This window comes from Musca vetustissima, unplaced genomic scaffold (genome assembly GCF_032173495.1).
Source record: "Musca vetustissima isolate MV318-11 ecotype Yass unplaced genomic scaffold, APGP_CSIRO_Mvet_v1 utg134702, whole genome shotgun sequence".
NCBI lineage: Eukaryota > Metazoa > Arthropoda > Insecta > Diptera > Muscidae > Musca > Musca vetustissima.
Window position 1 is genome coordinate 1 of NW_026887665.1, and position 72,089 is coordinate 72,089.

The 72,089-nt window shown below is 34.7% G+C and overlaps 5 protein-coding genes across 6 annotated transcripts in view; 2 read left to right on the top strand and 3 right to left on the bottom strand.

The window, feature by feature from the left end:
* Nucleotides 1-4,551: 4,551 nt before the first annotated feature.
* LOC133335339 (protein pangolin, isoforms A/H/I/S-like) lies at nucleotides 4,552-15,504 on the bottom strand. 2 transcript variants are annotated; one of them, XM_061543623.1, is made up of 2 exons: nucleotides 15,412-15,504; nucleotides 4,552-5,692 (listed from the first exon to the last, which is right to left on the bottom strand). In XM_061543623.1, the coding sequence occupies exons 1-2, from the start codon at nucleotides 15,482-15,484 to the stop codon at nucleotides 4,650-4,652; spliced, it is 1,116 nt and encodes a 371-aa protein (XP_061399607.1). In that variant the 5' UTR covers nucleotides 15,485-15,504; the 3' UTR covers nucleotides 4,552-4,649. The 2 variants fall into 2 exon arrangements, with proteins under 2 accessions (XP_061399607.1, XP_061399608.1); XM_061543624.1 differs by lacking the exon at nucleotides 15,412-15,504 and adding an exon at nucleotides 14,792-14,820.
* Nucleotides 15,505-16,133: 629 nt separating this feature from the next.
* Nucleotides 16,134-16,675, top strand: LOC133335337 (uncharacterized). Its single transcript, XM_061543621.1, has 2 exons — nucleotides 16,134-16,319; nucleotides 16,460-16,675. The coding sequence occupies exons 1-2, from the start codon at nucleotides 16,188-16,190 to the stop codon at nucleotides 16,670-16,672; spliced, it is 345 nt and encodes a 114-aa protein (XP_061399605.1). The 5' UTR covers nucleotides 16,134-16,187; the 3' UTR covers nucleotides 16,673-16,675.
* A 143-nt stretch (nucleotides 16,676-16,818) lies between these two features.
* LOC133335338 (trafficking protein particle complex subunit 5) lies at nucleotides 16,819-17,667 on the bottom strand. The gene is made up of 4 exons (XM_061543622.1): nucleotides 17,573-17,667; nucleotides 17,367-17,444; nucleotides 16,999-17,308; nucleotides 16,819-16,932 (listed from the first exon to the last, which is right to left on the bottom strand). Exons 1-4 carry the CDS (start codon nucleotides 17,665-17,667, stop codon nucleotides 16,834-16,836), a joined length of 582 nt encoding a protein of 193 aa, XP_061399606.1. The 3' UTR covers nucleotides 16,819-16,833.
* A 4,794-nt stretch (nucleotides 17,668-22,461) lies between these two features.
* On the bottom strand, nucleotides 22,462-27,429 carry LOC133335336 (long-chain fatty acid transport protein 4-like). The gene is made up of 6 exons (XM_061543620.1): nucleotides 27,233-27,429; nucleotides 26,677-27,167; nucleotides 26,452-26,602; nucleotides 23,344-23,738; nucleotides 22,835-23,274; nucleotides 22,462-22,770 (listed from the first exon to the last, which is right to left on the bottom strand). Exons 1-6 carry the CDS (start codon nucleotides 27,427-27,429, stop codon nucleotides 22,462-22,464), a joined length of 1,983 nt encoding a protein of 660 aa, XP_061399604.1.
* A 44,152-nt stretch (nucleotides 27,430-71,581) lies between these two features.
* Nucleotides 71,582-72,089, top strand: part of LOC133335341 (uncharacterized) — a 713-nt gene continuing 205 nt past the window's right edge. The window contains exons 1-2 of the mRNA XM_061543625.1: nucleotides 71,582-71,836; nucleotides 71,887-72,054. Coding sequence (XP_061399609.1) covers nucleotides 71,582-71,836; nucleotides 71,887-72,054 — 423 coding nt within the window. The remainder of the gene's footprint in view (nucleotides 71,837-71,886; nucleotides 72,055-72,089) is intronic.

The window sequence follows — 72,089 nt, forward strand, 5'->3', positions numbered from 1 at the left end:
ATCTTTTAAAATCGTAGTAGAAGAAAGTATGTTTCATCGACTAATTTCGAGAGAATTTTGGCCTGCTAATGCATTTGTAAAGGAATTTCTGGAAAGATCTGAAAATTTAGCTCATTTGCCTCAGAGGGCTGAAATATTGCCAAAAAACTAAATATGTTTCTCAATGTTTGCTATCAGAATGTAAGAGGGTTAAACACAAAATTAACTCGATTATTCTCTGATAGCCTTGGGTTTAATTATGATGTTATAGTATTTTCTGAAACTTGGTTAAAACCATCCGTGTTAAATAGTGAAATTTTGTGTTCTAGATATCAAATATTTAGAAAAGATAGAGTTCTTAAAAAAGGTGGTGGCGTCCTTATTGCAGTTGATGCCAAATATTCCACTAATTTAATTGAATTAAACTGTTTTGATATCGAATTTATTTGCATATCCATTGAATTAGAAAATTTTAAATTATTTGTGACTTGCTCATACATTCCTCCCTCATCGCAACTTGATATTTATAATCAGCATTTGTTAGCAATAAATTCAATCACTAACAAAATGAATGACTCTGACAAAATATTAGTTCTCGGCGATTTTAATCTGCCGTCCGTAAAGTGGCTTTCATTGCCAGATTCTGAGGCTCTAACACCTTTGACATCTGATGCAAATGTAAACTTATATACCTTTGAAATTGTAAATCGTTTTAGCGACATAAATCTTTATCAAATAAATAGCGTATCAAATTGTTATGATCGAATTCTAGATCTAGCATTTGTGAATTATACACAATATTTTGAAATTATTAGAATACCTCCAGTATGTACTCCCGAAGATAACTACCATCCTACATTATGCATATCCATGATGCATAATAATTTAGCTACCAACAATTCTTTAATATCATTTAAATCTGTTCCTAATTATAATAAAACTGACTTCCGAAAGCTAAACGCACTTATCTCAAACGTAAATTGGAGCACATTATTTATTTGTAAGGGTCATATTGATCTAGAATTATCAGTATATAAATTTTATTATATCCTAAATAAATTTATTCTAGAATGTGTTCCCATTGTTAGAGTTAGAAACTCGAAACGATATCCATGGGTCACATCTGGGCTTTCAAGTATTAAAAATTATAAAAATAAACTTTTTAAAAAATATAAAAAATCAGGCTCCTCTATAGATTATGCTAAATATGCTGTCGCAAGGTCTAAATATACGTCAGAGTCCCGAAAACTTTACAATCTTTATTTAAACAAGATTAAACTTAATTTCAAATCCAATCCTAAATCTTTTTATGACTTTGTTAATATAAAAAGAAAAGCTACGTCAAAGCCCACCATCTTGAAATTCAATAATCAGACATTTGAGAAAAACTCTGAAATTTCAGAGTGCTTTGCAAATTTTTTCACTACAACATATTCATATTCACCCTGTCCAAATAAAGATACATATAGTTATAAATTATCGACGATAGATCAAATATCTATGCCTTTTTTACAAAGTCAATATGTTTCTAAAAATCTACGTAATTTAAGATCAATTAAAAGTCCAGGTCCGGATGGCATTCCTAGCATAATTCTAAAGTACTGTTCAGATACATTAGCTATCCCTTTAACGCTATTGTTTAATTATTCCCTGAAATATAGTCATTTTCCGACCTTCTGGAAGAAATCCTATATAGTTCCTTTACACAAATCTGGTAGCTTAACTAATGTCTCGAATTATAGAGGAATTGCTAAATTAAGTGCAATTCCAAAATTATTCGAAAAACTGATTACTGATGTAATTTCTCATAAAGTTCAGCCAATCTTAAGCCCATATCAACATGGTTTTCGTAGTGGCCTCTCAACCATTACCAATCTTATTCAATTTTCCTCAACCGTCATAAAAGGTTTTATTCAGCGTAATCAAACCGACTGACTTCAGTAAAGCTTTTGACAGGGTTAACCATGAACTTTTAATATATAAATTAAATCAAATTGGTTTCAGTATAAATTTAGTTAAATGGATATCATCTTATTTGAGAAATAGATCACAGGTAGTTTTGTTTGATGATTGTCTCTCCAAATCCATTAATGTTCCTTCCGGCGTTCCCCAAGGAAGTCATTTAGGTCCACTCCTCTTTCTTCTATTTATAAATGATTTACCAAATGCAATAATCCACTCCAAATTGCTAATGTATGCTGACGATGTCAAGTTGTTTATCACCCATAACTCCATGAAGCAAGCTGATTTACTTCAAAATGATTTAAATAACCTTTTTCAATGGTGCGAATTAAACTGTATGGATTTAAACCTAAACAAATGTAAGCATATGTGTTTTTCCAGATCTTCTACTTTAACAAGGCAATACAATATTAATGGTACTGTTTTATCAACTGTTGATTCATTTGTTGATCTTGGTATTTTAATGGATCCAAAATTATATTTTAATAATCATGTTATTTCTATGGTAAACAAAGCCCACGGTGTCTTAGGATTTATAAAACGATGGGCTAAAGAATTCTCTGATCCCTACATTACAAAACAACTTTTTACATCTCTTGTGCGACCCATATTAGAATATGGTTCTGTTGTATGGGATCCCCAATATACAATTTATTCCGATAAAATTGAATCAGTGCAGAAACAATTTCTAATTTTTGCGCTGAGAGGTTTACATTGGAATAGTGACTTTGTGTTGCCTTCTTACACTAGCAGGTTAAAATTAATTCGATTGCCAACATTAAAAAGTAGACGTATTATGTTGAACACTATGATAGTAATTAAAATACTAAGCGGTAATATACCCTCAGACTTCCTAATTTCATCCATTAGAATAAATGTTCCTTTTCGATCAAGTAGATATTATCAACCATTATACGTAGATTTTCATCGCACAAATTATTCTATGGGAGATCCACTTAGTAAAATGTGTATTGATTTCAATTCTGTGTATTCTAACGTAGACTTTTGCATGAATATAGACCTAATAAAATCTAATATAATCATATTTTTAAATGAATAATACAACTTAACAACAAACTGGCTGTTGAAGTAGATTTCTGTAGCTGGTTTTCTATCCCTTCTCATATTCCATCATAATGCGGATTATGATGCGTACGCGATCCCTACGAAAGGGGAGGTCGCCCCCTCGGTCGGCAGGGGTGGGAAAGTGAGGCGTGGGAACGTACGATAAAAAAAAAAAAAAAAAATTTAGATAACTACCAATATATGTCCGATTGAGGCAAAAGACAGATTTACACGAAATTTGGCAGAGTTGATTTTAGAATTATGTGTATTAAAGTTGCAAACCGGTTAATATTTAGATATATCTCCCACAAATATTATAGTTTGATTGATGTAAATGGTGGGGTGGGCCGAGGGGCCTAGGTCTGTACCATACACACGTAATAAAATTGTGGACAGCGCACTATGCTTCAGTATATGAAATGGTATATACCATGGTTGCTCAATTAGGTCCAGGTTTACATTTAGCTTAACACATGCATAAGTTTGCTGGATTTCATACAAATAGTACACCAACGAATTCGATGTGTATGCAATTTTTCATATATTTCTGAATGGTATGTGGTTCAAATATATATAGTCAGCCCGACGTTTAAACTTTCATTACTGGTTTATTTTACAGATATTCATGTTAAACGCACTAAAGGTCTCAGAGTGTGTTCATTGTTAATTCTTTAACATAAACTAAACTACCATTAAAAATCTAAAAAAATCCACCCATCCTACACCGAAAACCCATTTAGCCACTTAAGCCACTTAACCAACATTGATTCAGAATTCTGAATGCTGTACTCAGTTACTTAATTAACCGGATAAATACAGCAAGTAGACCTCTAAAGCTCTCTAAATATTAAGTTAGTTACCAAAATCGAAAATAAATTATCATCCATGTTTATTAATATTATTAATAATAATAAATAATAAAAATTAAATAATTTTGTTGTTGTGTATAGAATGTTGTGTTTATTTAAATTTGAAATAAAACAATGTGTGCGTTCATACTTAACAACATGATTCATAATTAAAAAAAAAAAAAACAAAAGAAAATCATAAAAACAAAATGATACATCATTATAAAATGGAATATCTTTTTTTTACCTGGTTAAACTCAAGTGAATCCGGAAAAATCCCATATATATGTTTTTTTAATGTGATGCAAGTTGTTGATCCTTTTGTAGAATTATATGTGTATAATGCATGTTTTCTTGTTGTTGTTGTTGTATAAAATCAGAAGCACTTGTTGTAGAACATAACATAACAGCATAAGAACGTTGTTGTTGTTGTTTTTGCTTTAATATTGCCAATATTGCTGAACCATCAATCAATTGATATACGAGTACTAGAACATCTAGGGGGGAAATCACATGGACTGGATACACTATGATTTCAAATTCGATTGTATGCTGATGATGATGTCTTGTGGTTACCAATAGTCTTGTCGTCTCCACTGCCACCTCCATTGTCATCCACATCCTGCTGCTGCTCCTCCTCCTCATCATCATCCACATCCATATCATCACCTTTTTCTTTGCCGCCATGTTTTTTACAATGTTGTACTTCATTTGTGCCAATGACAACAGACATGTGGCATAACTGCTGCACCCGTTCCACCTTACGTGAAGTTTGTGGTAAGCTATGCTCGAACACTACTTTTTCATTTCGCCATAGACTGACGACGACGATTCAGACTCAATGGTTTTCGTTGTACTGGCGGCATTCTTGGCCGTTCGCTCGCGCTTTCGTTTGTTGTTCTTCAGGACATAGCCCGGATACATTTCCATGTGCAATTGACGCTCCCTCCGTGACTTCTCGTAGTAGACACTCTGTTCTTCGCGGGATAGTTCATGCCAACGTCGGCCCAAAATTTGATTGATTGCAGCCGACTCCTTGAGCGTACACTCGGCCACGACCTTGGCACGCATCTCCTTCATGTATAGCATGAAGGCATTCAGGGGTTTCTTGATATGCGGTTTCTTTTCTTCGTTGCCTCGTTGACTGTTCTTAGCTGCCGGCTTGTTATATGGGTTTTTCGAATACCGATGATTGACTGTTGGCGTTTTGGTTTCCTGATCGTATTCCTCTTTGAGGCTGGGCGCCAGCGGCAGATGATGGGGGCCAATCATATTGGAAGGTGCTCGGTGGTGTACTGAATTCAAAATATTGGGTATGGTAAAACTAGATGGTGGTGAATATACAGAGGGCGGGTGCCAGGAGGCGATTTGAGACAAGTCCGGTGGTCCCAACATGGGATGAGGATACTGGGTGGGGTGAAGGGAGTACATAGCTTGTTTCGTTAAGCCCATGGCTTTCGAATCCAATTGATAAGGCGGTATGCCACAGTGCGCGGGAGGGGGAAGACTATCGTATAAGGTAATTCGATTTGCTATTGTTGCCGGCAAACCGCCGATTGTCGCATTCGGATATGAATAGGGCGCTACCAAATAGCCCATATTGAACACCGACGGATCATGATCCATACGATTCGGACCGCACGGTGTGGAGATTTCTACGCTTTTTTCCTCACTTTCGGTTAAGTCGATTAAACTGGATTTCTCTTCGAATAGATTTTCCGACGATATGTTTTCATCTTCACGGCCACCTTCATCTTTGAATATTTTCACCTCATCGGTACTGCCTAGATCATCGCTGGGCGAACTTGTGCGACGCATATTGGCCATGATGTGATTAACTTTATAGTTCGATTTTTTTATGTGGAGTATATAAAATTTGATTTGGATTTGATTTTTTTGAAATGTTAGAAATAATTTGGTTTTTGTTTTGGAGTTTAACATAAATAGAGTATAAATTAACATTTAAACAATTACTAATACATAGACACACCATAAAATAACGTTTATTTTCAGTTGGAGGATAGTTTTTTTTTGTAGGGGGAATATTTAAACATATTTTTTTACATTTAATTGAGTAGTAGTAATAGATTGCCAATTATTGTTTTGGATAAGGGGAAAACGAACATGCCAAACAGTATTTTATAATAAAAATTTTTAACAGCAAATTTATTAATATTTTATTTTAAGGGATTATTTTTTTGGTTATTTATTTTTAAAATAGAAGTATAATTTTTTGTGTATTGTTTTGAAGTAATATTATATCAGTTTTAGGATAAGTAATGTATATCAGTTTTAGGATAAGAAATTCATCCAAAAAAGTCCCCCTATGTATATTATATATCATCGACGACGATCCAAACCAAGCTATGAGAAGAAGGACTCGGGATTCTCTAGAAGAACTTCTAAATAGGCAGACAACAATTGAATTGTCTATTTTATACATAGGACATGGTTCCAAGATCTTACATCCCTAGCAGAAGATAATGTATGTGTGACAATCAACCTCCAGAGATCTGGAAATACATGCAGACGTTTCCTAGATGGAGGAAAGGCTTTTTGATAATTATAGGGCCATATATACTCCACCCTGATTGTTCCTAATCTATCTATTTATAACGACAGTTATTTCACTATTCGCACCCTACTGTAATTTGTTATCATTAGGTAGAGTAACTTCGGGTAATGTGGACAACCAATTTCTTTTTTTGATATTGTGGGCGTAACAACAGTAAAATATAAAAACAATTTGTGTAAACAACATAGTAGATTTGTTGGTTAAATATATTCCAGGTCAAACATTATATATATTTGTCTATAAAAATTTTATTGCATTATATTTCAAAAAACTCTGAACTGCGAATAAAAATGACTTGGCGGGTAATGTGGACCAGTATGTGTGGGTAATGAGGATCTGTAAGTTAAAGGTAGGTTGTGGATTGGTTGTGATAAATTTCAATTTATTGCACTTTTGGGTAACAATGAATCCAAAAATATATGGGTTTTTGTTTTGGAATAGCCCCAATTTAAGGGTACCGCCCCATTTACGGTATTTTGAAGGTCCTTGCTTCATTAACCATCCGAAGCACCTGAAATTTCGCATATCGTCCTCATCCTCATGAAAAGCTAACAATTTTTATGGTGGTCCGCATTACCCGACATTGAATATTTTTATTTTTAAATATTTATCGGCATCAAAAATGAATAAAAATTAAGAATCACCGATTGTAATTACAGCTAAACGCATATTGTTGAAAACAAGAAAACCACATAACTTTTTTATATTCGAGAAAAACAAAGTGTTCGACTATTATGCAAAAACGTTTATCAAGGCAGCATTGAAATATTTCAAGCATTTTCTTAGATATGGGGGGTGGTCCACATTAGACGCATGGTCCACATTACCCGAAGTTACTCTATCTAATATGTTACATAGCAAGAATACTAAAAAACAAAATGAAGAAACACCGAATAAACAATTAGCCGGTATATATTTGAAATTTACTGTTGAACAATTAATTAATCTTATCATCCGAATGCGATTTAAAATTGTAAACCCATGGAAGTGGACTTGACGATGACCACCATCCGACCGGGATTAAAATCGTTAACCCTGTTGTGGTTGACGTGGCACCCTCTGTCAAAACCTCCACGAGTTTAATCTGAACTACTACAACGACTCCAATACGACTAATGGCAGCTCATTTAAATTCTGATTTAATAGCAAAAGCATTCTAAATTATATCATGGGTTAATTCTTTTTTTTGGCGGATTAAAAAGATTCAATGGACATCGCGGTAATCAAAGCGTTGCACTTTAGTCAAGGGACAGACTGGAAAAGCGCTTTCCAACGTTGGCCAGATTTTGAACGTCATAATTTTGGAGTCAAACGGCAATAGAGGGAGAAGGTGATATGGATGAGGATTCCTCAGGCAAAATAGATACGTCACCGATAAATCCAATTACCAAAATCGGCTCAGTCATAGAAACAATAGATAAAAATATGTCTCGGTTTCTGATAAAGACCAATGAAGAATCTACGATAAAGAATTATATTCAATAATGAATATTCCTATGAGGACAATTGAATATTACTGTAAGAGACAAAACCATACAATACGATTCAATTCAGAATCTGAATACTCCTTTCAAATACCTGTAGGCCTATTCTGTAACTTTTAACAACATTCGATATTTTTTAATTTTATTTTGTTATTGTAAAAACAACAAAACAAACAAATGAAATTGTTGTAAAATAAACAATTTAGAATGTTGTTAAAAAGTTACAGAAAAGGCCTACTGGTATTTTAATAAAGGGATTAAATGGATACTTTATCGGAACAGCTCCTAAACCTCAATGGACTCTACGTCTCCATCATATATTCTTCACACCTACATAAAAATACTTTATCTATCTCCACTAATTACCTATCTATCGTCTCTTTTTAATATCTCTACCCCATTCAAGATTATCAAACCTGTTGTAGCCTTAAAATAGAATATTAAACAATAACATTACCTCATTTCTAAAGATAAACATTTTATATACCCAGAAAATTATTTTAATCCGTTTTTAATTGATAATTTCCCATTTGTCTATGTTATCTGAAAACTTACCTCACACCCTTGTATAAGAAACCAACAAAATAAAAAACTATATATCATGTTACGATTAAATATTCATAATTATGTTTGTATATATATTAAATTCGTTGTAATTTAAGAACTAAAAATAAATTCTACAATGCCGTACATAAACAGTCATGTATGGCGGTTTTTAGGCTAGGCCTATAATTCTAAGATTGGTGTTCACACAAAGAGTTAAAAAGTATTGCACTTAAACTAGAACCCGAAAAAAAAAATTAATTGGGTTTTGAAAAAATACATGTAACATGATCAGAGAACTGAGAGTAGAGATCATAAAAGTGGTAAATATATTTTACAAATATTAAGTTTTGTTTTTATAACCATAGGTTAAAGATTGAAGACTGATACAAAAGTATTACAACTTGGTTGTATTACTTCCAAGGATATTAAATCCATTTCTTTGTTAAAACTCACAGTTTTCTGATAAATGTTTCGGTTTTGTTCTTGTTTTCGGAGATCATTTGTTTTGGTTAAGATTAGTGGAAGAATAAATTGGTTACAGCGGGTATCTAAAACGTCTAGTAATAAGCAAGACGACGACTCAATATCTAATAAATACTTTTCTTTTTTGTTCTGATTTAAAATATATGTGTATATAAAATATATAATTTATATATCGTTGCATTGAAGACTGAATGTTGTTATTGTTGGTTTTAAAATCCTAATCTATTATTGCTATTATTGAAATGAATTATCATCATTAGTCCAATTAGCACATCACTTCCGATATGTTGGATATTTCACTCAAAAATTGTAACTCTAATGTTCTTTTTTCATTATATTTGGCACTTAAACCGACACAGATCCAGTCAAGGTCCAGCCAAAAACAGAACCCTGTGCAACAATATCGCCACTATCATCATTCAACAGACCATCGTTTATGATTTTCGGAAATACATCTGCAGCCAGTACAATATGCACCTCATCGGAGACATAAAAGTCAGGATCGGCTAACACCAAACTATCAAATGGAGATGATATCTTCAGATCCTGTGGATATGGCCGCAATGGTAATACATCCGTCATTAGCGCCTGTACATCTAATATCCAGTTGATGTTTTGTACAGTTCCCAGCTGTATCGAACAGATATTCTTCTCATCGATCTTCGTTGTAGAGAGTTTACATTGTTTTACAATCGTCTCGGATATTGTCGTATACGGCTGTGATGGATTGATGAGAGCACGCACTATGCGTCGTATACCATTGTAAATCAATGCCAAACGTACCGTTGGTATTATAACTTGCCTGCGAAATATATTAACCGTTGTTGTGGTTGTTGTTGATGATGTTGCCTTTGGCTTTTCAGAGGGTTTCTCAAGGGGTTTAAATTCACCAACATGATGCAGCGAGCTGTGATGACGTTTGTGACATTTTATACATGTCTTAACAGAATTACACAGGGCAATGGTATGCGACACCGCCAAACAATTGACACAGTATTGTAGCTTACGAACAAATTCCAAACGTTCGTGGGTGCTCAACTCTCGGTACTTATCACATGTTGCCAAACGATGATCTTTCTTACAAATCATACATGGCCATCGGCGCATTTGTTTCTTTGAGACACCAGTCATGTTGCGATCACGACTTCTGCGTTCATACATTTCGGGAGAACTGCTGCTGCGATCACGTTGCGAGTCACGATCATTACTTCTGCGCGATGACCTCGAGGGGGAGTAGTGTATCAAGGCATTGTGCCGATTCGAAACTGGAAATGCAAGTTAATGGGTGTACGAAAAAAATACTTAATTTATGTGTTAATAGGGTATGATGCATTTGTTTGTTTGCTTTGTCCATTTTGCAAGGACAAAGAGGGTAGTAGCATTGTATTTGTTTATATATAATTTCTATTTATTACTTATGTACGTATTCTTATGTTTTTATAGAGATAAGAAGAGTAAAATCTAAGTAATTATGGTAAAGGTGGTTTTGCTTTTTTTACTAATTACAGGGTTTATTTTTCAAATTAAAAGTTTATATTTCCTGGGGGCGTATTCCTTTTCGAAGGGTGTTTTTCGTTTTCTTTTACAATAATCAATTTACTTTATAAATATAATTTGTATCTTATTGTCTTTTTTTACTTTTTCGAGTTTAGGTCAATAATAAAACAATAATTGGTTTCCGAATGCAATTGGACATCTTATTACGAATATGTTAAAATGTTATTAGATTCTGCAGAGCCGATCATGAACAATAATTTACCTCATCGAATAAGTAGTTTTAGACCCTAGTTGTCTTTGGCCGAAATCTATTTCTGACATTTGGAGTCGATTTAAAAGCATCTGTCAATCCGTCTGTTATCTTACAGACTGACATAGGCGATAACTCACAAAGGTTGTAACCGATTTGATTTATCTTCTGTACATCGTAATATTCCTTCCATATTTTTTAAATATCCGATTGAATCCGAAAATGGAATTTATTGACCCACAGCGAATCTCATATGAGGAAAATTAAATTTGGTCTAAATTTTGCACATCTTAATATTTACACAGCCAATAGATACACATACCTGAATGGAAGAAGATTTTTTCCGTTACTCAAGACTTTACATAACCCTACAGAAAAAATGATAAATTGTAATGCCCTCTACATAGATAGTATTAGGGGTATGTTTAGGTATGGTATTGGCTGTTTTTCCGTTCGTCACTCACGCCGACCCTATAAATTATACATACATTCTTAGTCTACGTAATATTCTACGTCTTTACTTCTTAACGAATTAAGATATTTTCCAAACATTGCATAGATTTGCGATTTGTGTGCAGATAGATCATGTTCATATCATGGATCATATAGATCCCGATTAGACTTCCTTATCCGAAAGTATACCTCAATTTTCGGTATTTACGGTAGCTTCTTCAACCGAATTACAGTCAATTTTTGGATTCTCATTGTCCCAATAACGGTATCCCATAAATGTAGATACTGCCGAAATCGCGACATCATATAAAAACAGAACTTTTTGCGGTACTTTTGGGATACCGTCGTTGTTACCTATATATCTCCCTACAAAATACTATAAGCAATTACCCAGGGTTTTTTGAACACGTGTTACAGCCGATTTCTCTGTAAGTTGATTTTTCGGATTCTATTCGAAATATGAATATTTGCCAATATTTTATTAACCTGCTACCTTGTTAGAAAAAATCCCTTGGTCTGATGGGGTAATATTTTGAAACACATTTTGTTGAGATAGAAGTGGAGCAGAAGTATATAATAAACAAATAAAAAAGTGTTAGTAGGTGTTGCCGATAGATGGATAACCTCAATCCATGACATATCGAATGTAGTATCCACTAAACCTGTCTTTTGTGGGGGATTTACAAGAGATGACGAACCTATATACCCGATAGTTGTACTAAATCTAAGGTTAGTGTGAATTTCAAACTCTGCTAGGACATTGACCCAAGTTTCAAGGTAGCCCCCATATAATGGTACCCCCAATATTCGGCATTTAGGCGATTTTTTACACGTGTTTCCACCGAATGACTATAATTTGGTATTTAGAGTTCTTATTGTATAGCACATTTCCATACTAAAAAATATTAATTTTGACTCAAGTTTTTTTTTAGCAATATTCAGTATTTTGGAGATCTTGGGCACGTTGATATTTCGGGTTCTCTTTGTATAGTTCAAGTCCATACCAAAAATTATGAATATTGATCCAAGTTTCCGGGTTCCCAAGTTTCATATAAGGGTACATCCCAATATTCGGTATTTGAGAATTTTATATACTTTTTTCAACCGAATATGCTATAATTTGGTATAGCTCCATTAAACGCTAGCTTCCTATCAGGTATTCATCTTCCTATCATAACATGTGTTTTCTCTTAGGAGCCGCCATAATTTTACATATTTTCAATGTCATCATCATGGTGGAGGGTATAAAAAGTTCGGCTGGGCTGAACTAAACATCGCTTTAACATGTTAAAAAAAAACATCTGTGGGTTAGGTGCCAGAAGGAATGGACCAATAGGTCCACCAATAGGAGGATTGGTAAAAATATTACGACGGGCATGGGGAAAAGTGTGGATCAAATCGCGCATTCCATTCGCTAGATATTGGAATTACACATTTTCAAATAGTTGACACTTTATAGAAATTGGCCGATGAATCCCATAATCGGATGTGATTTAACGTTTGTTAAAGTGTTAAGATTTAGAAATTTTAAAATGTTGACACTGGTCCATCAGCCAAGGAATATATAAATTGAATGGGCATATGTTCCGGAAAAGAATAAAGTGTCTTTAAGATGATATATGTAAGTCTGGAAAAGCAAAGAATTTGCAAGCCTTTCCAGACTACTGGTAATAATGGTTCAAATATAAACAAGTTTTCTGATTTTCTCTGTGGCCTAACGTAAATGCATATACGCGTGAAATATAGTTAAATAAATACAACGACATGATCCCCTTATGATCTTTCGATTAGAGGTCGCAAAATGACCCTAGCGTTTTATGTGTATCTACTTGGTCTTAAAAGACCGAATTCAGAACATTTCAATAACTCATACACTTGGTAGTGAGAAATAGAGTGATGATAAATACGATTTGGGTCATCAAAAGACCCCGACGTAGTAACAGGGTTTATTGCGGTTGTCTCCATAACCGTACTCTACCATATACTGTCTGTCATTGGGTACCAGAAGTAATTAATATCTGCCCATATTTAGGTTTAGCCTCCATATAACAGTACTCTTCAATTTCCTACGAAAAATTATTATTACCGATCTACGTTTTTTGCTTAAGGATTTAGAGATTTTGTAACAAAACTTACTGAAATTCGTTCATTTCCGATGCGTTGCGGGTTACAAAATCCTCATTTAACAAATGATCGGCATATGTCCACAATTATTGGTATATTTCCTATATAACGTGATTCAATATTCATTACATTGCAACATGGGGGTAACTTCTATTGAGGGCATTTTAGTAAAAACTACCATCAAAAATGGCTAAAATTAAATATTTCTCGTGATGAGTGGGTTACAAGACATCCCAGGAAAATATTGTTGGCATAGGACCATTTATTTGCTTATAACCCCAATATAAAGATAATGCACTGAATACACCCACTCTGACGGTCATGTTTGAAGACAATTCATCACCATGGCCATACCTCAACAATAATCCACAATATAATTAATAACATAGATTAAAAATCTATACATCAAATCGTCCGGCAATGCATAACTATGTGTACCATCATCAAATCTCTTTAATGTAAATCTATAATATTCCTCATTTTTTCTATTTGCCGGTTTCTACTTCGTCTATGTATATTTAGGAGTATGTTTGTTTGTGGCTAACGTTGTTACCATCGCTGTGCTGTTAGCCTTTACTTATCACTTATTAAAGTTTTTAATTAAATTCATTACAGAATAAAAAAGAAAGAAATTATTAAAATCTGAGAAGAGAATAAAAAAACTAGGAGATGCTTAGATGCTGCTTGAAGAGTAAAAAAAGGAAGGAGGAAAGAACAAAAAAAACGAAAAAACGACTCTAATATACCAAATATTTACGATAAGCACTAGGCAAACAATTGTAGGCGCGGTGGATGGATTATTTTAAATATGTATATCATGGGGTGCATTCCGAGAGAAAAGATGCTCGATGATGATGGTTACTTTCAACAGTAGAATGAATGTTTTGGTAAACTAACACTAGCACATGTCGCAATTTATATTCCCGTAGTTGTTTAATGCATTGGGCGGGTGGTTGGGTGTTTGGTTGGTTGGGTTGGCTGATTGTCGATGGGTGGCTGGTAGCTGGCAGGCTTGTTGGCTGACTGACTGACTGGCAGTGGTTTATTGGGTGGGTGTGGGTTGTTTGGCTGATTTGGTGGATTGGTAAATGGGTGGCAAGCAATGTGGCATGATAGTAGTGGTGGCGGCACTGTGAGATAAGGGTGACCGACCAACATTGTTTTCCTTTTTTAATTAACGACGAGGGAACACGGCGCATTTGTTTCAGGGCTGATTGATAATTTATATATGCAGAGTTTTTCCCGCTGTAAATGACCTCCAGTGGGGTGGGTGGGCGCCAGGACGTGTAATGTGGGTATGCAATGTTTACAATTGCTTTAAAGAGTTGCGAACACTTGTTTTCACACGAATGAGCACAGTTTTTTTTTCAATCACACAATTGCAGTTTTTCTGATTTTTTTCATTTGTTAAATTTGCAAATTAAATTAATTTTGTTGTGGACACAAACACTACAATTCATTTTAGTTGCTTTTAGGTTATAAATGTATGGTCACAGGACCATATCTTCTTTTTTTGCACACATACCTTCTTCCCATTGGCTCATGTTCTTTCTTTCGTTCGGTTACTCTGTTATGGGCCTGGGTATTATCAAAAATCACAACCATACACATTAATTGCACTACTACTTCATTCACTCCGAACACATAATCTATCAAAAGTCCATCAATTTTCAAAATTATAGTACTATTTCGTTGTTGTTGCTTTTGCTTTTGGTCGTCGTATTTAATCAACTAAAAAAATATCCTGTATCTGGGGAACGCCAGCTAGGAAACAATAGAGCACTTTCCTTACACCCCCACCCAGAAAAAGAAGCGCACATCCAATGCAACTCAACACTATGCATGTGTACATCATCGCATCGCAGAGGCGCAAGTAAGTACAAGTACAGACGTCGTTGATAAAAAGTCATCGCACACAGGAATAAGGCGGGCGGGCGTGTGGACGGGCAGGTGGGTGGGCGGTCGGATGGATAGGCAAAGCTAGAAAGCAAGCAAGCAGGCAGGAGCAAAGATACACGGGAACTTTTTGATATAATACACAGAGAGAGAGGAGAACGAACATGCATGCAACTTTTTTCATTTCTTGGGATATATTTCACATTTTGGACTTGGGAAGATAACTGAAGGGGGGCTCATCGCGCTTACCTCTGGAATAACTCATTGGCTTCACCGATAGTTGTTTATTTTCCGCAGAATAATTGATTGTTATTAAATCCATTAACAAGTCCTTTTTTATTCCACCATGTATTACTTCGTTCGTTTGCAGTTTGCACGCCAGTCGCGAAGTTCACCACCGACTGAAGGCAAACGAAAAACGTTCCACCAGCTACCAAATGGGGGAGAACGAAAAAAAGCTGGGTAAAGATGGAACTTAAAATGGAAATAGGAAAATTTACGAATGAGATGTGATGGACACCGCTTAAAAAGCGTATTGTGAAGAACAAGGCACAGAGAGAGAGAATTGCCGATTAGGGTTACCGCAACGTGGGACCAGAGTAATGTGGATACCATATAAATAGCCGAAGTCCGAATATTAGAAGAAAATTCACCTGTTCTGAGCTTCCCGGCCATAGGGCGAAGAAATTTGGAATAAAAAATAAAAGTCCGCATTTAGACGAAAGTAGGGTTAGATTCAAAAGTAGGTCTATTACAAATTTTGTTACCCAATAATTTCCCCCAAAAATTCAAATTATTGTAATCAAGAGGGCTACATATGGTAAAATTTTCAATTTTCTGACTTAGTGGTAACACTACCACTTCGGCTACTGCCGCACCGACATGCGCATTTGACAGATAATCGCACTGCATTATCGACATTTTCTATAGATGTTTTGACAATTGGATTTGACATTCATTGCAATAGAAGCACGACCGACTCTATTTGGCCCAGCAGCAGTAGGTTTAATCGATATTCACACAAAATGGGTGATATGTCCAAAGCTGAAAAAGATTTCTTGCTCAGGAAACATGAGCAGACAATGAAATTGCGTGCCGAATACTTGAAGAACTCAACAAATCCCTTCCGTCATGCCACAGGTGAAGGCGGCACCATTGTAAGTTTGACTACCGACGACGACTTGTTATGTCATATGTTTATGTTATAGCAAAAAGAAACTGAAAGCTTCAGAATATGCGAACTGTCCCATGAACCCCTTTTACTAATATGTGATTTTTTTGGTGTATTTCTTTGCAGTTTGATGCCGGTTTGGCCCGCTACCAAGCCATGCGTGTCAGCAACTTTGAGCATTTCAAGCCAACCGGTCATGCATTCCGTGTAGGCATGGGTGTTGTTGTACTGCCAATTATCCTGTACGCTTGGGCCATGAAAGCTGAGCGCGACGGTCGTGAAAAACAATATCGCAATGGAGAGGTGGCCTACAAAGATCGTCTATTCAAATTCATTTAAGAAGTTATCCAATTTCAGTTTGTTTTTGGAAATAGAAGTGTTGTAGTCATAATATTCGAAGAGTAAATAAACAATAAAAACTTAAGTGCATTGGTTAGACTAATTGTGTATTTCTAAAAGAAAACAAAAAAATAACTATTTGAGTGTTTTATTTAATTAATTTATTTCTCCTCTAATTGTTTGTCACGGGCTATAACAAAATCTTCGAATTTGATCATATAGGTGGTACCCTTATGCCAATGGGCTGTCACTTTGCAGGGCTGCGAAGGAAGGGATACAAATTTAATAGTGTTAAAGAACTAAATACCACAACAAATTATTCTTACAAATCCACAGTGTGTTAAAACAGCCTCCACTATTCCCGCTGTGAAGTTGGCACAATTCAGTGTTCCTTTGTCTTTGGGCACACTAATATAGGTGTTCACCAATGGCTGTTTCTCAATGATATAGTAGGTCCTTTCATCGTCGTTGGCATGTTCTAGTTTTTCTGCTTCTTTGCCAAATAGATTCTTCCACACGGTGGTCTTGACAAACAGCAGCATTTGCGTCAATTTGGTTTCTCTTTTCGAACTTCGTTCTCGCATAAAATAGAGATCAATAACACGGGTGCCCACATCCTGGCCCAATTCATGTAGACTAGGGAAACCACAAAACACTCATTATTTATTATTTTTCCAATATCATCCTTGCTTACCGATTCTGCAGTTCTGGCACCGTATACACTTTGCTTTGACAATACTGAACAATTTCGCTGAACAACAAGGCCACAATACTTTCCAATTAGAAAATTAGTAGGAATTCAATTGGAATACATGGAAAAGAAAAAAACTAAAGTTAGTTCGTTTGTAAGAGGGTTGTCTGGGCGTAAATCCAATTGATAAACAATGTTGTTGTTAATACCTTTGAGATACTTCTGATTTCCCCTTTGACAGTGGCCTATCCAGAATATTAGTACGCCTCATGGAGGACATTTTCAATGCCTCCAACTTTTCCATTTTTGCGGTTTAGTTGGAATCGCTTGTGATAGTCTAAATTATTTTTACAAAATAAAATATAAACAATCGCCACTAAGTTTTTGAGGAATGAATACCAAATACACAGATGACGAAGTAGTTCAAGTGAACGGTTCAGTGGAAGGGACGATTGGAACTATTTCAATTTCATTAATTTATCTATATTAAAGTTTCACTACGTTCGGTATAATAAGCGAATTAATTAATATATCCATGGTACAATTATAAAAGGTAACAGCAAGTCCCAGCTGATTTGATTCCATCGTAATACTAGTGTCTATATGAATTTGACAAATTATGTTTTTAAAAATCACCCAACAGGAAAATTGGGAACGCATACAATTTGAAATTGTTCTTTATTAAATGTGCTCCCGTATTCAATTTACTCAATCTGGCTGCTGGGAAAGTTTGAGGAAGCAAATCTTTCTTCAAGGAATAACTCGCTATTCCCAGCATTTTCATATGTTGTACACATATATATGGCACTGGCTCAATTATAGGAAAGATGTGGAAGCGATAGAAATATAAATTTGATAGATTTTCATTCATGTTTTTCAATTTTTATTTTGAGGATTCGAAAATATTTCATTTTCAAAATAAAAATAATTTGATGATAATTTGTTTGTTTGTTTACATTTTTCTGTCAAATGAGTTGACACTAGTAGAACTTACAACAACAAATTTCCATGTGGTTGTTGTATCGATTTTTGTACAAAAACACTTGCTGTTACCTTCTATTATTATACCATGTAATATATCTATACTCGATTTAATTTCCTTAACAAGAATTTTCAGAATTCCGGCTAATTTCGAGCTACACCTATTGAAATAGACCTATATAGGCAAAAAATCTGTAGCCAATAATTTTGACATGAACAAATTTTTGCCGACACCTTTGTTATCAGACAAAAGCATGCTGTGTTTGGAAGGTCATCTCAAATTTTCCTGAAATTAATATCAGAGGTTAGTCGCATCTTCCTGAACACGAAAATATATACCTGCAACTCTTCCACAGGTGGAATTCCATACTTCTCGAGATATGGGCTTCTAAAGTTCCGAAAATTTTGTGTTCATAAGTCCTGATTTATATTAGGCGAGTTTACTTGCGGCAATTTTTATCGTTCTCTTTTGAACTTGTTCCATGCGTCTATACAAGGCAATTCGGTTTCCAAAAAATTGTTTTCTTTGTTGTTTTTTCACATTTAAATATATATAAAATGTCAACAAATACGAAATACACAAAACGAATTGCCAGAAAATTGTCGGTACGAGCAATTTTTTTTTCATTTCTATACCCCTTGCCCCTCTCTCCTACAAACAAAGACTTGCCGCAAGTAAACTCGCTTAATCTAAATTGGGACTAACATTATGGAATTTTGTGTTCATAACATTATGTTTATAAATCATACACTTTTGAAAGTATATCACATTAAATTCCTCTTCAAAATAGCCAGTCTTCGGCCGGCTATGGATAGTTGGAAAATTTGGCTATACAATTAAAATTCCTTTTATATATATATATTTTTTTGATAACCGTCCTTTGATTTATGCTTTTCCCTTTGAGGTATAAATAAGTATTGTGTAAGATTTTATTAGTCCCTAATGCTTCCATATTTCTAAATAAATAAATAAATTGGATAAAAATGGATACGACCTCAATAAATGAAGAATTGCTAAATAATGTGTGGTATAATAACTCATATATACTTATTTATATCAAACATTCTTAGATTAGACCAGATAACGCTAGAGATTTTTTTCAATATCTTAAACTTAATTTTAGAACTTACATTTAATTTTAGAACTAGCATGAAGCTGGAAGTGGGCGAAATTCTGGGTTCTTGGAGATTCACAACGTTTTTGGCAAAACTATTTTGATCTAGGTCCATGTTTTGACCGATGTAGACCACACCTACCCGCATAATTTGAAATACCTGATGAATAAAATACTTCTTCCCAGCAAGTTTGTGGTGCCCTGTCTTTTTTAGAGGACAATTATCTATTTTAACTGGCTGTCATCTATATAATTTCGTTTTCGTTGTAGATGATCTGTATTAAATCTGTCATACTTCATAAGCTATAACTTCATTATTCCTCCATTTATAGACAAATTCTTTTTTTTTGCTATGTTCCTTTTATAATGATCCCAGGATTATTCGCTTCGGATCAAAAATATGGCCCGCTCGTACTTAGCGCTTTTTTATCTAATTTTATATATCTATAAGTAATTTTAAATGTAAGTTGATACACATACATAGCCTTATCTAAATTGAAGTTTATATCCCAGATTTGCAACCTAAGAGTATGTAATTTGGCATTTGATTCGGCCGAAACCAATATTTACAAAAGACGTTGAGTACGGTCAATGCTCTGATAGTATCGGATTTCATAAAAATGACGAAAAAACTATTAAAAAATTATCAAAATGTTTAAGTTAAGACAATTGTTTGATAACTGATAACTTCAAAATACCGAGGATCGGGTCAAACTTTTGGAGACATACCAATGTTTGGTCTTCATCGACAATAGTCTGTGAGGTGAGTTTTTAATTGAAGCTTTAGTACTAGAGCTACGGACGTGAAAAACTGAAAACGACAAACCATATCATCAAATTGTATTACAGCATGTAACTGGATACTCAATGGGACTTTTTATTGAAAAACTGTAACAACATTTCACTCCGGACTCGAGACTATACACAAGAGTTTATATTTACATTCTCGATTTCAAATTTCGATGATTTTCAACATGTATTTGAAGACTTAAAGAAGACGAAGAAGAAAATAAATTGGCAAGCATTTTTTGTTGTTGGCTTGTTGTTGTTTTTTTTTGCAATTAAAGAAAATCCTCCTTTTCGATGGCGGGCATGATTGTCGATCAATGGAACATGCGGATCACAAAATTCCAAAGCAATTAGAAATACTACATATCTGACCCTAGTATGAATTAGGATTATTGGCTTTGCTCGAAAATAAAATTTCCGACCACAAACCAAACTATAAAATAAGAAAGATCTCCTTAAATGCGATATAAATGGAACCAGTAGAATGACTAGAAAAAAAGGTAAAAACAAAAACAAACTTCGGTAAATTCGGGCGGTCCGAACTTTTTATCCGCAAAGATATGATCTTACAAAATACCTAATAAGGGTCTATGCTGCTAGAAGAAAACAAAATTACAAAAACTCATGTTGGCTAACAACTTGAACCCATCGAAAATGATGCTTCACCTTTCTAAGGAGGTTATGTAAAAACATGGGTTTATATTGAAAATGATCTGTGAACTAGTTGTTTATCCACTTAAGTCCCGTAGTGTTAAATTACAACCACTCTTTGAAATGAAAAAATAAGACTATATTTTTTTCATTTCAAAGAAGTTAAGTGAAAGATTATATTGGAAATTCGCTTAGGACAACAAAAATACCTAAAGAGTACAAGCAATATTCATAATTTTTTGTAGATATGCTTTAATAATTTCTTTTCCAGCTGCTTGCATGTCTTGAGTTTCATTGAACTTCGAAAATTCTTAATACATTTCGAAATCATTGTCAATCCACCAATCACTTCCATATACTTTTTGTTCCTTCGGATAAGTACTAAGAGGGGGTATTAACTTTAATGGAGGCAGAATTCTTCACAGATCTTCTATCCATTTTCGGCAGTTATTTACCCTGTGTCCCTTCTTCTTACAGTAAAAGCAGGAGTCCTCTTTCTTTGTAAATATCTTCTCATCCTCGTCTCTACAATTTCTTTTGAGCTACACAAATAATGACTCCTGGTTATCCTGGGATCGGTTAAACCTTTTTGAAAAGCATATTTGCATCAGCAACTCATCCAACGATTTATTTTCTTCCCATGTAAGCATCATCCAACTTGAACGGAACATTTCAGATGAAGTGGGTAAAATAAGTATCATATCCGACAAAATTTTTTCTCCTTTAGTCCTCAATCTGAATTTGAGTACATCCCACAGGCCTACAGGTTTCACATGCACGTTTCTTATGCATAACTGTTTGGTATATCTGATCTGTTATGATATCAGTTATAACTGTCTTCGCATATGAATTTGCTTTGCGATAAAACTCGACCTTTTCCTATGATCTCTTTCAGAAGCCTCTACTGCTCCATTTTCCAAGGGTTTTGGTATCTCAATTTTGTTGTCGATGAAATCCAAAAGTCCAAAATAACCCGACCATCCTTTTCCATATCGGATAGTCCGATGCACAATATAATGGCTTCAATTTTCTTTCGTAAATTCCATTACTTTTTCTGATATGTTTGCCTTTAATTAATGTCCTTTAGCTTCTTTTTTGGAAAAAAATCCATATTCTTGGCAGTTCACCTAAGTTAAATCCCGAAATAGAAGTAATTTGTACTTACCGTGTATATTTTCAAAATTATGTTTCAATATTAATGTCATATATAATTTATTGTCTTTTTTGGTGCACTGATTTAACGATTTTTAAAACATAAATAACAAAAAAAAAAAAATATTAATAATTTGAAAAAATATAACAAAATATGGCAACGCCAATATTTCACGATCTCACTACTCTATGGCTAATAATAATTTTATATTTATTTTTTATATATTACAACAATAATTTGTTCTCTAATCAATTATTTGTTTAATAGGATGACTCTACTTAATGGCAATTGCTTATAAACATACTACCTATAATCACATACATATATACTCATATGCAATGAAATTACAGCTGTAAAAAAAACATACGATGCGATATATAAAAAGTCTTTCATTTGCTTTTGTGGTTTCTCATAATCCGGCTGTACCATTCTTTAAGGCTTCGAATTGTGGTTGGGTTATTGGGCGATAAATACCATCGCTATTGAGGTAGTACAAAGGATCCTTGAATTTTTCAATATTAAATCCTTCCAACATGAGTTCACGTTTTTTCATCTTAAAGGTTGAGGTTCGAGGTATTTGGTCCATGACGCGAACAAACAAGGGTCTCGCATAGGTTGGCAAACTTGCGCGTATACCCACAGATAAATGTTGAAAATCGATTTTACGATCAGGATCTTCAATGGCAGCCATGCCGGCTTTACCTTCAACGTGAGGAATCTGAGGAAAATCGAAAGCATTTTTAATTTATTGATTATTTTATTTATTTAAGAAAACTATTTACCTCCACACCATACACCACACAATCCTGCAAGCCTATCACACTTGTTATAATACCCTCAACTTCCTGCGTTGAGACATTTTCACCACGCCAACGGAATGTATCGCCTGTACGATCTTTGAAATAGTAATAATTTAATAGGTCACCCACCAACATATCACCGGAATTAAAGAAGACATCGCCTTTTTTGAAAACATTGTGTAAAAGTTTCTTTTCCGAAGCGCCTCGATCGGCATAGCCATTATATGTGGTCAAGGCATTGCGGGCATCAATTCTACCAATCAAAAGACCAGTTTCACCAGGATTACAACGTATACAGAAACCTTTCGAATTGCGGATGGGTTCTCCGGTCTCCTCGTCCACACGTATCACTTGAAGGTGGGTAATATGGCGTATGGCCATGGGGATAAATCCCACAGCTCCGACTTGATTGCTAACATTGGCTGAAGGGAAAACAACAAAATATTTTAGTATGAAGGAGAATAAAAAGAGGAGGAAAGAAGCTAACTTACCCAAATTTGAGTTGCCCTCCGTTGAACCGTAGAGCTCAGCAATATTAGGTATATTGAAACGTGTTGTAAACTGTGACCATATTTGTTCCCTCAAGCCATTGCCATACATAAGCCGCAAGCTGTGTTGAGTATCTTCGGGTTTCGATGGAGCCGTCAATAGGTAACGACATAGCTCACCAATATATTGGGCACATGTGGCCTTATATTTAATACAATCTTTCCAGAATTGTGAAACTGAGAACTTCTTGCGCAAAGCTATTGTACTTCCGTGAATTAGGGCAATACCCACTCCTACCACACCGCCTGCAGTGTGATAAAGTGGCAGGGCATTGTAAATAATATCGTTGGGGGTAATTGCAACCATATGATAGGTTGCCGTACTCATAAAGAGATATCTGGAAAGAAGAAAAGTAGATAAATATTTATCAAGGTTTGCGTTGCTTAGCATTTTGTAGATTTTTAAGCAAGGGTTTCAATCGAATTGTCTCTTATTTGATATTTTGATTTTTCTTAGTGAGGCAAATCTTCCTACCAAAAAGTATCAATATGAAACAGCTGATTATTTATAGACCTACAGAAAGTCCGAGCCTGTTTAAGAAGAGTAGAATATCTCGGAGATTTATTTTCTTGGCAAGGACGAAACGTATGGTGACATTATTGAGGCTATAAGTGGATTAGCAGAATATGGGAGCGTTATTCATAGAAGAACGTACAACATCTGATTGTAATTCAGCTGTTATACAGAACAGGTGATTGTAGTTCAGCTGTTATACAGACTACTGTGTGTTTCAAGAATTCAATATAGATATGTGGAAAGAGATTTGTTTTAAAACATATATATTTTTCAAAAATACCTACATAACCATAAATGTAGAATTTTAAAGAATATTTTTCAAGAACCAACAGGTCTGAAGGTTTGTTGTTTTGAGTACTTTTTCAAGCGAAGTGTCTTCAATTTAATATTTGTGGTTCTCATTATCAAAAATTATTAATATCAGTCTGCTATTTGGTGTAGCTCTTTTTTCTTAATTTTTGGGGACATTTTGCAGAAAAAATCTAAAATGGGTCCATTTTTTATTTTTAGATTGCCCCCTATTTCGGTATCTCCCCATTTTTTTTTTGTATTTTAGTATTGTCCTTCTACTTCGGTACTGTCGAAATAGTTTTTTTAAGGTTTTATCCGTAATCTATGGAACAGCTGATATTTGACTTGCAAAACAGCTGATTTGTGAAAATAGGAGCGTTTTTAGAAAAACAGAACATCGGAAACAATATTTATTAATAAGAGCAGACAGCAAGCGAAAGTCGGCAGTTTTTTTCTAAAACTTTTGGACGTTATTAACGTTTTCATAATGGAAGTCAATTCACAATATGCATCTGGTCTGCCTGGATGATCTTACTAATAGGCCTTGATCGGGGAGATTTTCTAAGGAGATTAATAGAGAAACGTACAACAGCTGATTCTTACTCAGCTGTTATACAGATCATCTGTTCTAAAGATGTGAATAAAGATATGATTAAAAATGAAATATTTTCTATGGATCAACAGATCTAGAAGCCTCAACAAATCAACATACGCGACTTTTTTTATGAATCTTTTATAAAGCTCCAAGAGCTCGACAAGCGTAAATTAGTAAAAAATATTTATTCGTTTAGGATCAACATCTCTACCAGGGTTGATTTCTAAAAACTACTTTGTAAGGACCAAAAATATGTTTGAGAATATGATATTCCAAGGATTTTATATCCCTATATTTTTAAAGAATATTTTTTTTTCAAGGAATATCAAGGCCATTGACGAGGACGAATATTCTCATTCTAGAAATAACAATGCATTAAGATCACCTTTTCTTTACATTAGCTGTTCTATAGATCAGCTGTTTTTTATATCATATGTTCTTTAGATCAGTTGTTCTGCAAATCAGCTGTTTTACAGATCAGGTGTAAGGACCACAGTATACTCAGAAAAATATCAAAGCCATTGACGAGGACGAATATTCATTCTAGAAATAACAATGCCTTAAGATCACCTGTTCTTTACATTAGCTGTTCTATAAATCAGCTGTTTTTTATATCAGATGTTCTTTAGATCAGCTGTTCTGCAAATCAGCTGTTCTGCAAATCAGCTGTTTTACAGATCAGCTGTAAGGACCACAATATACTCAGAAAAATATCCGCATAGGCGAATTTCTACAAACAAACAATGTTTGTTATTAAATGTATTGCCGGAGATTTGCATTTATAATTCTGTTTTTTTTTTTAATTTTTTGGTTTTAACAGCTGGACTGGTGCTATCTTAATAAAGCTGCCTAGGTAAGGACCAAATAAACCAAAGGCTATGTATTTGGTAATTGGCAGCAACTTTTCTATATAGATCCATGAGGGGCGGCACCATTATTTGGGAAATATATATAATGATACTGCACCATTTTAGGGTTTTAAGCGCAAATTCCAACTGAAGGCATTCCGGGATCTTGGAGAGGCGATACATGACCATGTTTTGAGGATTTTAGTAACGTTTTCTATATTATGAGGCTGTAATGGGGAATTTCGGGTTCTTGGAGAGTATTACAACATCTTCGCAGGCAATCAGCTGTTCTACACGTCAGCTGTTTCTTATATCAGAACAGCTGATATAAGATGAGTTAAATTATGAGTTTATTCGCAATAAATTTTCAATATAGGTCAATGCGTTTTTACAGCCCCGATGTACCACTCCATTTTGGGGTTTTAAAGGTTTTAGACTCATTTTCCAACTGAAGGGGTAGCAATTTGACATTCCGGAATCTTTGAGGGTTAAAACATATTTACAGAAAATGTTCGATATATGACCTCGTGTTGACATAGCCCTTTGTAAAGGATCCGCAACATTTGCGGTTTGTAGAAGATGTTAGTAACATTTAATAATTGAAGAGTCCAATATTTTTGAAGGATATATTTAATATAGGACCATATTTCGACATAGCCTACATACAAAATTCTTGACAAATTTTAATATAGTTTTGGCATAACCCTATACAATCCTCACATTTTCTGCATTTAAAAGGTTTTAGACAATTTTGAAGCCTATAGCAGAATCGTTTTTAAATAATTTTTAGAAGTTCTTACCTTTGGTTTGTTATAACAGCCGCTTTGGGTAGTCCTGTGGTACCCGATGTATAAATATACAAAAGTTTATCCTTTGGCTGGCAATCATTTATGTAAATCGAAAGATTTTCAGGTTTTTGATATTTCAAATCTCCCGTCAAGTCCACAGCACCTTGGAATGTTCACAAAAATATTAAATTCGAATAACCTCGAACATTACAACCCTCCACTCATCACCCAACTTACCCTTCATCAAAACCAAATTATCATTTGTCCGCTGTTCCTCATCACTGAATTGGTAAATTTGTAGCGATCTGAGATCCTCATTATCGATAACTTCTTTCAGAACCTCCACCAATTCGGTGCCAACGATAATGGCCTTAGAATTGGCAACTTTGAGAGAATGGATGAGAGTATCCCGCCTCAGGTTGGAATTAATTAAAGCTGTTACTACACCAATTTTAGATAGGCCCAACCATATTGCAGGATATTCCGGACGTCCTTCCATTAGAAGTGCTACACAATCACCTTTCCGTAGACCCTTATCCTTAAAATAACCACCAATTTTATTGCTATAATCTTCAACATCTTGAAATGTCAGACGGCGATCATCAATTACGAAGCAAGCTTTTTCAGGATGTTTCCTGCAGTTTTCTTGGAATATTCTTGCCATAGACCATTTTTTCCATTCCATAAGTAAGATGAAAATGTTCATTTTTATAAAACGATAACCAGCCCTAAGGGAGTTACAAAATATAGACGTTAGTTGCAGTTATTTTCGTACTTCAATTTTGTAACTTACACAGTATCTCTTGGCACGGTATGCACTAAGGCATACACAAAGGTGGGATTTCGTAACATCAGAGCCATTATGGCGCCCAAGCCCAAACTTAATTTGGCATTATCCTTGATGAGCAGAAATATAAGAAAACCACCCAAAACTGTAAAAAATCTGGTAGCATTTTTCTGTTTGAAATTTAATTCTAGCAGTAGATTCATTGTTATCCGGTTGTGGGTTCTGAAAATAAAATGAAATAGAAAACTAAAAATTAATATCTCGATCTTGTTGCCATGTTCTGAAAAAGAAGGTCCTGTATTTGTAAACCGAAAAGGTTATCTATAGCAACCCCAACTAGCACAATGCCAGCACTTAAATTCAGATGAAGACCTCTTGCAGCCCTTCACTACCGAAGGATGGTTCAGACAAGGTAACAGCTTATCGTGTGACCTTTTTAACATCCTGCTGGAAAAGGTCATACGAGATGCAAAGGTGAACAGAAATCACACTCTGTACACCAAACAACACATGTTACTCGTCACGCCGATGACATCGATATAATCGGTCGAACATTGTAAGTTGTTACCGCGGGAAGGAGTCTGCCTAAGTGGGTCTGTCAGTAAAGAAGACCAAACTGATGGTATAAAGGGCAAGACGTCCAGTAGACTTGGACCAACTGTGAAACTTGAAAACTACAGCTTTGAGGTAGTTAGGGAAATGGCATCAGTTTTGACATTCGTAGAAGGATAGTGTTGACCAACAGCTAGTCTATGTAAACAATTTAGAAACAAAGGCCACCTCACGCCAGACCAACCTAACACTCCACACTGATACTACCCGTGCTGTTGTGTGGATCTGAAGCATGGGTATTTGCGCAAGCAGAGTAGGCAACCCTTTTAGTGTTTGAGAGAAAAATTATGCAAAATTTCTACGGGCCAATGTGCGTCGATGGTGAATATCGACGTTAAATAAACTACGAGCTATACCATTTATTCACGGACATCGACATAGTTAGACGTATCGAGCTACAGCGACTGGCAAGGTCATGTTGTGAGAATGGATGATGGATGGATGAAAGACATATAAAAGCGAGCCTACTGATGGTTCATGCAGACGAGGGAGACCAAAAATAAGATGGGAAGATCAAGTGGAAGATAACATATCGAAACATAATGTTTCAAATTGGAAAAACTGCGCACAAGATCCACGCGGCTGGAAATATTTCTTAACCTCGGCTTACGGAAAAAAATGTTCTGTCTCGAGTAGAAAATGTTCTGTCTAAGCTATGATAGGCCAACTTTTAAATTTTTTCAAAGTCTTAGGGGAATTTTCCAACTGAAGTGGTTCAGTATTTTAATGATCTTAGATTTATTTTCCATACAAAGAGACTGTAATTTGGCAATCCGGGTTCTTGGTGTGTAAAAAACTTCTTACAGAATGTGCATGTTTTGATATAGATGCCATTTTATAGTACTTTCATTTTTTATGTAATTTCAAGGTCCTAGGCGCCTCTTTCAACCGAGGTGGTTGATTGATTATTTGGAGCCCAATTAACATGAAGCCCGTCGAATATATATATATACATACTTTGTCGGATGAATCTATATTTGGAGCTATAAATACATCTGAACCGATTTCAACAAAACTTGGCACAGCTCATTTGTTGGGCCCAAGGACGAACCCAATGAAAATGGGAAAATGGGTTCAGATTTAAAAATAGCTATCATATATAGTTTCGTCCGATTTTATGTAAATGGTGCACCAAACTCCCAAAATTGGTCCGATTTAGAGAAAATTTTGCACAGTGTACTTAATTAGAGTTTGATGGGTTTGATATTTTGTTGAAATCGGTTCAGATTTCTGCCGATTGATATGCTTTTTTTATAGATTACAGAATGGTATGTGTACGGTATGCATGTACCCAAAGTGGTGAAGGGTATCATATAGTCGGCCCCGTCAGAAGTTTAAACTTTCTTTATTTGTTTTTATTTTCCATCGTGTCTGTAATTTGGCATTTCGGATTCTCGGATGAAAAATTTCATACACGAAAAATTTCAACATGCATCAATATTTTTAAATACTAACATATTAATATCCCTCCCATTTAGATGTTTTCAAGGACCCAAGTGGCTGTAATTTGGCATTCCAGGTCTTTAGGTGGAAACTTTTGATATATGTCCAAGTTCTGGCATTGGCCCCCCTAATTGGGCGACGATCTATGATAATGTTCCGAATGTCTGCCCAGCATGTGATACTATCCCATACACTATATATTTAATGTTGGCCTACCCAACTCACTTCAAAGTTACAGTTGTCACATTTCTAAACTTAAATCATACAACAAAATTAAATGGACGTCTATTCCTGTGAAAAGCACAACAATAAAATCACAATTTTTATCCTAATTTCTTATTGGCATATTATTTATGTATTTTTACATATTCACTCATTTACATATAAATTTCCGCACACATACGCACAAATATGTACATAAGTACACTTGTTAATTCACATATGATTCAGAAACATTCATTTAAGCGATTTTATTTGCTTACTAATATCGAACTTTGGACTGGAAAATTACTGAAATAATCAGTCACTGCCTGGGAGAGCGTGCGATTTTATTAATATATATATACACACACACATATATATATAGACATACAAATTTACGCATTTATAAAACAATAATTATGTTAACAACTGATAATAAGTAAATGATGAATGAAAAGCAAATGATTTTGCTTTTTATTTTGTTGTGACATGATTGACATCTGTTCGGGTTTTGGGATTTCGCGTTGATAATGAGGTTTGGTCAAATTACAGCTTTGTCCAAAATCAAAAAATATTTTGTCCATTTTGGGGGTACCTTTATATGGGGCCTACCTTAAAAATGTGACCTATATTTATAATTTTTAGTGAAGACATTTAGTACCTAATAAGAACCCTAAATACCAAATTACAGGGAAATTGATTGAAAAACGCACTCAAATCCCTCAAAATACCGACAATTTAAGGACACAGTTTATGAGGCCTACTCGAAAAATTTGATTAATATTGATAATTTTTGATGGGAAGATTAGATACCCAATTAGAACCCAACATACCAAATTTCAGTCAATTTGATTGAAAAACTTGTCAAAAACCCTTATGATCCGCAAATTTTGGGTGTACCTGTATGGGCGTATGGGCGCTACCCAAAAAAGTGAATTATTTATAATTTTTAGTGTGGTTATTTGGTACATAATTAGAAGACAGAGATTCAAAGTACGGTGGATTCCGTTGGGGGTACCTATGTATTTTTAGTGGAGAGATTTCGGCCGAAAAACGCAATAAAAAACCCCAAAATATCGGAAATTTGGAGGTGTCGTTGTGTGGGGCTTTGCCTAAATCTGTACCGATTTAGCCCATCTTCGTATCTGACTTGCTTGCAGACAAAAGACAACTCTATTGAAAATTTTGACGATCTATCTCAAATCGTTTAGAGGCTAGAAATTAAAACTGACAGACGGGCATATTTAAATCCTCATAGAATATATATATATATATGGGCAATATTGCCAATTTTTTAATATTCCATTTTCAAAAAATCAGCTTTTTTGTTTTTGTGGCACATCAATGATTTTTGGTACACATATAGAGAAAAATGTTCTGACTCCGAAACTGTTCGCGATCAAATTTTTGGTTGATGCGCGCAAAAGTTATCGAGGTTTTAATTTTGAGCATAAGAAAAAAATCTTAAAATTACGCCGTTTATTATATTGACCAGAAACGTTGATATATATCTTCCTCCGTAAAATAAGAATATGAATATATTATAATAATCACGATAAAGTTGCACATATTCGCGAAATATGAGAAAAATAAAAAAAAATTAGCAGATTACATCAATATTTTCATTATATTAATGACATACACACACCTAAAAATTAATTTAAAAATATCTACATAATCTAAACACCATGGTGAATCAAATGATATCAGAATCACACAAGTCCGTGTAGCGGTTTCTAAATCGCAGCGACAACAAAACAAGATATTGAGAAAAAATATTTGTTTTTGGTTCGAAAAAATAATGTCATCATATTTATTTTATTAATTTTATACAAGAAATTTCAGAAAAAAATGTTGGGGTTATTCTGCTATTTTACCCGAATTTCGCCGAAAAATTGATATATATAATAATAATCACTTTTTGTGTATAAGTATTCGCCTTGCGGATTATATCAAGAGCCTTCCGATAAATCTTAGAATTCTATAAATAGGAATATATCTTAAAATAAAATAATATTATGAAATATACATTTTAAATTGCGTGTAAATCGCGTAATTCTCAAAATCATTTGATGCGCATGCGGTTTCCAGGAAGTACTGAAGTTTATCTTCCAATCCATATATATTTTGCGAAATTTCATTTGACGGCTAAGATGTGCCGCACGTTACATTGAAGTACCCAAAAAATCGTAAAACGCGAATAATTCCCGAAAACTCCATATGCCATTAACGCGCATCCGATTTCGGTGTGCACCCTAAAAAAATACATCGATCTATACCGATTTCAATGTGGTCCATTAAGAACCACGGATGTGCCAGCTCACACTATTTTTGAGATAAATTGCGTCTAAATCGCGTAGTCCTCAAAATCATTTGATGCGCATGCGGTTTCCAGGAAGTACTGAAGTTTATCTTCTAATTCATATATATTTTGCGAAATTTCATTTGACGGCTAAGATGTGCCGCACGTTACATTGAAGTACCCAAAAAATCGTAAAACGCGAATAATTTCCGAAAATTCCATATGCCATTAACGCGCATCCGATTTCGGTGTGCACCCTAAAAAAATACATCGATCTATACCGATTTCAATGTGGTCCATTAAGAACCATGGATGTGCCAGCAAAATCTATTTTTGAGATAAATTGCGTACATCTCTCTTTCGGCTGAAGTTTTTAAAGTTCTCTTTTCGAAAAAGATCAAAATCCGTATGAGGTCATTTATTGAAGCGGAAATGATACACAGAAAACGCAAATAAATCCGCGATATTTTCAAAAACATTTTTTGCCAAATTTCGTGTTTTTGGAAGGCCAGTTCCCGCCGTTCTAGTAGATGGATTTTCACGAAGAAGATTTTATATCATCCGAAACGTAAAAAACCTTATTGATCGCGGGTACCCATATCATTCAGTTGACAGATCTAAAAATTTGGCCCGAAAAATAGGTTTTTTAGAAATTTGATCGCACAAAATTCGCACCTTCGGATGAGTATTACTCTGAAGCTGTGCATACTACATACACAAAATACATATCAAATGACGCAGATTCGCGACTACAATAATCTTATAATCGATTTTTATAAATTCCTGTTTGCGTATTAAAGCTAGAAGTAGAATTAAAAAAACACTCAAAATCGAGCTTCAAAATGTCAGCATCATTTAAAGGTACATGTAGTGAAAATTTTGAAAAATGGTACATAAGGGGCGTAGTCCCCATTTTGTTGGCTTCTAGTATTATTTTGACACGAAGACCGTGCAATGAGTGGTTTAGTCACAAATCGATAGAGAACATAAAAAAACTGGTTCGCCTCAACGTGTTTTTACACATTTTTTTACATTAAAGTCGACACAGCTTCCACCAAAATAAAGTTTGGAGGTCAATATCATGAACAGTTTGCAACGACAGATCAATTAACCCAAAACTATTCACTTTTTTTCATATACTTAAGTAATTCCCGAGTTATAAAGGGGTGAACCTCCGCTTCAGCTATGTTAAAAAATTGGCAATATTGCCCATATATATATACTTTATAGTGTCGGAAGGGATTATTTTGATGATTACCAACGGAAAAAAAACTTAATATAACCTTCATATAAGGGTGGAGTATAATAACTATGGGTCTATGTCAAAATATTGATCTATATTTAAAATGTTCTGCCAAAGGACATTTTATCCTCTGAAATATCAAAATACCTACCTAGGTCCATTATTTGAAATTTTGAAAAATGTTTAGTCAAAAACGTTTTGTTGTAGGAACGCGCTAAAATGCAGAAAATTTAGGGGTGCCGCGATATGGGGCCTAACCGAAAAAGTGAACATATATTTATAATTTTTAGAGGAGAGATTTATTACCCAATTACCACCTGAGGATAGCTGGCTCATTGTCCGCTGAATGCATTTTTGAAAATTATTTTGTGGATCATTTTTTAAAATATCAAATGAATAATTGATCTGTCACAATTTCTCTCTAATAACAATTTAGGTGGGTGTGTTACACCTTATGACATTTGTAATTATTTTAATAAATCTATTCTATTAATTTATTCCAAAATTATAGGAATTATTAATTCCAAATCCATCAGTTGTCTGTACACAAATGTTATTGGACATGAACTTGATTACATGGTTAATTACATTGTAGTGTTTGTTTTTGGTTTGGTTGTACAAAGTTGTCAAGCGATAATTGGTAATTGCGTGCATTCATTAACATTAACATTCATTTTCATTTACAGGCAACACGCACGTCATTTGGCCGCCAACTAGTTAGCCTACCTGATGATACCTTGTACATGAATATGCACATCATCATCATCGTTGTTGTCGTCATCATCAGCATTTGCATGTGTTGAAGCATTTGTAAATGCGAATATATGAATATGGACAATTTATGTTTATGTTATCTAGCAGATACGAGGGTGGCGTGGATTGAAATTCCAAAATTGGATTGAAATTTTGGTTTTGCTGATTAAAATTTAAATATTATTAGAATGGCACTTGAATTAAATTTAAATTAATAAGGATATTTTTCCTTCCATGAATTTTGACTTTTTCCTACAATTGTTATCACACATTCGTTTTGTTTACCTTCATTGGTTTTACTGTATTAAATGTAGTAAGTACATTTGCATTGGCAGCAGCAACGATTATTAGATTATCAAGCCGATACGATTTTAATCAATTATTCGTTGTTCCAAATTGGGAATTGAAGAACAATGAAAAACAAACCAAACCAAAACAAGCTCGCTCTATAAATATAATTTGTGATAATGTCGGACAAATCTATATCAAATCGAGTTAACGGCATTTTTGTGTGATTAATTTCCATATCAAAACTATTCATGGGATGTTCTAGTTTATAGACCGACCTTCACATTGATTATTAGATTTTTTATACGCTTCACCACACTGTGGTACAGGGTAGTATGTCTTTGTGCATATGTTTGTAACAGGCAAAAGGTAACGAAATAGGCCCAAGGTTCCTTTTGAGAATATGCATAGAATCCATCCGTCTGTTGATGTTAAATTTTAAACAAAGTACAGGTCGCATTTATCATCCGATTATGATGAAAATGGGATTTAAATATAGCTCCCATATATATTTTCGTCCGATTTAAGGTAAACGGTGCCCCTAAATATCTTTCGATTTGCACGAAATTTGGTACAGCATACTAAATTACCCTTAACCTAAAATACAATAAATCGATATTTGTATATTTTCGTCCTCATTTTTCACATTTGACCCTTGCCCAGAAAATCTTTAACCGGATTTTCAAATAATAATAGCCCCGAGTTTTTATGTCGGTTTTAATCGACCGATTAATATTTTATTCAAATCATTTGAAAACTAAAAGTATTGTTAATCACATGGAATAAATTGCTGATCAAGAGTAAACTAGATCCGGTGGTAAAACATGGGAACTGTTTTGTAAAATGTTTTTTTTTCGAACGATAAACGGTTATATTTTTATAGCACCGGCTTCAATTATCTATTAAGCAGACTTTTTATTCTATGTGATTAGCAATGTTGTTAATTGCAAATTATATGCATATAAGTTAACGAGATTATAATTAAACGTACGGTTGAACAATTTTAAAAGTTGGATAATTCGACTAGAGCCTTTATATGAGTGGTATATCAAAATCAGGATCAATATTGAAAATGTTCTTTGAAGAATAAATCCAAGCACTAAAAACCCAAAATAACAAATTACTGCCACTACGTTGTGAAAATGCTACTTCGACGATTTTGCTGAATTACACACAAGTTTTATTACTCGCTTTATATCAGCGAGTTGGCCATCTTGGCCTGAAGATATTGCCCTATAGACCCCATCTTCGAATTTGATGTAGTTTTTTTTAATATTACGATGTGTAAACAATGTATTTAATTGGTCATTCAATTAGCATTAAATTAATTTTACAAAATGTTGACTGTTTATGGCTGTTTACTCCCTTCGATAGTAATCGTGCGCAACAACTAAATAACGAGACAGACGGATGGACATTTATAAATCGAACCAACATTGCATATACAATCATTAGCTATAAGGCTGAGATTGTAATTACCAATATTCGGTTGAAAATAGAGTAAAAATCATAAAAATAACTATAATGGGGCGGAACCTTTATCTGGGGAGTATATCTAAAGACGGATTTATACATTTTGATAGAGAGATTTACTATCCAATGAAACCACAATATACAACCAATTCGTCTGTTTGCAACACCTCAGAATATTCACCGGATATATTCTTGAACATAATAAACCTCTATCTCGATTTATACGTCTGTCTGTCCGTCTGTTTAAATCACGATACGGGTCGCAAAATTTAAGATACAGCTCTGAAATTTTGCACAGCCACAGACAATTAGTATTGAGAGCAATGGAAATTACTTGTGATCATTAGTCATTAGCCGTTGTCGCCAATAATTTCGAAATCGAAATGTAGTAGGATAGAATTTTTCGATCAAAGTACCATTTCTTGTGAACTATATGTTAAAAGACCCTCAGCAAGACATTTATAATCACAACACACACATTTATATCCGAACTTTGAATATTGTGTAGGACTACAAGGTATGCTATAGTTTTAAGATCATAATACATAAAAATACGATAATATTTAGTTTGATCCGCTATTTTTGGATTCATTTTATTTGATTTTCAAAATCTGATTTCACATGTGTTCAAAAATAATTTGATTAATTCAAGTTTTGAAATAAATTGATTGCCATTTTCGATCCAGCCTATTAAAATTGTACGGTTTTCTTGCAAATCGTAATCAGCGTCCTCAAAACCCTTATATGCGATATTTATTTATTTCATAAACCCACTGCTCTAATTATGACCAAAAATGGGATATCTAGCCCATAGTGGGATGGGTATGTGTCCTGTTTATTAATCGTGGATAAATGAATGGACATATATACGTCGATTGTGGTAGTCGATTTTGTAATAATATCATTGGTTCTTTCTCTTTTCCTTTTGTATGTTATCATAAAATACACAAAGACATAATACCTCTTCTACTTTGTAGTATTAGGCATAAAAATAGAATCATGCTTGGTTGACCCGTTAGTAAAAAAAATGATCAGTAAATTTTTTATATGTAGATTTTTTACAGCTAATATACCCTTAATTTAGTTAATAGCCAGTCGCTGCAAATTTTAATCAAGTAAATATTAATAAATAAAAATAGTAAATTATCTTTATACAGTAGCTAGCCATAAAAATGAAACGATTTGTAATTAAATTTTTTACCAAAATAATGGTGACTAATATATCTCTTTTCTTTTGCTATTTGTTATTTCAATTATTAGTTTTCAAACTAACCATAGTTCGTTCCAAATTCAGTGTACAAAAATTAAATTTTTTACCAGAGTAGAAATAGTTTTAAAATAAGCACACTTGAACATAATTTTACTCGTTGTTGCATTTTTTGTGCTCGCTACTGTATATTCACATAATAATTAGATAAGGATGTGTATGAGAGAATTCTCGTACGAGAATGAATATCATGAGCGCAAAATAATTATTTCATTCATTCGAATAGATCTTTGTAATGCAATACTCTGACATCAATGAAACGATTTAATAATTCCGGAGAGATAAACGTGTAGTAATTGTTCAAATTAACAAGTTTGCCTTTTTCGCGATGTGAATGAGATCAAGGGGGAAAGTAGGAGGGTTATATTGTTTATCACAATAAATTATAATCAATTTTGCATTCATATATAGGTATAAGAATATCTTCCTGGTTATTAAACCTATTTTGTAACAATTTTTGGGAAAATTGTACAATTTATTTAGATTTCATATTCCAATTAGCATTCAAAGTCTAGACGAGAAATGACAGGGTACACGACTCAGCTATCCTCAATTAATTAATTTAATTGTTAAAGATAATCAGCAAAAGTTAATTAGGTGAATATAAGTGTGTATATTTGTTTTTGTATATAAATGAAAATCGCCTTTGTTGTTTGGCACAGTTCTGAATTTAATGAAATTTTAATGGAAAGTGAATGAAATAGTTTTTTGGTATAATTAGTATAAATGCTAATTATAGTTCAAATTCGATTAAACACCATTGTGTATATTTATTTGATTTATTTGATAATAATAATATTCAAAGTATGTCGGCGGTCAACTATGATGAGTCGAATAGGGTCAAACTTAAGATTTTAGAGAAAAACAAACTTTATACATTTTTAAAACAATGTAATAACACGGTAGATACTCTTCCTTAGTATAATATTCATATATGGATACTATTCATAGTATATGTCAGGGCAAAACTGTGTACTTTGCACCGAAAATCTATAGATGCTGTCGAATCGAATCCAGTCAATGGTACAGGATTGTCCCTTATGCAATCTTTTAGCCTATGTTCATGAATCACTGTCTTGGCGCATGCGGCAGCTTTTATTAAACTGAGCACCAATTTAAACCCTCTAGAGGTCGGGTCGTTATGGGAAATCGAATCGAAATACTTATCGTATTTTTTTTAATGTAATACGATAAGTACAAGTTAGAAGGGGGTTAGCATAATTATAATTTTGATACAGCTGTTATACATATCAGCAGTTCTATATGTAAATCCCAAAAGTCGTCGATACTTTTTTTGGGCACAAACTTTTAATGTTTGAGGGAAGTAGTGGTCATAAGATCTCGTAGTGGTCATAGAATAAATTAATCTGGAATTGCAGTGTTGAGAACACCTAGCGCGAACAGTCTACCCCAAAAATTAATTACTGCGATATAAATTTATTAAGCGGGTATCGGTTTAACAGCCATCCACCAGTAGAAATCGGTGATAATCGGGGCAGTCTTCTCTAGATGGCTGTGCAGTAGTCGCTGTCGAGTCGAGTGGGGTTGAAAAACGGGAACCTCCGGGTTCGTCACCATTCATCGGGCTACCGATGTGCCATGCTGCCTCATATCTCCGGGTACCGTTACCGTTCATCGCGTTGCCGCTGTTCCAAGATTCTGTCAACCGGTTGCCATCACCTTTCATTGAATTGCATCTGACTCCAACCTGTGTGCAATAAATGTCGATCGTGTAGGTATAACAACAGTCTTAACTTATATTTGATCCTCAGACGTCGCTCCTATTCATTACATCATATCGTGTTAAAACTACTTCTAACATCAAATATGTAAACATCGCCTCGTGTCTACCCGTCCTCAGATCCATATTGAGTGATAAAGAACAACCGAGTGTTTTATCTGCACCGAACAAACTTTGAGTATTCAGGTCACAATTTAATGAAATCGGACGAATCTATAGAAGCTACTTCTACATCTGTATCGAATTAAATGAAACTTAATACACTTAATTGTAGACTCAATTAAGTAGGCTGTGCAAAATTTCATTACAATCGGACTAACATTTGGTATTTGGGTATTTCGAACGAGCATATATATGGTATTCCTGATTCGTGGTAAATAAAAAACGCATTTTCGGAATGTTTTCAATGTGGGCTCTTGTTTTTACATGGCTCACATACAAAGGACCCGCCAAACTGAGAGTATGTAATTTGGTATATCATAACCAACCAACTAGCATTCCCCACAAAGGTATGAATAACAGGAGCACCTCTTCCATTCATATGTTCCGAAGTCAATTATATTATTTCTTTTAATTTCTAACAATAATAAAACCAGTGAGCGGAGCAGTATAGTCGAACGGGGCCGACCGTACGATATTACCCTACACAACTACCACAGAACTCTACGGATTTTTATTCCCAGCCTGGGTAATATTTCGTGGTAGTTGCACCCTTTTGCCCGACTAGTGGTCAACTGCACCTCTTCCTTACACTGACATATTTTCCGAATATTACCAATTTTCAGTACAGCCCTTCTAATTACTAGTCCATATTCCCTTCACCGTGGGTTGTGTTGTGATGTTCGGCTTATAATTGTAGCCTATAGATCGAATTGAAAAAAAAAACACAAAAAATATTTTTTCGGTCCACTTCATCCCAAAATTATTATCTGACCATCATCGAAAATTATAAGCGTTGTCCTTGACCATAACTGGAACCTCATGAAACATTTCAAGACGATCAGCTCTATATTTCCGCCTTCTTGTGTGGTAATGGTTTATAAATAATATCAGAATACGTAAGCACCTGTGAATATTTACGTGTAACTCCCACATTCGAGTACCTACGATAATATGATTGTTATCAATTTAAAGGTCAACCACTCCTCTTGGATATATTATCAACTTCTTGGGTCTATGTCCTTTAGGAGTAAATATATACACCATAGAAAAACAATTTTGTAATTTTTCACATAAAAATCAGGGTCCAATTGACCCGCAAAATATTGAACGATCTTTATCGAAACAGGCATGCTCATTCTTTGGTCCGATTCCCTTTTCCATGTAAAATTTCATGATGTTCGGGCCATAACTGCGGCCATAATTGCGACCAGAAAAACCGACAAAAATTTAGTATTTGGTCCATTTCATCCCCTAAATATTAACCGATCTTTACCAAAAACAATAGGGGTCTTCATTGGCCAGAACCCAACCTGCATGCAAAACTTTGTGAAGATTGGTCCATAACTGTGGCCTGTATCGTGTTTACAAATTATAATGGACGGACGGACACACATGTCTAGATCGACTCAGCTAGTCGAGATATTACAATCGGTATACTTAAAGGTGGGTCTAGGACCTATATTTCGCGGCGTTACAAACTCTTGAGGCTGCACAAACCTATAATACCCTGACAACATAGTTGTGTAGGGTATAAAAACTTATTAAGAATTCCAAACACACCAGGTATTAAATTAAAAATAAACCTTTACTTTGTGCCTATAATGTCGTTTAAGAAAAACATAAACAAATTTTTAATTATCTAATACTTAAGTTACGTTAGTTGAGTATTTATTATTCCAGTCATGTCGCAGATACAAATCCATTCCTATTTTCTATGAACACAGTGCGTACGCCTAAGGTAAGTGATCTCTGTTCACAGTGTTCGACGAAGTTTGCATTTTTTGGAGAAAGTTGTTTTGATATGTTATGGTTATTATTTAAAAGAGCATCAAAATTAATGTAACATATTCCAATTCAAAATTTTGAGCGGCCAAGCCTGATTCAATATGAGGAATTAGACATTTTCCTTAACTCAAGTGAAACCCCAAATTTTCTTTTTTCATTAATCAAATTAGGAGATCAAAATTTTGGTTTATGAATATCGAGTTGCATACCCTTAACAGGTGATTTAAACCGTATCCCGAATGTAGAACGTTGTGGAATAAGTGACCTACATTAAAAATTATTAAAACAAATCCACCCATCTGTATTTTTCCCCATATAGAAACAATTTTCTATGAATGATCTACAAAAAACTGATTGATTCAAATACCAAAGGTCATAAATACGTTTAGTTAATTGTTTGTGTTTTTGTTGTCATGTCTGCCAGAACTTGGCACCGGTACAAGTAAATCACTGCACGATTGAGTGGATTGGATGGGCTTCTTCTTATCAATTTCAATTTAATATTTTTTGTGTGCCTATGTGTGTTTGTTTTTTTTTCTTGTTTAACTTTGGCGCTTTAAATGGAATTATGTGTGTAGTCGCAGAGTTTTATTGAAAAATTAACCACAAAGGCAGTGCAAAAAAAATATCTCTAGGAGCATTTGATGTTGGTTTACATAGTAGTAGTTGACAATGAAATTGAAATCACACCAAATTGAATTGCCTTGATTAGTTTTCTTCTCGAAAGTTATCCATTAATAAATATAAAGGTATTGTTGTAGTTGTTGTTATTTTGTGTACTGGAAAAGTACCGGGATTGATGAAAAGATTTAAATTACAGTCTAGTATCACTAAAGCGGTAGTCATTTACTACAGGGTCGTATGTCACACGATGGGGTGGTTGGGGACGAATATGAGTATGTTGTTTAAATACGCACAAGGTATTTTAAGGTTTTAAATGACGAAGTCTGGAAATGTCATGAAGAGGGCAGTTATTTTACAAAATGTTGTAATTTTTGTCATAGTTAAATTTGTTCTAGATTTCAGGTCTTTAGAAATATGCTATTTATTTCACAACTTAATATTTCTTTATTTTGAAAATACATTAATTTAATCAAAAATCTGGAGTTTTTCCACACTAATGGACACACATGAAACACCCCCAAGTCCACTAGAAACGATATAACTTGGTTTTACTAAACTATTCCTAAGTGTACAACATTATATCCACAATTAAGTGTTTGGTGCACCATTTACCTAAAATCGTACGAAAATATATATGGGGGCTATATATAAATCTGAACCGATTTCAACGAAACTCGCCAGAGTTTAATTTATATTAACTTCAGTAAAAACGAAAATATAAATGGGAACTATATCTTAATCTGAACCGATTTTAACGAAACTTAGCAAACATTTTTCTAGACTCAATTCAGTACGCTATGGAAAATTTCGTGCAAATCAAAGATATATAGGGACTTTTTTACACAATTTACATTAAATCGTGCGAAAATATATATGGGAGCTGTATCTAAATCTTAACCGATTTTCACGAAATTTAACACATATCATTCTAGAATTAGTTTAGTATGCTATGCCAAATTTCGTGCAAATCGAATGATATATAGGATTTAATATAAATGGTGCACCTACCATTTATATTAAATCGGACGAAAATATATATGGGAACTATATTTAAATCTGTAACGATTTTCTCGAAATTTAACACACTTCATTCTAGACTTAATTCTGTACGCTGTGCCAAATTTCGTGCAAATCGAAAAATATATAGGAATTTTGGTGCGCTATTTACATTAAATCGGAATATATATCTAAATCTGAACCAATATTTCCCAATTTCAATAGGATTCGTCCTTGGGCCAAATTTCATCCAATTCGAATCATAAATGCCACCTGTACCTTGTTTACAAATTTAAATGGACAGACAGACGGACGGACATGCATACATCGACTCAGAAAATTATTCTATGCATATTCAAAAGAAACGTAAGCTCAAAGACATAATACTCTTACCCCTTATATGGAGACTATCCCGAAACTTTTCGACTGCGTTTGAGATACCTCTAAAATATGGGGTTTGAACACTTAAGCAGACTTTGAACACTTAAACGTGGTCAACCAAGGTGACCAAGCATTTTGTTTTTTTTTGAGTCAGGGGTGTATGGCGGATGACCTTCCAATTCCATCTATTGGTCTGGCAAAAAGGTCCTGATTTAAACCGACGATTAAGAGCTCATGGTGCACAGTGTTAAATTTTTTCTTTTTAATTTCTTCGAAGGCCGAAGAAAACTATTCTCTGTATTTTCCCCCTCGTGTCATTTAAGTTCTGAAGAGTATATTTTCCAAGAAATAGGAAATATGATGGAAATTGACAGATTACATAAACGAAGGCCTATAAAGCAAGTTAAAAAAAAAAAAAAAAACAGTGAGCGGAGCAGTATAGTATATACCCTACACAACTTCAACTAAAATATAATTTTCTGTGGTTCTATATTCTGCACTTGGGCAATATTTCGAGATATTTGCACCCTCTTGACCGTCTAGAGGTCAAGGGTACAGCCCTTCTAATTACTTGTCAAGATTCCCTTCACCGTGGGTTGTGTTGTGATCGACTCGAAACACACAAAAAATTAAGTTTTCGGTCCGAACATCATCGAAAATTATAGGCGATGTCCTTGACCATACCTGGATCATCATGGAAATTTCAAAGCGATCAGCGCTATATTCCGCCCTCTAGTTTGGTAATGGGCTACTCAATAATCTATGAATATGTAAACACCTGTAAATATTTCAGTGTAACTCCCACATCCGAGTACATACGACAATATTATTGGTATCAAGGTCAACCACTCCTCTTGGATATGCTATCAACTTGTTGGGTTTTTGTCCATATAGAATAGAAATTTTGTCATTTTATCACACAAACGTTAGGGTGTATTTGACCAGCTAAGTATTCTTTGGCCCGACCCCCTTCTTCATGTGAAAATTCCCGATGTTGGGGCCATAATTGCGGCCTCTGGAGCGATCAGAAAATCAGACAAAAATAAAGTTTTTTGTCCATTTCATCCCCTTAATATTAACGGATCTTTACCAAAAACAATAGGGGTCTTCATTAGTCAGAACCCATCCTAGATGCAAAATTTCGTGAAGATTGGTCCATAAATGTGGCCTGTATCGTGTTTACAAATTATAATGGACAGACGGACGGACGGACGGACACAAATGTCTAGATCCACTCAGCTAGTCGAGATATGAGGACCAATATTTCTCGGCGTTACAAACTCTTGGGGCTGCACAAAGCTATAATACCCTGACAACAGTATAAATATACGAGCTTATTTCATTATAATTTCATTATTTTTTTTGAATATCAAATCCGAGCCTCAAGATTTGTAGCTTCCTTTCCTGTAGTAGCATACAAATTTAGCACAATTACAATTGTTTTCACTTTTTAAGACAATCCAAACAAATATCTTCACATTGAACAGTGGCAACACTGCTACCGAACCACTTGTTGGTGCAAAAACACACATAAGTTGAATAGCCGCAATACTCTTCAAATGCATTGTGATGTAAACAAATCATCTCGTCTGGTTGTGGGTTTTGCCAAGTGGTGGGTGGTGGGGGTTTTGCAATGTCGGCGGTTAGGGTTGAAGGTACAAAAACAGATGGTGTTGGCGGTCAACACCAACTAAGAACGAACTTAAGTAATAGATGTAGAACAAGTTTCTGCTGTTTAGTTCTCAGAGATATTATCAATCGATTAGTACGACGACGACTGTCGAACAATAATAGAGAATAACTTTGTTGTAATATGACAACAACAAAAACTACGGCGACTACGATGAGCCGAGTCGAGATAATGAATTAAATACTATTTCCACACTATATATTCCTTTACAGTGCTGCAGTTCCCCCTCACAGATATATTTATGGCATACAGCTGATTATATTTTATTGTTGCACTTCAGGCGAACACTTCGAGGGTATAAACATACGTTCACACAAACAAACATACATGATAAAAATAACTAAAGAGTTACGTAGATATGAGTGTGTGTGTGCGTGTGGTCGTCGTCACACATAAAATCACAATATTTTGCTATTGCCATACGACTTTTCCACTCACCCTCTTTATTGTGATTATGTTGTTGTTGTTTTTGCTTTTTTCTAATCAATCAATTGTTGTAATAAAACTATTATTCACCAACAAAAATATTTGTTGTTGTTGCTATTATGTTATTATTTTATAATTTCTTTGAAAATTTATTCCACTCTCACTATACCTTCTTTTTGCAATATTTAACTTTTCTTTTTAATTAACAATTAATTTCTGTTAAAAGCCTTCACGTTATATGCTTTTCTTTATTATTAATTAATATTTTATTTAATGTTTACTATTTTTTTTGTTGTTGTTCAGTTCGTTTTATTTTTCCATACACCGGTTTTTGTTCGCATTCAGTTACGCTTTTCCAGAAGAACAGCTGGCAGCCGTTCAATACGACTCTCTCGCGCTTACTAACTGACTAGCCAGTCAACCAGCTAGCTAGTTGGGTTTATCTTGTGTGGGGGACCAGTCGACAAACCGACACTCTGTTGCGATTGCCGATATTAGTTGTTGGATTTTAATCAAAACATCGCGAATCGTCCACCGCGCTACAACAACAGAATGTTTAGTCAGTTCAGTTCAGTCGGTCGCTCATTAGCAGAAGAGCAATTATTTGTTTGCTTGTCTGTTGGGTACTATGTGGTTGGGTTAGCTGAGTGGCTAGCTAGAGTGCCGACCTGTTGTGTATCGGAGGCACTGACTGCCTCCGAAGAAAACTCTCGCCGACCTATGCACACTGACATACATACGATATACTAAAATGTATTGCTTGGCTAAAGCTACTCTGAGTAAATGTGTTCATAATTGGCAAGAGAATAGAATTGTGTTGCCATATCACTCGACATTATTTGTGGGAATGGTTAGGTGTATTTTTGAGGGATTTCCAAATGATATATAAGTACTATTTATACCTTACACAACTATGTTGTCAGGGTATTATAGCTTTGTGCAGCCCCAAAAGTTTGTAACGCCGCAAAATATCGGTCCTAGACACACCTTTAGGTATACCGATCGTCATATCTCGACTAGCTGAGTCGATCTAGACCAGAGTTGAACAGAATTAAAGTGAGAGTAAGTGTGTGAGAGCGTAAGTGAGAGATCCCATTCAAAAATGACTGGCGAAGAGAGAAAAAAGAGAATACGTGTTTAGCCATCACCGCTATCGTACTATTTTGTGCATTAGTGATCTAGACATGTGTGTCCGTCCGTCCGTCTGTCCATTATAATTTGTAAACACGATATAGGCCACAGTTATGGACCAATCTTCACGAAATTTTGCATGTAGGATGGGTTCTGGCCAATGAAGACCCCTATGGTTTTTGGGAAAGATCGGTTAATATTTAGGGGATGAAATGGACCAAATACTAAATTTTGGTCGGTTTTTCTGGTCGTTCCAGAGGCCGCAGTAATGGCCCGAATAATGTGAAATTTTCGATGGAAAAGGGGATCGGGCCAAAAATATTTAGCGGGTCAAATGGACCCTGACTTCTGTGTGAAAAATGACAAAATTTTTATTCTATAGCGTATATATTTACCCCTGAAGGATATAGACCCGAGAAGTTTATATTATATCCAAGAAGAGTGGTTGACCTTTAAATTAATGCCAATTATATTGTTGTATGTTCTCGGATGTGGGAGTTACACCTAAATATTTACAAGTATCTCTGTATTCGTATATTATTTAGTAACACATTATTATTCCAGAGAGCGGAACTATAGCGCTGATCGCTTTGAAATGTTCCATGAGGTTCCAGTTATGGTCAAGAACAACGCCTATAATTTTCGGTGATGATCAGATAATAATTTTGGAATGAAGTGGACCGAAAACTTAATTTTTTGTGATATTTTTGAGTCGATCTATAGACCACAAATGAAAGCCGAACATAACAACACAACCCACGTTGAAGGGAATCTGTTTACCTCTAATCGGGCAAGAGGGTGCAAATATCCCGAAATATTGCCCAGGCTCGGAATAAACATCCGCAGAAAATTTGAGTTCCGTGGTAGTTGTGTAGGGTATCGTATGGTCGGCCGTGGTAGTTGTGTAGGGTATCGTATGGAGATTGGAATTCAAAATACCTAAAATCTTCCTTCCATCTTAATCAGAGAGTGATCTGCATTTCTTATTGCATCATTAACGCAAAAATCACGATTTTTGATTTATGCCGGGGGAATATGTCAAAACATGGATCAACCTTGTAAATTGTCTGCCATGACCTAGAAAGTCAGATCCATGATTTGAAGTTAAAGACCATTTTATTCTGCATGCTTCATTCCAAATACGTTTAATTTTCATTAGATGTTCCGTTCGCTTGATACAGATAGCGTGAAATGATAATTTTGAAAAGCTCCTGGTATCAAATAGTGGCGGTGAAGAAGGTACCCCGAAATCAATAAGAGATGAAGGTATAGAGTGTATACCATCTAGCCAAGATACCGTACGAGGATTCAGACAAGGCGACAGTTTGTCGTGTGACCTGTTGAACATCCTGCTGGTAAAGGTGTTCCATAAATGGCATTCTGGAACAACCGTTCTGTCATAAGCCAGCCAAGTGTAAGTAAGTTCACTTGACATTATTTTTTGTTGCAAATTATACAGGTTTTAATTTGTTCCAAAAAATGTGTTTGAGAATTTGGGCTGGGCCGTCTATATGATACCCTTCACCACTTTGAGTATATTCTACATATTTATCCCTCAAAGGATCACTGACATGAGCTTGAACAAATTTAAATGTGTGATCTCTATTTATAAGTGAATCGCCTAACATCAATCCATTCACATGTCTTTCTGCAACCTATGCTAAATTTAATTTCATTCGGGCAGATTTAGAGTCGTTTGCACACTTGATACACACTATTCGGTATGCCGCACAGTTCAAAATTTAATTGCAATCAGACACCCGTTCGAAATACATATGGAAGCTATGTTTGATCTGCACCAATTTGAAAAAAAGGCAATAACGTCATTCTAGTCTCAATTTTACACGTTGTTCAAAATGTTGTATCAATCCGACAAACATTAGGAGTTTGGTGCACCATTAACATAAAATCGGACGAAAATATATATGTGGGAGCTATATATAAATCTGAATCAATTTTCACGAAACTTAACACACATCATTCAAGACATAATTCGTACAGATCGAATGTTATATAGGCAGTTTTGTACATTAAATTGAAACTTAGCACACATCATTTTAGAGTCTATTCAGTACGCTAATCCAAGTTTCGTACACATCGAAAGATATATAGACACTTTAGTGCACCATTTACATTAAATCGGACGAAAATATATATGGGAGCTATATCTAAGTCTGAAACGATTTTCACGAAACTTAGCACACATCATTCTAAACTCAATTCAGTGAGTTTGGCTAAATTTCGGGCAAATCTAAAGAAATATAGAGGTTTTGGTACAATATTTACATAAAATCCGACGAAAAGAAATATAGGATCTATATCTGAACCGATTTTCGCGGAACTTAACACACATCATTCTAGACTCAATTCAGTAATTGGGGGCATTTACATAAAATCGGACGAAAATATATATGGGACATATATCTAAATCAGAACCGATTTTCTCCCATAATACCCTATACCACAGTGTTGTGAAGGGTATAAAAACTAAGGGAACTGACTATATTGTCCCTGCCTTACCTCCCGGCCTTGCCTAATAAATATTTGTTTTTATAATACCAACAAACTGGGATTATTCCTGACTACTTTGCAATAACAAAATAACCCGCCAACACTACTGGTTTTCTGTTAAGCAGGATTTTCAATTAAGAGAACTTCGGATAAGCGAAAGTCGTTACGCTTAAACGAAGTTTTCATCAATATCTGAAAAATCGTGAAATTTATAAATCATATTATAAAATGAATTGAATAAGAACTTATTTTTTCGTAGACATTAGCTTGGATGCTTGGAAAAGGGTGCAATATAATTTTAGAGCTGCACCTAAAAATTTTAATGAATTTCGTCGCTTTTACAAAAATGATATTTTTTCTTTTAAACGGTGCTCGTTTCATATATATTTGTATTTTTTTTTCAACAAAAAAGTCTTTCTCTTATAGAGATTTTCAATTTTCGGGTTTTCTTTTAAGCGAAGCAACGTGTTTGAAAATTCATCCGAAATATTAGTTTAACATTTTTAGTTTCAATTAACTGATTTTTTCGATAAACCGGATTTCGCATATCCGAATTCGACTGTATATTTATGTACCAGTGTGCGTATTATTATTGTAATAACGTATGCGCCAGGGTTTATTTTTGGAGATTCTGAACCAGGGATGCACTATTTCGAGAGATCATATTAACTGTGGCTAAAAATAGAAAGAGTTATCGTAGGTCGATGACATTTTGTTTGAAGTGACAAGTGCAAGTGACAAAAAATTGGATAGATCGGTCTAAGATTTATTCGTTATGCCTATAAAATCTTTAAAATTGAATGAAAATTGGCAATTTAAATCTACTTAGGTGTATAAAACAACTGACAAATAAATGGATAGAACAGATCAAGATTCCGTATCGTATACAAAATATCAATCTTTTGTTCTATAAAATCGTAAATATTCGATTCGAGTAATAAGTGTTGCAATTAAGTTGTTGGTCCACGTTTTAGAATACCTAACATACCAAAGGAGCCTGAAAATGTAACTTTCTATACTATAAAATCGTTATATGCATTTAACCGCACTATAGTTTTTATACCCCTCACTACTCTGTGGTACAGGGTATTATGTCATTGTGCATATGTTTGTAACAGGCAAAAGGAAACGAGATAGACACATGGTTCCTTTTGAGAATATGCATAGAATCACTTTTTAAGACGATCTATGCATGTCCGTCTGTCTGTCTGTCTGTCCATGTTAAATTGTGAACAAAGTATAGGTCGCATTTATGATCCGAATTGGATGAAATTTGGCACAGCTCATTTGTTTAGCTCACATATATATCTTCGTCCGATTTAAGGTAAATTGTGTACAAAAGTCCCTAAATAGCTTTCGATTTGCACGAAATTTGTCATAGCGTATTGAATTGGCTCTAGAATGATGTGTGTTAAGTTTCCTGAAAATCGGTCCAGATTTAGATATAGCTCCCATATATATTTTCGTCCGATTTAATGTATATGGTGTATATATCTTTCGATTTGCACGAAATTTGGCACAGTGAACTAAATTAGGTTTAGAATGATGTGTGTTAAGTTTTCTGAAAATCGGTCCAGATTTATATATAGCTCCCATATATATTTTCTTCCGATTTTATATAAATGGTGTACCAAAGTCCCTATATACCTTTCGACTTGCACAAAATTTGGCAATAGCGTAGTGAATTTTCTCTAGAATGATGTGTGTTAAGTTTCCTGAAAATCGGTCCAGATTTAGATATAGCCCCCTAATATATTTTCGTCCGATTTTATGTAAATGGTGTACCAAAGTCCCTATATACCTTTCGATTTGCACGAAATTTGGCATAGCGTAATGAATTAGCTCTAGAATGATGTGTGTTAAGTTTCCTGAAAATCGGCCCAGATTTAGATATAGCTCCCATATATATTTTCGTCCGATGTAATGTATATGGTGTACCAAAGTCCCTATATATCATTCGATTTGCACGAAATTTGGAAGAAGTACTAAAGTATGTCTAGAATTTTAATATAGAATATAAACCTAGATTCCATCCTTTTTATAAGCCTTAGAAATGTTTCTAAATAATAAACCGATATTTGGATTTTGAATATGTTATTATTAACATAAAATATGGAATTGTAAATCATCTGTTTTCCTAATGTGGTGAGGTAATGACGTGAGGTAATATTTCGCTTTTGGGGTCTCTTAAAAATTTTGCCAACGAGACCAAGGATGGGTAGGGTAAAGAGACTGAACTCCAAACAACATCAGGAGTTCCTTTTGTGTTTGTTAGGATTGATTCATATTTTGTTTTAGATTTTATTTTTTTGTATCATATTCTGAATCAACAAGGGTGCAGGTGTTGTTCAGAATCCAAGGCCCTCCAAATTTAGTATTTTTAAAAACTGGGAGTCTATAATAATTTTTAGTTTATGTTTAGGAAGTGATAATGAGCTCAAAGAAGATCCGAACTCCCCCACCCGGCTGCCTGCTAGTCTAATCAATGGCTCCCATTTGTCTTTGTTTGTGCTCAAAACTAACCACACCTCTTTTCCATCATTGTATCCTTCCTTGTTCAATCAGAAATGGCGTAAGCTTTTCGAAGAATTCCTTAGAACACTAAGCAACACAAAATCAACGTAATTGAATTGAACATTACATAATTAAAATGTAATTTAAGGGATAAAATGGACCATATTTAAGGGATGAAATGGACCAAAAACTTTTTGTGTCTGTGTCTGTCTGGTCGCTTTAGAGGCCACAATTGCAACCCGAACACCACGAAATTTTACACCGGTAGGGAATCTGGTCAAAGTAGCATGACTAGAATCTTGCAATTTTGTGTTAAGATCACTCTTAGTCCGAAGGTATCAGATCAGTCTGAGTTTTTGGAAATTCGTACAGAACTGCACGAAAAGTACTAAATATGTTACCATTTGAATTTTGCGAACCGGTGGAGCTAGAACTCTGAAATTTCAAATGGGCATTACTGATGGAGTGTAGGATAGATTTATTAAATTGTTTTCTGAAAATTAGCACTATAAGTATACGAAAAGTACTCTAAAATGTACTAGATTTGGTACAATTGCGTAGCATGTGACTGGACAGTGCTAAAAACTTGAAATTTAGAATAAGAATCAAGGTTGAGAAGTAGGGTCTGTTCTCTGTAATAACAAAATATAATATTCGTCCACTAACGAAGTAGTGGGCCTACGCTAGTATATCATATTTTTAAATATTACTGACTTTTCCCGATTAGCCCTGATAAAAAAATTTTTACTTTTTTGAGAAGAAAATTTGTATACCCTTCACGACACATCTCCACACAGGATATATGTTTGTAAATTTAAAATGGAAACATGATAGGTCCATTTCCTTTTGACAATATACATAGAATCAGCCTTTCTGTTCATTTTAAATTGTAAACAAGTACAAGTACATTCATTATCCGAATGAGATGAAATTTGGAACAGCCGACTATTTTTTGGCTCAATCGATTTAGATTTAAATATAGCTCCCATACATATATTTTCATCCGATCTTAAGTAAATGGTGCAACAAAGACGCAAAATGTTGCAAAGCGTATTAATATATAGACTAACGTGTGATATCGGTTCAGATTTAGCTCTCGTATATATTTACGTCCAATTTAAGGAATATGGTACACAAAAGATCCAAAATGTGGCTGATTGACATTTGTGAAATTTGGTACATTGCGTTCTTTTTGGGTACCAAATTTCTTCACTAAAAATTATAAATATAGGCCCATTTTTCGGGTAGCCCCCATATAAGACGCCTTATTTTCGTTATTTTGGGGTTATTGAGCGAGTTTTGCAACCGAATTCGCTGTAATTTGGTATTTTGTAGTCGCATATGGTAACAAATTAATAATATTGGCTGCCTTAGGGGTAGTTCCCATACAACCCCCTCCATATATTAAAATAGTCAGCTGATTAGTTCCCTGTGTAGGGGTTGTCTCCTTATAGGCGTATTCTACCATAGTATAGGGTATAGTCGTTACTCGAAGTAGTCAGTTTTACCCTACATAGCCATCGGTTGTAATCATTCTGCTTTCTGAGGAGATCGACGATAATTAAATATATCGGCCAGCATTTAGGCATCACTCCCATATAATTATACCTCCTGAAGTTAAGAATTGAGACATATAATTATAATCCCAAATATTCGCTAATCCCTACACTATGTAATCTAATTTTGTAATCTAAATTGCAGTAGTTTGAGGATTGTATATTCTACCATGCGTTATTAGTATCAGTCCACGCTTTGGAGTTTTCATTAACAATTGCTGAAATTTGTTTTTGGTGTACACAATGGTTTACATAAACCGGTTTGTAGAATTATCGGTATAGGTTCATTTTTTTAATATGTTCATTTCAAGAATGGTGGAGGGTATTCAAAGTTCGGCCTGGCCGAACTTAACGCCTTTTCACTTGTTTTTATTTGAATTTATATATTTGTAATTTTATTAAATCGATGAGTCTAGAATCTTATTCGAGTATAATTGTACGCTACTCAATATCATTAGATTAGAAGTGAATTTAGTGCAGATTTATACAATTTCAACAAATTTTTAACATTTAAGTGTGGTGAATAATTACACACTCACATTTACCCAACCTACGATCGTGTTCGGTTTGCAAACACACTAATCCCACTAGTCCATACAGAAACCCAATATATTTTCCTTCACAATTTACAATTTAGTTTTCAAACAATATCTAAACAATTGATTTTAGGCAAATAGACGTCTGGCTGTTTTCATGTCTATTGCTCCGTGTGTGTGTGTGTGTGCTTTTTTGTTCCGAACATATGTCCATTATTGTTTAAATACACAATTTTCGAAATTTTGATTATTTATTAACCGCATATTTTTCTGACACTTGAATTGAAACCCCCACAAACACACATACACAAGTGCACACCAACAACAACAAGGCAAGAAAAAAATCAAATACTCTCTGTTCGACAATATGTGTTAATTTACAAATTTTCAGCTTGAAATTCAATTCAATAACATTCAATAACCAACAAACATGGCAGTAACACAACACACACAGAGGGGCAGCCAGTACCAGAAGCTATACCCACAATAGCAACAACAACAATAACAACGACATAAAGAAAAAATCCCCATTGGAGAAAATAGCATTTGACTGTGATGCTAAATTAGTTCTGTCAATCAAATTCATAAAAGACATCACACAACTGTGTGTGTGTGTGTTTGTAGTAAATACAATAGGGAAGTGAGCCAGTGTGCATGTGTGTGTTTGCGTGTGAGTGCAGATGATGTACGTACAAAACATCTATCCATACATACACACTCATATCGAGGTGTCAATGTGTGTTGGTGTTAGTGTATAGTGGGTAAAATATTATGTGACAAATATAAACGTCGTTGTTCAAGTAATTCTGCATTTTGTGCAATGCAACCTGTACTCGTATATGTACAGTCGAGGGCGAGAGTGTGGCCATAAATTATGGCGAAAAATATATAATCAACTAAATTTTTCGGTTCCGAAATTTGTATATCATACACATTTGTATATTGGCCAATTTCTAATGTCCTGTTACATGAATGCTCAGTAAATGTTTTTTTTAAATTAATTGCATCAAATGCCGACCTTTGTAAGTAAGCTGATATTACATGTACACAAACCTAACGAAATCTAATAGATCCTTAACTTTACTTTGGTTCAGGGCCGAAACTTCGAATTTAACAACGGAATATTCTGAATTAAACCAAGTTTTATAACAGAAAAAAATCTCAAACAATAATCAAACAAGAAGCAATAGAGCATATAGTTCTCATCCTAGTGGTACATTGAACAAATTTTGCAGCGAATGTAGTATTCGAATTTATCCAAAATTTGAAAAGCGTTGCTATGATATGCCGCTAGACGGCGCTATAAACCTCTGCGTGTGTATTCTTATGCTATAGCGCAAAATTTGTCACATAGCTATTGTCCGATACCGACAGCGTGTTGAGGATCTAGAAGGAGCATTTTGAAAAGCTTGTTGTATCAAATAGTGGCGCTGAAGAAGATACCCCAGAACCAATAAGAGATGATGGTATAGAGCAGCAACGTACATAGGATTTCATTTCGGGGGGCCCGGTAGTACAAAATGAAAAAATTCGCTGTTGCAAACATACATTTACTGTGAAAAAAATTCATTTCGGGGGGCCCGGGCCCCCAGGGCCGCCCCCTGCGTACGTCCCTGGTATAGAGTGTATACCACCTAGCCAAGATGAGGTCATAAAAGCAATAAATCGGCTCAAGAACAACAAAGCAGCAGGAGCCGATGGGTTACCAGCCGAACTATTCAAGACTGGTGGGCAGATGTTGGTCAGGAGCATGCACCAGGTGATTAGTACAATTTGGCTAGATGAATGCATACCCAATGATTGGAATCTCAGCATCCTGTGTCCCGTGCACAAAAAAGGAGACAAGACGATATGTGCCAATTATAGAGGAATAAGTCTCCTTCCCATCGCATATAAAGTGCTATCCAGTGTGCTGTGTGAACGATTGAAGCCAATGGTCAATGACATCATCGGACCATACCAATGCGGCTTCAGACCTGGCAAATCCACCATTGACCAGATTTTCACTCTGCGCCAAATTCTGGAAAAGACCCACGAAAACACATCGACACATACCACCTATTTGTCGACTATAAAGCCGCATTCGACAGCCCTATCCGTTCAGAGGTGTTAAAAATCATGTCTACGTTGGGCATTCCTGCAAAATTAATACGGCTATGCAGGATAACTTTAAGTGGCTCAAGGTCAGCAGTTAAAGTAGGAAAGGACCTATCGGAGACCTTCAATTCAGACAAGGTGACAGTTTGTCGTGTGATCTTTTTAACATCCTGCTGGAAAAGATCATACGAGACGCAAAGATGACACCTACGCCGATGACATCGATATAATGGGTCGAACATTGCGAGCGGTAACAGCCACCTTGAACCAATTGAAAAGGAGTCTGCCAAAGTGGGTCTGGCAGTAAACGGCGAGAAGGCCAAGCTGATGGTATCAACGCGCAAGACGTCCAGTAGACTCGGACCAACTGTGGAACTTGAGAACTACAGCTTTGAGGTAGTCAAAGACTTTATATACCATGGTATCGCCATAAATAAAACGAATGACATCAGTTTCGAAATTCGGAGAAGGATTGTGATGGCCAACCGATGCTACTATGGTCTAAGTAAGCAGTTTAGAAACAAGGCCACCTCCCGCCAGCCCAAACTCACACTTTACAAGACGCTGATACTACCCGTGCTATTATATGGATCAGAAGCACGGGTACTTGCGCAAGCAGGTGAGGCAGCTCTTGGGGTGTTTGAATGAAAAATTCTCCGAAAGATCTACGGGCCGATCTGCGTCGACGGTGAATATCGGCGTCGAATGAACCACGAGCTTTACAATTTATACGCGGACTTCGACATAGTCAATCGTATTGAGCTGCAGCGACTACGGTGGCTAGGCCATGTTGTGCGAATGAATGAAAATGCCCCAGCTCAAAAGGCATATAAAAATGAGCCTACTGATGGTTCCCGTAGAAGGGGAAGGCCACAAATTAGATGGAAAGACCAAGTAGAAAAAAAAACATGTTGGAACGTGGTATTCCAAATCGGTGGATTTGCGCACAAGACCTACGCGTTTGGAAATATTTTTTTAGCTCGGCTTATGGAACATCCGTTCTGTAACAAGCCAGCTAAGTAAGTAAGCTATTGTGCGTATACGTTATGACAATAGTCATACGCATAGCGGTCATATTCATTATGGATTTGATCTTGCTCTTTTGCTAACTAACGGCAGTTGTGCCACAAATAATTGATTCAGTGCTTGAATTCATCGTCTTGATGAATATGATGGGAATTTCTTTCACCAGCATACATTCGATGAATATCTCATTATCGTAACAAATAGTAGGTTGGGGAAAAAGAAATCCATTATTTTTTCGGAAGATGGCAGTACTGACAAATTTCTCGCAAAGTATCGATCGAACAATTTTAGATTTATGCTCGTTGGAAGGGTGACATTTCGCAGTAAAAATTATTTTACTGTTTTTTGTTTGGTGCATTCAGTTGTGAGTTACAGGGTGTTAAAAATTGAAGTGATCAAAGAAAAAAATCAGAACATTTTACAGGTTTTCTTTGACAAATGCAAAATGAAAGCCAAGCGGCTAAAATTTTGAATGGTGTTTATGGTTCCGATACTGTAACGTGCAATTGTGGTTTTAGATTCCGTTCAACAATGGAAAATGTCGATAAAATCGACGAAATGATCGAAGTTCACCGGCATGTTAGCAGTCGTAAAATCGCCTAGCAGCTAAAATATGTTAAAAAAAACTGTTTTAAACCATTTACAATTGACCAAAAGCGGTCAGAATTGATCAACAGGAAAGGGCTGGTGTTCCACAAGGCAAACGGTAGGCCACACACATCTACAGTAACTTGCTAGAAATTTCGAGAGCTTGGTTGGGAAGTTTTAATGCGTCCGCCATACAGTCCTGACTTGAGACCAAGCGAGTATTATCTTTCTTTAATGATAAAAAATTGGTATCTAAGGAGGATTGTTAAAATCGACTACTGGAGTTTTTGCAAATAGAGAGCAGGACTTCGTTGAGAGAGGCATTATGAAGTTACCTTTAAAATGGCAACAACAAAACAATCATACAACAAAACGGTGCATATTTGGACATGCCGAAGCATGTAAAATTAAGTCCTATAGTTCATATAAAAATAATGGATTTATTTTTCCCCAAACTAATATAATTCCTAGCAGGTAGTATCTACAGTGTTATCCACTCCTTGGTTCAAAAGTAATCGAAAATAAAGCATTACTCCTAGGATGATTCGTATTGCAAATGGGTATATCGGTCCAATATTCAGTATTTAGGGGACACATTTTTAACCGATTAGCTGTAATTGGTATTTTGAATTCGCATTTGCTATCAGATCTATGACAAAATTATCAATATTGGCTTATGTTTCAGGTTAGCCCCCATATAACGAAACCCTCCAATATACGGTATTTTGATGGGTTATGGTACATGTTTCTACCTTATTACTTGTAATTTGTTATTCTGGTACCACGGTGCGATAGTAAATCTTCCTACTAAAAATTATTAATATTGGTCCAACTTTTAGGGAAGGTCCCATATAAACGCTACACCCCAAAGGTCTGTACATTGGGGAGATTGTGCACGTGTTTCAACCAATTTGGAAGCAATTTAAAAGATAAATTTTCCCTACCAAAAATTTTCAACATTTTCTCTTATTTCCGGTTAGCCCGCATATATTCGGTATTTTGGAGGTTTTGCGTACTTTTTATTCGAATTGGCTTTATTTTGATTTTTCAGATTCTCATGAGAATCTCCCATATAACGCTACATCCCAAACATCGGTATTTTTGGTAGCCCCCATATAATGGTACACCCATTATTCGGTATTTTTGGGTTTGGGCATGTTTTTCAATCGAATTCGCTCTAACTATCAATGTCAGTTTAGGTTTTAGTATATTTATCATAGAATGGTACCACCCTATTTTCAGTATTTTGAAACATTAGCCGCATTTATGTGGTTATAATTTGACATTACGAATTTTTGGTGAATAAAAAATAAATTAAACCTGTGAGCGGAGCAGTATATTCGGATGGGGCCGACCATATGACAACCTACACAACTACCAGGTAACAATAATTTTCTGAGGATCTATATTCCGTGCATGGACAATATTTCGCGATATTTGATCGATTAGAGATCAAATGTTACTCTTTCTTACCCTGCCATATAATGTAAATGTTTGTGATTTTACACAGAAAGGTCTCGGTTAATTTGACCCGCTGAAAATTGTCCGATCAAAACAGCCATTCTAATTTGTTACACAGATTCCCTTCCCCATGTAATGTGTTGTGATGTTCGATTTATTATTGTTGAGCGATCTTTATCAAAATAACCATGCTTATTCTTTGTCCACAACCCATTCCCCATGAACCGAAATATTTATTTGTGTCAGATTTTCCAGTCGCTCTAGAGGCCATTATTATATGCAGAGCATCACATATTTTACACGGTGAAGAGGATCTGATCAAATAGTTAAAACGGCTGTTTAGATGATGATCGATCAATATTCTGTGAGTAAAATCAACCAATGGCGAAAATATTCACGTCGGGCAAAAAGACGTCAAAAATATGCCAGGTTGTTGACCTATAATCGAGAGAGCAGAGAGTTCGAGCAGAGAGTTAGATTTACGTGGTAGTTGCGTAAGGTTTCATATAGTCGGCCCCGTCCGACTGTAATGCTCCGCTCACTGGTTTTTTTATATTGGTAGAATTGATAGATGGCTTATGGTAAATGAGACTACCTTTCATAATTATGCCATGATGCTTAGGGCAGGATAAAATTGTAAAGTGTTCTGCGGTCGAATACATTATAAGTATGTTGTTATAGTAGTATTAAGATTCGACTATATTTATGTTATTGACCGAATTTAAGTTTGTTCTCCAGATTATATTTTACTCAGGATTTATGAGACTTTTTTTGGAGTCGGATAAAATATTTCTATATTATCGCCATTCAAAAGGCTTATGTGGGTATCTTTCGGCCATGACTTCAGGTCTAAATATTTTGCATTTTTGAGTAAGTTATCATCTGAAGCCATACCTTTTGCCTTCAGTGTTAAAATATACACCACATCAGAAATATAGTGATTATATAAGCCAGGGACCAAATCAACATATACCCACACAAACACACACACTGAGACATATCGGAAAATGTATTAAACACCTATATGTAGTGAGCCTAAATACCTTGTTGATAGATGCATATTATGCTGTTGTATGAGTTCCTATATGTTGGTGAGTATGTGTGTGAGTGTGCGAAGAATGTGTATTTTTGTGTGATATCTGGAAATGACATGAAATTCAAACAATGCAAATTCAAACGATTTACAATATGAGAATTTAATTACCTTACTGCACAACAGAGGAAACGGAAGAGGAAGTAGAAGAAACTGGAAGGTGGCCACAATGGCATTCTCTGTAGATGATGATGCTGATGTTGCGAATGCTTATGCATTCATATGCGTATAATGGTGGATGGAAATAAATTGAAGGAATATGAACATGTTTTTCTTTACGTTTAGTTGATGAAATAATTAAGTTTTCTATAAACTGTTATTAGCAAGTGTTTCGAAAGATCTATGAATAGATTTGTAGGTTAATAAAAATCTAGATGCATTTGTTTAATGAACTCATGTCATTCATTGGGTCGTATAAGTATTGTCGTTGCTTATACTTCAGATGTCCCTACAGTTTCTTTTTTTGTGGAGGGTTTGCTAATTAAATTACTTCGATGTGCTAGGGGTACTCAATGACTTTAATGCATAGTAGGCCATTCTTTAATTCACTTGATAAGAGGATGTAAAGTAAAGTAATAAAGTTCTTATTATGGCCTCTACCCTAAGGTGAAGTGTATTTTAAATTGTCAATCCATTTGCAACACCCCGAAATAGTTATCGGAGACCCCATAAACTATGTATATATATTTTTTAATCAAAATAAAATTAAATGCCAATTTAGCCATGTCCGTCTGTGAAAATCACGATATATATATTTAAGATAGAGCTCATACATATTGTTTATACATTGCTAGTACTTCTAGCATATTTGGTGTTAGGTTGTTTGGGATATATGGGTTGACATTTTGGTATAGCTCACATATAACGGGACCCCCATGTTTTGGGACATCTTCCTATGAAAAATGAATACATGCCTCATGTCTCTGGGATTTTATGATTTGCATTCTCAATATCGGTCACCGTTTTGGTAGAGCCCCCATGTAGCCGCCACCATATTATTTTGAAAATTTCAAAAATCGTTTTTCAACCGTTACGCGTCATTTTCGATATCTTCAAGATCTTAGCCCAACATTTTCTCCTGGAAGCCTGGAATTCTACCTTATGGGGGAGGGTATAAAATGTTCGACTCGGCGAACTTAACGACGAGTCGAGTTATGGACGGTATATTCAAATGTTCCAAAAATACCAAAGAAAAAAAACTAAATGTTTCCAAAAAATACGATTCTATACAAGGAGTTCCGGCTAACTAATCTCCTTATGTAGTTGTATCAGAATCACATTTATCAGAACTCTTACTGAGGAGAAGCTTATGAGAACATACTATTAACAACGAATTAACCAGTCGGCGTAAGCATAACCCTTAGACATATTATAAAATTTCCGAGGCTCAATAATTCAGTGCATAACTACTTAGTCATCGGAGCCAGAGTTTATTAGTATTTCAACATTGCTGGTGTAGGAGTCGGAGTCAAAAAAAAAGTGGTTGGAGTCTAAATCTAGTCCGAAATGGTTATGAAATTTTACAGTAAAATTTCACCTCAAAGTTGGTCGTTAGCCAGGGTTGAAATAGCCGAAATTTTCAACTTTACCATATAGCTTTTTACCCTTTACTCCTCTTGGTTACATACGCTTTCTTCAATTTTGTACTGTGGTTATATTATTCTCTGGTCGGTGCTATGTTATCTTTCATATTTTTGTTCTATCCCTGGAATACGAAACCGTGTCCATCGGTTTGTAGTTTGAAAAACTATTCACTGCATTGAAAGAAGGGAATATTTTCTTAACAGCAAGGGCTGCTCTAGTCGGATCTTAAAACAAGTAAAAACGTCCTTAAGTTCGATTGGGACAAACTTTTTGTCTACCCTCTATCATGTGGCGTGTATTCAAAATGTTTTAAAAAGGTCGTAGACTTCATATTGATTATTTCGGCAAATGATAGAAGAAATTACAGAGATTCATGTTCATTAACTGGACTAGGAACTTCAGGGTTTAGAAAATTACCTGGACTTATAGAAATTTTGTAAACTTTCTTGGAGAACCATTCTAATTCACCAAGAATCCGGAATGTGAAAACCCTCAAAGTACCTAAAATCAATATAGTTTATATGGAGGCTATGTTTTAACATGGACCTATGCTACTCAAGCCCAAAATAAACTCAAGAACCCGGAATAACAAATTACATTCACATGGGAAAATGCGGCTAACGTTTCATGCGATCTACCTTAAAAAGTGGAGAAATATTGATAATTTTTTGTAAGGAGTTTTTTCTCCCAATAGAATTCAAAATATTAAAAATAAATCAATTAGTTTTAAAAAAACAGTAAGGAAAGCAGTAAAGTCGGACTGGGCCGACTATATGATACCCTTCACCACTTTGGGTGTATATTCAGCAAATTATATATGGAAGCTATGCTATATCTATATCTGAACCGATTTCAAAGAAACTTATCAGAGATTAATTTATATTAACTTCAGTACGTTGTGTCAATCGACTTAGCTATGGATCTTTAGTGCACCATTAACTTAAAATCGGACGGAAATATATATAGAGGTGTATGTAAATCTGAACCGATTTTCACGAAACTTTGTACACATCATTCTAGATTTAAATTAGTACGCTATCCCAAAATTGAAAGATATATGGGGACTTTGGTGCACTATTTAAATAAAATCGGACGAAAATATATTTATGGCAGCTATATCTTAATCTGAACCGATTTCCACGAAACTTTGCACACATTATTCTAGACTTAATTCAGTACGCTATGCCAAAATTCGTGCAAATCGAGAGATTTTGAGGGTTGGTGTACCATTTACCAAAAATCGGGCGAAAATATATATGGGAGTTATATCTAAATCTGAACCGCTTTTCACAAAATTTAGCACACGTCTTTCTAGACTTAATTCAGAATGTTATGCTAAAATTCGTGCAAATCGAGAGATTTTGAGGGGCTTTGGTGCACTATTTACCTAAAATCGGACGAAACTATATATGGGAGCTATATCTAAATCTGAACCGATTTTCACGAAACTTAGCACACATTGTTTTAGACTAAATTTAGTACGCTATGCCAAAATTCGTGCAAATCGAAAGATTTTGAAGGACTTTGTTGCACTATTTACCTAAAATCGGGTGAAACTATATATGGGAGCTATATCTAAATCTGAACCGATTTTTACGAAACTTAGCACACATCATTTTAGACTAAATTTAGTGCGCTATGCCAAAATTCATGCAAATTGAATGTTTTTCAGGGACTAAAGTCCGTAAATCGGGCAAAAATATATATGGCAGCTATATCTAAATCTGAACCGACTTTCCCAATTTCAATAGGGTTCGTCCTTGGGCCATATAAATGAGCTGTGCCAAATTTCAGCCAAATCGGATTATAAATGCGACCTGCACCTTGTTTACAATTTAACATCAACAGACGGACGGACAGACATGCATAAATCGAATCAGAAAGTGATTCTATGCATATTCTCAAAAGGAACCATGGGTTTATCTCGATTTCTTTTGCCTTTTACAAACATATGCATAAAGACTCTGTACCACAGTGTGGTGAAGGGTATAAAAACATGTCTAAACTCGCCAAGATTTCAAAATCAGGTTTGAACCGTTATAAAAGGTGGTCCAATACTTATAGTTTTTGATAGGAGATTTGCTACACTATAAAATCTATAGGGCAGACTGGGCATCTTCGGCGTCTGGGTACATTCGGCAATCACGTTTTCGATATGATGCTCTCACTGTACATCACTAGCTTCGAATATCAAAATAAATATCGGCCATATACAGATAATGATATATTATTTCCTTTAAATGTTTTTAAGTTTTTTTTTTTTAATATTCCTTTAATATGGTTCGAAATAACATATCTAATGCCAAATATTGCACCAAACCCCCAATATTTGTCCGATAGAGACAAAATTTTGAATTAGGTCCAGATTAATGTATGAGAAGTTTTGCTGAAATTGACTCAAAATTAGATATAGCTCACATATATATTTTCGCCCGATGTTTATATAACTCCAAACGGCTAGTGTTTGTGCGATTGAGGCCCAATTTTGTATAGTGGCTTGAATTATGTTTAGAGTGATGTGTATTATGTTTTGTAAAACATTTAGATATATCCCGTTTATATGTTCGACCGATGTTATTTTTTTTTGTTTCATTACCTGTGTGTTCTTCTTTGTAGCATATAACCATTGGTTTGATTGCAGAATACGGTCATTGAAGCGAGGCACGTATATAGTCCAGCCTATCAGCTCGCCGGAGGGGTAGGTTAAGCTTCATCACGCTTGTTTTTTTACACTACACCAAAATCATTTTGTTTTATACGTGCTGTTTATGAATAGAGAAATGAACTTAGGAGAGAAAGAGGATAAACCTTCATTGGCATGTTTCAAGTTGACAGGCTTTGAGATGTTATACAGCCTATCATGCCCACCTGACCTGGTCAGATACTTTTAAGGTCCTTCGAAGCTATTTGACGACCTGACACCCAACATTCCATAGACCTAACTAGCTAAGCTAAACTGTAATCAAACAGGTTAAAATGTGGTTTACACTGAATCCATAACAAATTTATTCATAAAAATCAAAAGAAAATCCATGTATCTGGTATACATGGCCAGAAAACGTTCAAAACATATTCATAATTATTCCAATAATTGTAGTTAACTAAAGTTAATAATAACTATCGAAAAATATTCTTAAATTACTTAAAATAAATATTTTACATATCAAGAAAAAAATATAGAAACAAAAAAAAAAAAAACAAAAAATCAATTATGGTCTTTGTTTCGACTCACATTAAGGCACCAAATCAGGTTGTATGCTTAGTTATAAAAATAGATATGCAAAAATTCTGCCGACAGCGAATCAATATTTTAAAATTCAAAGAGAATGATATCATAAGAGAATGTAAAAAATGTACTCACAATAGTTACTCCAACCAGAACATTAGGCATCACCGACGAAAGATCTTTCGAAGAGAGCTTGAGTGTGAATATCACGATCACGACTAATTAAATAATAATCCATCACAACTAAAATATCGAATTATTGACATTTGGCTAATAATTATGTGTTGATCCAAATTATATACTCGATGATCTTTTATACCTGTATATTCTCTTACTTAATACACTTAATATTGAATAAACACTATAATTCGGTGTTGGATGAGTATTTAGTTATACTACAACCCTCTTCAAATTATTTTTTATGCTTTTTTGGGTTGATGGTTTCCAAAAATTTGGATTCAATTAAGCACTGTCAATTAAGCAGCTATGCGTCGATTTGGCTCGAATTTAGGCCACTTCATTGGTTTGATAAAAAATGGTAGCTTGTTTTCGATTTTTTATACAAAAATTTGGCAGTTCTCCGTCTTCCTTTTCAGTATTTGATATTACTTTAGCAATGAACTACCAGAACTGCCACCAGCCACATGGTGAGTGCATTTCAAACGGTGTAATCAATCGTAGCTTATGATCGAACTGGTGGTGAGAGCAGAGGGTTTGAGTTTATTGCTGTTTAGCGAACTGCCCTACAGTATGCAAAAAACTCATTAGCGCCTGGTAATCGTTATTCCTATTTGCAAATCTCGACCACCAGTGGATGTTGAATTATGGGTGCCAATCCTAACAGAAAAAACAAAAACTCCAATGATATTTCTGTTCTTGTTAATATTTGAATAAAACTCACCACAAACGCGAGATGGCACCCAGATTTAATATCAAAGGTTTAGATGATGATGAAGTTTCAATTTGCATCAAACGTGATGATGAAGATAAATTAAATACAGGCAGGTAAAAATTAACAGAAATAAAATCGGCCGTATCTAAATAATTATTTAATGCGTTTTTATGGATTATTTAAAAATAAAATTCTAATCATCACTTTTACTCACCAAATAAACTAGTTTCGAAAGGAAAAATATGTAACCAAAAAAATATAAAGGAATGGTTATACCAATATATGGATTATCAGAACTTCACTGGGATAGGATAACAGGCAAAATGGCAGAGGAAAATGAAATTTTATACCAAGAAACTTATACAGACCAAAAATGGATCTCAGAACTTCCAGGCAGCTAGCAAAGCGTGATAACAAGTAGCTGAGAGAATCCAAGAAGCTAGAAAATAACCAGGTACTTTTCCTTACCTCTCCACATTCAGAGGTCGCTTTATGCTGATCATTAATGATCATTAAGACCAAAATAAAAATTGAAAAAGAAATGTTTTGGTGGCAAGTGCACCTCTACATCTTGTTTCATTACTTTTTTAGTTGTTGTAACATAACATTTTTTCTCTTCTTTCTTTTTGTTTAGTTGTCATTACAGAGTTGCCAACTCTTTGCTTTTATAAATAAAATTAAGGAATAGAAATCCCATATATTTTTTATTTCTAATTAATAAAAAAGTAATTAACATCTTTAAAAATGTCGTGTCCCTACGAATTCAATTAGGGAAAATGTTGGTGTTCGTTGGTGCTGTGAACATTGTAGAAAACTTTCTGCCGACTTTTACAATTTTGTAAAAGATTTGCGATCGGAGTTAGCACCGATAAAAAGTGAATTCTCCTCATTATCGACCGATTTGAAAACTTTTCTTCAATGTTCGAGAAGTACCAATATCTTGAAGAGTTCGTGTTTCTGGACAGAAACGCAAAAGATCTACGAAAAAGGCACCAGGAAAAAATTTACCTAGTCGTAAAGCCTTGGTTTCTGCTGGGAGTACTGTATCACGAACAGTTTCTGAAAGTGTCATAGATACAACTGAATCTTTTCGTGGCCAGTCGTATGCTAGTGTTGTGACGGAGGGGGCAGCTACTGAAGTCAGAAAGGATACATCGGAAGGAACAATAACCCTTAAAACCATGAGTGTTGCTATCCCCAGACTGGACACATGGAATAAAGGAGTCATCACTTCCTTTATCTGATGCGTCTTCAGTGGCTGCTCTCGTAGCTTCAACTGGTATAATCCTACAAACTTCCCAAAGATCATTAGTAATGGTTCCAGCCATGAAAATGGTATTTGTATCTAGGTTTACATCGGATACTACGGCTGATGATATAAATTATTATATTAATTCAAAAATTGAGGGAAGTTACTTTTTACGATGCTTTAAGCTTCGATCAGTTTATTCAGAGAGTAGATCTTCATTTAAAATATTAGTGCATGAAGATATATTTACAAAGTTGATCTCGAGAGATTTTTGGCCTGCTAGAGCATTCGTAAAAGAATTTCTAGAAAGGACAGAAAATATGGCTCGATTGCCTCGTAAACCAGAAACGGTTTCAAAAAACTAAATAATGTTCTTAATATTTGCTACCAGAATGTAAGAGGGTTGAATGCAAAGTTTACTCGTTTATATACTGATAGCCATGGTTTTGATTATAATATAATGGTATTTTCTGAAACTTGGCTTAAAACATCTAAGTTCAAAATATCAAATTTTTAGAAAAGAAAAGAATCGCAGTCGACGCCAAATATTCCACTAATGTAATTTAATTACATCATTTAACTGATATAGAATTTCTCGGCATATCCTCTGAATTGGGTAAATTTAAATTATTCGTCACTTGCTCATACATTCCTCCTTCATCACAGCTTGATATTTATAATCAGCATATATTAGCAATACAATCCATCATTAATAATATGAATGATTCGGACCGAATATTAGTTCTTTTAGTGGCTTTCATTGCCAGAGTCAGAAGCTCTTACTCCATTGACATCTGATATAAATTTAAATCAATTTACTTCTGAAATTATTAGTCGATTTTGTGACATTAGAGTCTAAACGCAACCAGAGAGTCACGAGTCAGCGTCATACTTTTTCGCCGGCGTGAAAACCAAACGAAAGAGTTAGCGTTAGCGGTACAAAATGTCAATTATTTGTTTTCATTTTTCGACAGAAAATTTTACGTTGTGCAAACCAAAATCAATTTAATAAACAATAATGTCAAGGAACTTGGATAATATTATTGAAAAAATTAATTTTCTTCCATTTTATTATTAATTCGTTAAAAAAACGTCCACAATCCTTAAAATAATTGTTTTTTAACAGCACTGCCATATGTTTTGATATAAATTCTCATTGAAATTTGGTAGCACTGTTCATTTTTAACATACAATATGGCAACTCAATTGAGAGCAAGAGAGAAATTTTGAGTATGACGCTGAGCAAAAATGAATAAAATCTTTTCTAGCGTCATGCCACTAGACGCGAACGTCAGCCGTCGCGATTTCCCGTTGCCAATAAGAAACACACGGCAAACGACTTTCGCTGACTCTAGACTCTATGGTTGCGTTTAGACTCTTAATCTCCAACAAATAAATAGTATAGTAAATAACTATAACTATATAACTAAAAAGCTGGGATATATATTCTTATTTGTTGTAATGTTTATTTATTGTAGATCAGAAAACTTCCCTGAAGATGAAATTCAATGAATTTCGAAATATCGGAAAATAATAAATAAATATAAATATTGACCTCAAGCTCGATCAGCCATTTATAATTTATTAAACATTCGAATGGTCGAAAAATCATAAACATAATTTGTAAATAACTATGAGAAAATCCTTGATCTAGTCTTCGTAAATCATACACCATATTTTGAATTAGTTGGAATACCTTCTTTTTGTATTCCTGAAGATAACTACCACTAGTCTTGTGTCGTACGTGAACGACCTAGTTCAATTGAACGAGTCAGTCCACTGAACGAGTGAACGACATAGTTCAATGTTTATTATTGTCGTTCATTGAACGATTTTGTTTACCAAACGTCGTCGGTCACTGAACGACACAAAATTATATTCTACACCTTCAGTGTCGTTCAGGGATGCTCTGGTCGTTCAGGGGTGCGTCAAACAATATCAACTTCATGCAAAATCTCATAAATTAAAAAAGACAGACGGGAAATTAAACCATTGCGGTGATCAAATGAAAATACTCAAGTAGTATTTTAAGCATAGCTAGGGGGACAGTAAATAATTTGAAGCGACATTTAAAAGGATAGCACTCCTTTGCTTTAATTTGCACTTGAGTGCAAACAAGTGTGCAGTTGAATATAACGGAGTGCAGAAAATAGATAGTCAAGTTCTTCGAATGATTGGGAAAGGTCATAATTCTTTGCGGTGGTTTGATGGAACTGACAGCTTAAATGCAATACCAATTAAACTGAGTTACCATTTGACCGATATAAGGCAACTGAACGAGGTGAACCACCTAGTTCAATTTTAAAAAATGACCTAGTTCGTTCGATCACTCTACTGAACGAGATTACCCAAGACTAATTATCACACAACTCTATGTATATCCATGATACATGATTACTTAATTTCTGACAATTCATCAAACTCATTAAAAACTACTTTCAACAATATAAAAAAACGAACTTTTGCAAACTCAACTCACTTATCTCATTTGTAAATTGGACCTCTATATGCTTTTGTAAGAGTCCTATTGATCTCGAGATTGCAATAGATAAATTTTATGTTACTCTAAACAACTTCATTTCTGAATGTGTTCCTACTGTTAGAACTAGAAACTCTGATAGACATCATGGAATACACGTGAATTGCCAAATATAAAAAAACTCAAAAACTAAACTTTTTAGAAAATATAAAAAATCTGGCTCCTCTATAGGCTATGCTAACTATTCTGTGTCTGCTAGATCAAAATATACAATAGAATCCCAAAGGTTGTATAATCTTTACCTTAACAAGATTAAGGATAATTTTAAATCCAATCCAAAGTCATTTTATGAATTTGTTAATCTAAAAAGAAAAGTTTCTTCTAAGCCTACTATTTTAAAATACAATAACCAAGAATTTTCGAAAAACTCCGCAATTGCAGAATGTTTTACAAAATTTTTTGCCACGACTTGTTCTAATACTACTTATCATATTAAAGATCCATATCCTTATGAACTATCAAATATTTATGCCCTTCTTACAAAGTCGAGAGGTCTCTAAAAATCTACGTAGTTTAAAACCTATTAAATGTCCAGGCCTGATGGAATACCCAGCATAATTCTAAAATATTGTTCAGATACATTAGCATTATCTCTAACGTTATTATTTAATTATTCCCTTAGATATGGTTATGTTCCTACTTGTTGGAAGAAGTCGTATATAATACCCTTGCATACATCTGGTAGTCTAACAAATGTCTCAAATTATAGAGGAATTGCTAAATTAAATGCTATTCCAAAATTGTTCGAAAAGTTAATTACATCTGTAATTTCACACAAAATTCAACCCTTGTTAAGTCCATATCAACATGGTTTTCGTAGTGGTCTTTCAACTATTACCAATCTTATACACTTAACTTCTACTGTGATAAAGGGATTTGTTCAGCGTAAACAAACCGATACAATTTATACACACTTTAGTAAAGCTTTTGATAGGGTTAACCATGAACTTTTACTTTATAAATTAAATCATATTGGCTGTAGTATACATTTGGTAAATTGGATTTCATCTTACTTACAAAATAGGACACAACTAGTTTTGTTTGAGGGATGTCTTTCAAAATCGATTAATGTTCCCTCAGGAAGTCACCTAGGCCTGATTCTGTTTCTATTGTTTGTAAATGATTTGCCAAATTCTGTATCACATTCTAAATTGCTAATGTATGCAGATGATGTCAAGTTGTTCATTACCCATCATTCTGAAAAGCAAGCTGATTTACTCCAGCTTTATTTAAATAGCCTATTTCAATGGTGCAGCCTAAATTGTATGGACTTGAATTTAAATAAATGTAAACATATGCTTTTTCTAGAAATTCTTCTTCGATAAGACTTTACTATATTAATGGTTCGGTTTTATCAACTGTAGATTCTTTCGTTGATCTTGGTATTCTAATGGATCCAAAATTAAATTTTAACAATCATGTTATATCTATGGTAAATAAAGCCTATGGTGTCTTAGGATTTATAAAACGGTGGGCCAAAGAATTCTCGGATCCATATACAACGAAACAATTATTTACGTCTCTTGTTAGGCCTATTTTAGAATATGGTTCTGTTGTATGGGGTCCCCAATATGCAATATATTCTGATAAAATCGAATCCGTGCAGAAACAATTATTACTTTTTGCACTGAGAGGATTACATTGGAATAGTAGTTTTGTGTTGCCTACATTGAAAAGTAGACGTATTATGTTGAATAATATGATGGTACTAAAAATATTAAATGGTAACATACCTTCGGATTTCCTAATTTCTTCTATTAGAATAAATGTTCATGTCCGATCTAGTAGACACTATCAACTGCTATATGCAGACTTCCACCGCCCGAATTACTCTATGGGAGATCCTCTTAGTAAAATGTCCATTGACTTTAACTCTGTATACTCTAATGTAGATTTTTGGTTGAGCGTAGAACAAATAAAATCTAATATTGTATTTTTAAATGAGTAGTAAAACTTAATAACAAACTGGCTGTTGAAGTAGATTCTGTAGCTGGTTTTTCTATTCCACTCTCAAATCCCATCATGATACGGATCATGGTGTGTACGCGATCACTACGTAAGGGGAGGTCGCCCATCGGTCGGCATGGGTGGGAATGAGAGGCGTGGGGACGTCGAAAAAAAGGTGTTAGTCGGTTCACCAATATATAATGATCACATATTTAAGTTAATTCAATTTCATGTCAATGTTCAGTCAGTCAGTCCGACTTTACTACTTTCATTACTCGTTAGAAATCACGCAGTAGTGGCTATACAGAACGTTTTTATATCGTTTCTACCAAAATAATGGCATGACATTAATTATATCTGGGTGGTTAGATTAACGTGTTATTATGATAACACGAAGATTTGCTGTTATCCGAAAAGGTTGCCGACTATATTATTATCTAAACAACTGCAGTTTAAACAAACATATTGTTTTGGGCGTTACCGAATGTCCACCAAACACACAGATCTAATTCACGTATATCTATAGCAGATTATATTGTTTCCGATTATAATTAATAATAATAACGTAGTGAAACTAATTCAGAAGCAGGAGTAGGTGATGAGTAAGACAATATAAATGTTTTTTTTAAGGTATATGCGTAGATTTTGAAAATAATTTGTTTCCAAACACTAGCTAAGCCAATAGGTTAGCATTTTCTTGCTAAGACAAATGTGGAAATTCGTCTAGAAAATGTCCTCCCCATATGACATTTATTCATAGGTCCAATCCAATGGTCTAAATAAGTTCGACTGTAATAACATACTCACGTATTTATCCACATGTGTAATCTGATAAAAAATAATCTTCGTGTAATCTTAATTATACATCAATTTATACAACCAAAATGTTGATCATATCATCGTTAAAATTTTTCAGTTAACATTATCCTATTTTTGGGAAACTGTATAAAAAAATCGCAATTTATTTGGATATATAGTTGACCCAAAATTAAGCTAAGATGCACTTAAAATTTACGAAATGTTTAATCAACACAATTATTTGTTAATAATTATCCCCTTCGTGCTTTTCACTTCGGCTAATGGTGCTCGCTACGAATTCGTTGCGGACAATGATCAAGTTTACGAAGAGTGCAGGGACATGCCCGGCACTATGGGTGTTCACGGAGCGTTCGATTTCACAGATTTACATATGGAATACAGAGATGGTTCTATTCATGTTTATGGAAATTCCACGAATATCTATAAAGGCACTCAACCTACAGATATTGTCCAGGTAGGATGGGTCATACATGGATGGGATGAAATAAATAAATTCTCCTCCAGTTATTAGGTGAATTGTATAAATTCCAACAAGGAGACTGGCAGCCAACTCCTTTCACAATTTGGGTTAAGGATTTTTGTGCGGTTCAGTTTAATCCCACTACACCTTGGTATCAATTTTGGGGTCGACATGTACACAAAGCGGATCGCAAATGTGTTAATGTGTATGGGGTAAATTCGATATCAGTTCTATGGTTGGTTTAAAA

Bases quoted from the DNA above. Each gene is read 5' to 3' on its own strand.
- LOC133335336 (XM_061543620.1), bottom strand. From the start codon at position 27,429: ATGAATCTACTGCTAGAATTAAATTTCAAACAGAAAAATGCTACCAGA. The intron at 27,168-27,232 runs GTAAGTTACAAA...TAACTCCCTTAG, and splicing joins ACCGTGCCAAGAGATACTGT to GGCTGGTTATCGTTTTATAA. The intron at 26,603-26,676 runs GTAAGTTGGGTG...GAACATTCCAAG, and splicing joins TAATTTGGTTTTGATGAAGG to GTGCTGTGGACTTGACGGGA.
- LOC133335337 (XM_061543621.1), top strand. From the start codon at position 16,188: ATGGGTGATATGTCCAAAGCTGAAAAAGATTTCTTGCTCAGGAAACAT. The intron at 16,320-16,459 runs GTAAGTTTGACT...ATTTCTTTGCAG, and splicing joins CAGGTGAAGGCGGCACCATT to TTTGATGCCGGTTTGGCCCG.
- LOC133335339 (XM_061543623.1), bottom strand. From the start codon at position 15,484: ATGGATTTAATAACAATCAATTATTCTGCGGAAAATAAACAACTATCG. The intron at 5,693-15,411 runs GTAAGCGCGATG...CGAACTATAAAG, and splicing joins GCCAATGAGTTATTCCAGAG to TTAATCACATCATGGCCAAT.
- LOC133335338 (XM_061543622.1), bottom strand. From the start codon at position 17,667: ATGGAAAAGTTGGAGGCATTGAAAATGTCCTCCATGAGGCGTACTAAT. The intron at 17,445-17,572 runs GTATTAACAACA...CTAATTGGAAAG, and splicing joins AAATCAGAAGTATCTCAAAG to TATTGTGGCCTTGTTGTTCA. The intron at 16,933-16,998 runs GTAAGAATAATT...CTTCCTTCGCAG, and splicing joins TTTTAACACACTGTGGATTT to CCCTGCAAAGTGACAGCCCA.